We start from the raw sequence: 72,089 nt of genomic DNA, 5'->3' as shown, positions 1-72,089 counted from the left end.
ACTCTACATAATTATCTGAGAAATGCTTAAAAAGACTCAAGAAGTAAGAATCCTACAAAGTGAGGCCTGCAAAGTGGGAACTTCATTTGAAAAAAGCACAAGTAAGGGAGCATAAAATGTCCTTGTGAAGGGTTCTTAAGGTTATATCTGAAAGATAGTTAAACTACAGTGAAATACGTGCTTGCTAGCTCATTACTCCTATATCTGTAGACACAGATTTTTTTTCTAAGCCACTTTCATCAGAACAATGAAATAGGCAACCTATATAAATTCTCATCCAAAGAAAGCACAAATAGGGAAGTTTACAGCACACAAAGTGAATGTGGTCAATAAGAAGAGGAACCTGCCTTTGCAATCAATAAGAGATCTTGAGGCTATCTGAAATCTAATAACTCCTCCTGCATTGTCACAGACCAGAATAACAGGGTCAGAGCTGGGCAGAGTATACTCCTTCCTTCAGTGCGGGTCACGCTGATCATAATACTTTTATTATCCTGTTGCTGTGGATCATCTAAAATGATCAGTGTGACCATCTGTTTGGTTTCACCTCTGAAAGGTCCTTAGGGGAGGAAAAAAGTAGTTATCAAAGCTATCTCAAAGAAAATAGATTTTTTTTTTCAAATGGCTTAATCATCCTACTTGCTAGAAAATGCTTTTAACATATGAAAATGATCAGCCATTTATCTTTTTGTCAGCTAAGCGTATACTATTGAATACTATTATGTAAATATACATCATTGCAGTACAACCGTTAAATGTAGCATGTAAATTATAACAAGCAGCCCTCAAACGGGAAATAATTAACTTCTCAGTGCTCTCAGCACCTTGTCCACTTAATATTTACTGAAACTTCTAACTCTGTTATGAAAAATCTTCCCTTGTGACGAGGAATAACAGTGTGTTCTACACTCTTTTGTTAACATGTTCATTTCCTCCTTCCACATGTGTAAAAATGTATGTATATATGTATGCATGTTGTATAGGGTCTGGCCGAGATGGAGTTAATTTCCCCCATAGCAGCCCTCGTAGTTCTGTGCTCTGTATTGATAGCTAGAGAGGTGTTGATAACACACCAGTGTTCTGGCTACTGCTGAGCAGGGCTGGCACAGCACCAAGGCTGTCTCCCCAACATTCCCCCCTCACCAGTAAGCTGGGGCTGGGCAAGTTCTTGGGAGGGAACATACCCAGGACAGCTGTCCCAAACTGACCAGAGGGATATTCCATACCACATGACATCTGCTCAGCAGTAAAAGCTAAGAGAAAGGAAGGGGTGGGGGGAGCATTTGTTATTTACATTTGTCTTCCAGAGCAACTGCTATGCGTACTGAAGCCCTGCTTCTCAGGAAGTGTCTGGACATCACCTGCTAATGGTAAATAGAGAATAAATCTTTTGTTTTCCTTGGCTTTCACGTGCAGCCTTTGCTTGTGCTTTATTAAACTGTCCTTATCTTGATCCACAAGCCTTTCGTTATATTTTCTTTCCCTGTCCTGCTGAGGAGGTGAGTGACAGAGAGGCTTTGGTGGGCACCTGGCGTCCAGCCAGGGTCAGCCCACCACACACCTGTATACCCGGTGGTCAGAATGAGGTGGTGCGAGCCATTTAGTGCACCGACATCATGACTGAGAAATGATGAAATAACAGTATGACAGGTTCTCTTCCTACAGTTCTGATGACACATCTAAACATCATAGCCTCGCTCCTGTTGCAGGGGAACTCAAGAGGTCTCTAGTGCAACCTACTGCTCGGAGCAGGACCAGCAGTGAGATCAGACTGGGAGTGGGTCATCCCTCCAAGGGTGGAGACTGTACAACGCTTCTGGGCAACCCACTCCAACGCTGGACTGTCCTCCTGGGGAAAAAGTTTTTTCTTCTACCCAGCTGCACCTCTCTTTTTTCAACTTATGCCTATTGTCCTCTTGACACAATGTAAATTTGTAATGTTTGTTTCTTAAATTCCACTTTGTTAGTGGTTATATAGATGCATAGAGTATGTTTGATGGCTAGGAACACACATATTTACAGCTTACCTACACATATTCTGTGACACTTTTTTAGTTCTAATTTCTTTTTAATGTTTTTGTTCAACTCTTTTTATGAAGCACAAATGAATCACATACCTGTGAAAAATGAATCTTGCCATTACCTGGAACTTTAATCACTCAGTACAGTGACTCAGTAAAAAATGTACACAGCTCCCACCAATTGCTTGCAAATTACTATCTCAAGAACCCCTCACTGGGGAGGATATGGCTATATTACACTGCCTCAAAATTAAGTGGCATTTTTCCTAGTGTAAGTTTGCATTACACAATTAATTGAGTCTTTATACTAGTAAGAAGATACCACTGCTTCAAGAATCTAGCCAGTTGTCAGGTGGAAAAAACACTCATTTCAAAGATGTTTCTGAAAAGAACTGGAAAAAAAAAAGCACAGCTGCTTCATGTTTCATCTTAGTCTCACATAAACTGGGATAATTAGCTATTACAGTGGTGGTAACCTTTATTTATATCAGTGTAAATGATGTGAAAATCAAAACTCTATAGGTTTTTACCATATAAAACATTATCTTAAGGAATTAGTTTTATTGTTAAATGTGGAGGCACTTTATCAAAAGAGACAATCCGGGAAGTGGTCTGCAAAGTAATGCAACGTAACTGAGAAAGCCCACTGGAAAGCAGTTTGTCATCCAGGAGTCACAGCTTAAAAATAGGTAATTCCCCACATTTGAAAGTGGAGAATCTGCCCTTCCCTACTCCAAAACCAGAAATGTGTGAATACCTCGATGCTGTTTCAACACACACCATAAGCCCACCATCACCAATCTGACTTCTGAGGTCTGTCACATTGCTTTCAGACTGATATGCAGATATTCTTCCAGACAGAAATGTTTTGTGCTTATACTGAGGACTTGCACTGAACATCACGCATTTCCTTTCTTCATTACGATGATCCAAGATATTTTGGGGGGAATCTTTTGCATGCCCTGTAAGGATGCATCTACATTAGCATTTTAGTTCAGAGGAAGTGTGCAACACCGAAGCAAGTGCTTGCTCACCATGCTTTGCTTCACATTGGGAAGCAGTCTTGGAGCCCCCAAAATGGATTTCTTTGCAATGAAATTAAACCAAAAGATGTACAGCTAATGTTGTCCAACCACTAACAGAAGATCAGTCAGCTACAGCAGGCCACTACTGGAGTGAACCCTCCAAAATGCCCATCATGAGGATGACAAGGCACCAACACCAGCTCTGTCCTTCTGTAGGTCTCTCCCTTAGGGCTGCTGTGCCTGCTAATGTAAAGACATGCTAAGTTACCTGAAGTGTTCATCATGTAGGCTTGTAGAAGAGAAACAGAGGATTTTTAATCAACATTCAGCATGAATTTTTAACCTAACTTTAAAAGAGAGGATAGTTTTTTCTCATATTTCTGACACTTTTTTTTTCTTCTTTTTTATTTTTTTTTTCCCCAAAGGTGCAGAATCCTGGGCTTTTGGATACTTAGTCTAGTCCTACTTCAGTAAGTTAAACAGTGCTGGGCCTGTGGCCCAGGCATTATAGTTTGATATTTTAGACTGTTGAATTGTTTAAATGGTCCCTGGTACAGTTTTGCCAAATAATTCTCCAGCACAGTTAGTAAGCCAGCCAGAGTTAGGGACCTTTCCCAAAAGGACCTAGGGACAAAGACACCCAGGTGCCTAAGGGTGTTAAACAGGCAGAGCCAGACTATGCCAGCTTGCCTCAAAACCAAGGAACCATCCCTGCTGCTGTTGAGATTGCTAGTACGGCTGTCGCTCAGATTAGATAAGGCACAGGTAAGGAGTAAAGAGAGAAGGAAGGTGGAGGTACAGTAAAAATGGGCTGGTTTACTGGGTCACCTTCACGTGTAACACTTGACTTGCTGAGGCTTTCTCTCCTGGAGAGCTGTAGAGGAATTTTGGTGCAGGAGGGTTATCGGAGACCCTTACCTTGGGCTTGCTCTGAAACAGGCCAAGTCTTAGTCCCTTCCCCCCCATTATACCAAATGAAGAAACCTGCTCAGTTAGTCAAAGCATTTTCCCTGGCATTCAGTATGTCTCTAGATTAATTAGAGAATGGACTGAAAAAAAGTTCCTGGCCCTTTAAGTGTTGTTCAGGAGCTGCAAGTTATATAGCCACCAGTGAAAATTCATCTTTTCTGAAGTGTTGTTAGAATAATTTAGTTGTAGTCTTGTGTAGAGGGCAAATTAGGTTATTTATAGTGTGGACAGCAGCTGACACTATAGATTTGGAATTATTTGTTTTCAGAGTTCAGCTTTCTCTTCTCAGATCCCCCCAGCTCTGCTGGCTGGCAAAGAGAAATAGGGGAGAGATGTCATCCTGTGATGGAATGATCTTTTCACCATTTTTTTTTAAGGCATCAACCCACAGCTGTAATCAGTGCTTTCCCCTCTGCTCTCCTAGTCTTCAGCCCAATATGAAGAGGGTTTTTATGTTGGATAGTGACTTATTTTATTGCCATGTTCAGCCTAGTATCGGACACTACCTTTTTGACTATGATTTAATAAAGCCCGTTTAAATAAAAATACATTTATAATTGTTTCCAAAATGGAAAATGTGGGAGGAAAAGTCTAATTTTTTAGGCTGTACAGAACAGAGTTCAAAACAGGGAATTTCCAATCTTAAATCTGTCAGTTCAAATTACAGCCAAAAAATGGGAGATAGAATCATGAACAATCCTAGCTATTATAAGAACTTTTTCCTGACAGGTATATTTACTAGTAAACTTAACTTCAAAGAACTGAAGTAAAGGAAAGATGAAACCATACTGTACCGTTGTGGTTATTGTTGCCCAGTGTTATCATATTTACCAGTTCTGTGTAATCTGACCAATCTTCTGCAGAAGGATGAGTTGGCTAGATGTCAGTAACCTAAAAAACTGTAATGTGACTTTCTTTAATAGCCTTATGTTGCAAAATTGAGATTTATCCAGGAAATTTAGGTTTTAACTCCTTCATTCCATTGCTGAGCAGTTTAATCTTATTTCTGTGAAGAATCGTTCAGGTAGGATTCATGTGAGCTAACTTTAGCCATCCAAATATCAGCTATAGCACCACAGAATAATTTAGATTGGAAGTGACCTCTTGAGGCCATCTAGTCCAAGCTCCTACCCAGAGCTCACGTCAGGCTGTGCAAATCTTTAACCAGTTGGTTGTTTAATGCCGCCAAGGATGGAGGTACCCCAGCCTCTCTGGGCAACTTCTGTCATTATTTGACCACCTTCATGGGATGTTTTTTTTTCCTTTTATCTAATCAGAATTTCCCATCTTCTCACTTGTCTCTGTTGCCTCTCATCCTACCACTGTGCACCTCTGAGAGGACTGTCTCTTCCTCTCTATGTGCTTCAGTCAGGTAGTTGTAAGCAGCACTAAGCTCCCCTGTGAGCCTTCTCTTCTCCAGGCTGAACAAACTCACCTCTCCCAGCCTCTTCTGGGACACCATGCCCCTCGGTCAGCTTGGTGGCCTCCACTGAACCTGCTTCAGTATGTCAACGTCTTTCGTGTAATCAGGCACCCAAGAGGAACACAGCACGTTTCCATTTTGGAAACAAACGTCCTCGTGAGGCCATTCCTCCAGCCTGTCCAGGTCCTTCTGACGGGCAGCCTCCACTGCATTGATCGCTCCCCCAGTTCGATGTCATCTGTAAACTTGCTGAGGGTGCCCTCCGTCCCATCATCCAGGCTGCTAACAGAGATACCAAATAGTATTGGTCTCATCCAGTCTCAGTAAAGCCTTTGGATCTTCTCTGTGTTTATGGGAGAGAGCTGTCACTCCAAAAAGGTTATTCATCACAGCCCAAGCCTCTATCTAAAAGCCCCATACAAGAATGGAGGCAGCTTAATTTCTGGGGTGCAGTGACTGAGATTTTGTTTATGTAGCGGTAACACTGTTTCAGTCTGGAGTGGATGTATATGAGACCAGTGGAGTTAAATTGGATTCATGCTGCTTTAACTGACAGAGAAATCTTCTTTTGTTAACTTCTCTGTGGGAAAATCCTTCAGGCTTTGTATGATCGATGGCCATTTTGCTGGTAAAAACACTATGAAAATTAAACCAGTGGTTTACAGCTCTTAACTATTTTATCTTTAGTACACTCAAGACGTACACGAATCATTTGTAATGATTCACTCAATTAATTAGATGTGGTAGTCAGAATATAGTACGTAGGACATGAGAGTTTTGCTGTAATCAGGATGAGCAGTTTGTTTTAGTGAGATGACAGCTGACTTTCAACCACCCGGAAAAAAACTTTCCTCTGAGTAAATCTCCTTCTGCATGAGCCAATCCATGTATTTGGACTGGAATTAGTGTCTCCTAGATATCAGTACAGAAAGACTGTTTTAATCCATCCATGACAGATGGCAGGCCAGCCATTGGTCCACCTTGCTGTCATGTCTCTACACTTTGTTTTTAATCTGGTCAATAGTGTTTGCCAGGATAGCTCTCAAATCTGCTCCTAGACCCTGACATTTTGAAATAATCAACCTGGTTTGCAAAAGAAATGCATTTAGACAAATTAATCAAATGGCTTTCATGAAGGAATATTTTCTAAGGTTTGTTCACTGAGAAATTCAGAATGAGAAATATTATTGCTGACAAAAGCCTCAGTAGATGAACAGTTTTGAGATCCAGAATGCTGAGCAAGGATAAAAATCAGAAAGACAGGATTTTTTCTTTTTACCTGTAGCAAAAGAAGAAGAAAAGGTCACTTGCCAAAAAGACAGCTGAAATGGAATTAGTTTTCAAATTATAAGATTAAAGAGTGTTTGCTTGAAGAGAGTGTTATTATGAAGTGTGTAAAGAAAGAGAAGAGATTAAAACGTATGGAAGATCTAATCACAGCAAAGATAAACTGTGTATCCTATAGGTTATAAGGGTTTCTGTGAGCTTTGTTTGCCAGTAGGGTTTCATAAGCCACAAAAGTCTGAAATCTTATTTTTAAATAAGAGGTTTTTTTCTCATGTGCAGGAGGAGCTTACCTCTTTTTGATTTTATACAGATGATAAAGGAGCAAAGCTGCCACCAAACAGAGGAAAGAAAAATTAGAGAAATTTCTCAAACATAAGTTGGGTATTTTTCATTGTCTAGGCCAGATTCTGCTGCCATTTCAGTTGGTGTAAATCCTCAGTAGGGGTGGCTAAGTGTTCTCCTTTGCTATTTACAGAGGAGTTTGTGTGACTATTTGCATTGCTTTTTAATAAAAGAAAGTACTTATCATATGCAAATCCGGCATTTCATGGTAAACAATGTACCCTCTGAACTACAGGGCACCACACCTCCTGCTCTGTGTTGTCAAATGGCTTTCAAAACACATGGCAGGGCTTTCTGTAATATTCAAGTGTATTAACCCTTCAATTTCCATTTTTTATTTTTGTGTTTTCTCAGTATTATTCCGTCTCTTAAATTCAGTGGCAAAAAGGAAGAAATGAAAATTAATGTAAAGGCAGGGAAAAGCCTGGCCACGGTGTTTTGTTATGTCGCTAGACCTTTTCCATTTCTTCCAGTCTGCTCTCTGTGCAGCCAGCCCCTGCCTGCCCTTCTGCATGGTGTGGCTCTGTCTCAAATGCTGGACTTTGCATTTCACATCATACCATGTCTCCAGCCTGCCAAAGTCCCTCTGAAGAGCAGCACATCAGCTTCACCCAAGTTTCAGAGGGTACTGTCTGCCCCATTGCCCGAGTCATTAATGAAGAGATTAAACAATGTCAGCCTCAGTACTGACCCTGAGGATGCACTAGTAACTGGCCACCAGCTGGGCTTACCGCTGCATTTTCATCTAAGCATTTCTGCTTTGTAAGTCTGTGACAGTATGTCCCATGCCCTGTAATAACAAACATCTTTTCCTTTATTTTGGCTTAGCTGCTCACTCTTTTTCTCTTTCTTTCCCTGAAAAAAAACCCCAACCAAACCAAACCAAACCTCAAACTTATTCTGATTCTTCTTTCTTGTCTGTTAAACCCTCCTCACCTTTAGACTTAGAGTCTGATATCCAGCAACTTTGTGTTTCTGATCTGCTACTCTTTTTGTCTGGGTTTAGTTTTTTGATTTTTTTAAACAGTTTTTTCTAAGCTTTCTCATAGACAGCCTGGGTTTCCTAAAACCCTAGATCAGCACAGTGATATTTACATAGATTCATGTTCCTTTTTCTTCTTTTCTTCTTCTCCCTCTCTTTTTTTTCTTTTTTTTTTTTTTTTTTTTTTTAATTCCCTGACAGCATCTTCAGTATTTGGACACATTTTCTACTAAGGGAATTTTTTTAAGTTTTCAAAGCCACTTCTGAAACATGATTTGTGACTTTAGCATGTGTGACTGTCGGTGCAGTTCTTCACTTGTGGGGATATGTAGAGAAGTGAGGGACTGGCATGATTTCCAGATATGCAAATGCACTCATTTCACTATTTTATTCTCTATCTTTACCTTCCCAGTTATGTATATTTCATAACTGCTACATGTAGATGTTATATAGTGCAATCCCCTTCAGGAAGAAAAAAATGTCCTTGAAATACTAGCTACTACCTTTGGGCTTTATGCAGTGCTCCTTAGTCATTTGTTAGCCGGGGAAAATTCCCATTAAAATTAAATTTATTTATAGGAGTATGTCAGTGAGATTGAGGTACTTGCATATTTCACCTATAACCCTATGACTGTCTATTTTTCAGGCTGAAAAGATAACCCTAAACTCCAAGCAGTCATATTTCACCTTCCTGTGTTTCAAGAAATATTGCATTGATTTCCGTGACACGAACCAAAGTAGCTTGACTCCCACTTAAACAGTCTTCAGCAAAATTTTCAAGATACTCATTCAACCCATTTTTCATTGAGAAGATCTTTTCAATGCCAAGTACTATAGGAAGGGATTCAAAAAGAACATATAATGTCTATCAGCAGAGAAGTGCGGAACACGCGTTTAATGATCTCTGTAGACATGAATTGACACAATGCAAGTCTGTGATATGCAGAGATGAGAAGTAAAAGAGCTTGAGAGTGCCTGACCCACCATTTTACGGCTGCATGCTATTTATCACCCACCATTCAGAGCACAGCAGGTGGCCACCACAGTGGTGCTCAGCAGAGTTTTCCATCTGTCCTTAAGAGGACTATGTGATTTCTTTTCCCCTCCCCTCTTCCTCCCAAACCACCTCTTTTTTTTCATACAAACCAGTTCCAGAGCAGTCAGTCTGCTGTTTAGAACAGGGATGGTCGGTTTAGTTGTAGGATTTTTTTTTTATTTATTTATTTTTCCCCAGTTAGGCAACACTTCCATAGGCTGAAAGACAGCTGGAAATTTGGGATTGCCCATTCTCGCCATGCAAGGACATTTTATGGCCCATGTTTAGAACTTGACTTTAGAGTTTGTAGAACATGTGCTACAAGGGAAAATGTTGTTTTGGCTATTAATGAATTAGACAACCGTTCCTAAAATCCCTTCTGTTCCTAATTTCTGTGACTTCATCATGCTTTCTCACAGTATCTTAATTACTTGTTTCATCTCCCTCTGCCTCCCCTTCTTTTATCCAGTTCTTAACAAATGCTGTTCTCAACTTTTATTGAGCTTAGTAGATGTGATGCGCATTCAGTGTCTTTCATTATCAGCCCAATAAATCCAAAATGATCCACATCTTCTATCTTAACTCTATTCTGCCTTTTGGGCACCACATTTGTCAATTGATCCCTTTTAAGAGTACAGCATTCCTCTTCTCTGTTGCTCTCTGTGTTCCTTCACTGATAATATTCAAACACTAATTCACTGATTCTTTTCAGTGGGTGACGAACATTTTTGAGAGGTGAGAAAAAGCAAAGGCGAAGAACGAAATGTGTGTGTAAGTTGATCACTCAGGGCAGAGAAGGAAGAGAGGAAGGAGGTTAGTAGACAGAAGGAAGTAAATTATTGACAAGAATGTAGTACTGCACAAGAGAAGCTATATTAATTTCAAACCCGAACTGGTAATTTCATAGGATGTTGCAGTGAATCATGTAGGCAGAATAGCTTGTATTTCTTCTAGCTCAGAGAACTCTGGACTACACTTCATTGCAACTGAAGGCAATATAGACGTGTTCAAGAGAGCACAGCTTGGTTAGCCTCTTAAAGCAAAGCCTGAAAAGGGACATAATTGATTCTTATAAGCAAACTCAGGAGAATAAACAACAGGGAAGGGAAATAATTGTTTAAGGCAGAGGATAACGTCACTACAAGAACAAATAGTTATGGATCACCAAAGAATAAAGTGAAGGCAGAAACTAGATCATGTTTTCTGTTAGAGAAGAGTGATGCAATAAGATATCTACAGGATTATTGAAGACAAAAAATAAAAGAATGAACAGCCACCTCTTAACCCTGTTTCTGTTTTCTTGCTTAAAAACCTATGTATTTTGGGTCAAGTTTCTAATTCTTGATTCAGAAAGGAAATCTCTCCTGCCATTATCACAGATGCAAATAAAGGAGCTAACAAATACTAATTTTTTACGTCTTTCCCCATCATTTGGGTAAGCATCTTGATGTCAGTTGGTCCATTTTTAAGAATTTGTTGTACGTAGAGATGAGATCAGTAAGAAGGCCTGTGATGAAAAAATATAGAAGGAATGATACAAAGGAGGTACACTGAGATGGTGTATTATAATCTTTGGATTATAATACAGAGAGAGTAGAGAGAATTTTCCCTTTTTCCAGAGAAACTTTCTTTACTAGAAAATATAACTTCAAGGCTGCTAAATGATTGACATATTTAGGTCATAGTCAACAAATATTTCAGCAATTCAAGGGGAAGAGGAAGGATGGGTCAACATGTTTCATGTTAGCATTTCCATGAAAATTTCACTTTTTCAGTCTGGTTTTAAAAGGAGATGTAGGATGTGAGACTGTGGAGGAAAATTTGGGCCAGATATACTTTCTTTCAAAGGAATAATGTTAATCTCCCCTGTCAAAGAGATAAAGACTGCCAGAAAGAAAAAGAGAGCAGTAGAGAATGAGTGCATGCTGATGCTTAGCTTAACTACCTTGCATGATGAAAAATGAGTTCTATTATTTTCAGAAAATAAAAAAACCTGGGAGACCTTTAAAAATAGGAGAATCACTATTCTTCTAATCCATAACTCAAATATTTTCTGCACTGTTTGCCTGCTACTTGAGAAAAACTCTCGCCAAAGACGTACATGGATCTTATACACAGGGAAATCTTTTCTATTCTGGAAAGTTTCCCTGCCTGCACTTCCTGATATTGATATACAAGAAGAAGGGGGAAAAAAAAAAAAAAAAAAGGCAATTCTTAAGTCAAACTTTCCACAATCAATGACTTCTCTCACAGCAGTGATTTGTTTCAGCAAGGACAGTAAAGTTTTAAAGCCTTTATGAAGTTTGAGGTCTTGTACTGCAGAGAGAACAAAAATATACTGTCTTAGACTTAGAAATGGTCTTGGTGGCTCAGTGTTAATGGCATGTGGATGTAACAGCTGGGCCACTCTCAATGTCTGTTCTGAGACTCCTAAACTTACCCTTTTTCTAGCATAAACAATGTTAGTGTGACAATTCAGTCACAATTTTTTTCCCATTACGTGTTGTTTGGATTTGAGTAGACTGGGCAATAATTTATCTTTGAGTGGGGGAAGGGAGCAGTAGTGCTTTATCAAAATTTTCTCTCAATTCCATCAGTGTTTTGCTGACTTACACTTAATTCAGACCCTATTTTAGTTTCACGTAACTTCCCAGATTTCTGCTTCTGTCTTATTCTGTAGGGCTCTCTCTATGGCAGGTCATAACTTGGGTCATTACATTTCCCTCTGGGCAGTAGCGGATGCTTTCTTCTATTTGTCTTATTCAACTGCTGTGAAGTCTGCCCATGGGTAGCAAGAGTTTATTGCTTTTTTCCCCTAGTGGTTTTTTTTTTTTCCTTTTTCAGCTGCCCATGCCAGAATGTGCTGCTAAACTATCAGAACTCCTGCTTCATTGATTTCATTTAGAAGCCTTTTGTACATGTGTCTTTGCCAGAGCATCCACAGTATTATTCTCAGTCATATACTGATTATAATCCTTTATATTAATGGTACACTCTCTGTTCAGCTCTTTGCTGCTTGACCCTTGCCTTGAGCTCTGTGTATTTCTGGTAAACATTTTCCAGCGTATGATCTTGAAGCAAAAATTAGGTTAATGCTGATATTTTTCATAGTATACATTTCCCGCTCCTCCCTGTCTATTTAATGGATTTTCCAATTAAAAGGGACCTTCCTGGCCATTTTATCTGACCCCCTGCATTACAAGGCTAAAGAAAGCTGCACAGCAATTGCATGATAATGCAATGACAACAGCCCATCTTTTTTGTCCTTCAGCTTTGCGAGAGCACATATACATGCAGATGTTCATAGCTATTCTCATTCTGTCACTTGAAGAAAAAGGACATTCCGAATTTCAAAGACACTTTGAAATAGATATGCACTAAAAAGTTAATGTTTATGACCAGGATAGGGCATGATATGGACTGTCTTCTGAGCACCCACTGTTTATTTTCATGCTTGGGCAAAGTCTTTACAGGATGGCTTTGTTTTAGCACAAAGAGGTCTGGAGAAGGATGTCCCATAACGCCTCTAGTCCTCCACACAACAGTTCTTAAGCCATTCAAAAGATGCAGCAGCTGAGGAACACTGGTATATTACATGCCGATTTACTTTGTGTTTCAGTACCTATCAATATCATCGTTTGTGGCAAGCATGTCCTAAAATGTATCCTTTCACTGATCTTTATCTACCCGAGGGTAAGGGCAGAGCTGATCCCTTATAGATGTGCTTTTGTACGGAACTTGGACAAGCACGTTTCTATTCCCATCTCACATAGGGTACATGTTCAAGTAAATATCCAGAATGATAAAAAATATGTCAATTTATATGCAAATGCCAGTGCATTAAGTACTCAGTCCTCCAGGCTCCTGCCAAATTGGCAACAAAGGCTGAGCTGTTACAAGGTCTGAGTCCCCTTACAGAAAGGAACAACTTCTTTTTGCCAGTTGAAAAAATGATCTGGAACATGTGCTGAATTTGCCAAATTTATTTGTTCAAAATGCCATTCTAGAAAAAAAAAAGACTGACTTAAAAATCCAGAGATTATTTTAAATTCAGTTTTCATTTTGTAATTAACTGGGGGATAATTTTTGCCTTCTGACTTTTGAGCCTACAAGTTCTACAGTTTTCATCACTGAGTCCAGATATTTTTTTTTCTTTAAAGAAAGACTGATATTCTTGAGTATTCTTGAGTTATCTCCAAGAGAAACACAAACTGCTGTGGCAGTTGACAAGGTTAAACTTAAAATAAAACCTTGGAACAAAATAAAATGGAATAAAAATTGTACTTAAGAAATGATTAGTTGTTTTTCATAGAGGGTAGATTTGTGGAGGTGATCAACAAATGATTTTGGGAAATTCCATGCTGAGGTTCAGAGACTGTCAGAAAGGCAGACAACACACAAGAAGTTGTTTCCAGTCTAGGGACACATCTAAGGGGAAGATATTCTTATGGAAATGTGTGAAACTGTATCACTGGGGTATGTGTCTGGATAATCTACAATATATCTGAGTATATGCTTTTAGATATATATCATCTTCAGGGATCTCATAGAACTTTGTCTCCTTTTTTATACTTTGGAAGTGCTCTTTAAACTAGGATGTGGAGGACCATGTCTTTGTATTGTAGGCATTGATTACTCTGTGTGCAAACTGCTTGGCTCTGTAACCAACTGTTGAAGGCTTAGACCCTTCAGGGGACTGAAGATGCTGTATGTAAAAATAATATACATTGAGTGCAACAGGTTATCCTTATGAGAGCATCTGAACTTACTGCGAGCAGAAAAATCAGAGGATAGTCTTTGTGTGAGTGGATGTATATGTATTTTAGTACTGAGATAACCTTCAGCCTGGGATAGACCGAACACCCTACCAGCAGGGAAATCTCTCTGTGATTCTCATCAGGCCGGTAGGGTTTACTCCCATTCATGCTTGCACTGGGGATGAAAAGGATTGCTTATATATTAAAGATGCTGGCTTAGGGAAAAAGTGGGGATTCAGTGGATTGTCAGCAACAGATGGAAATCTGTCTGTAGAGGAAAGGGATATGAAAACAACAGCAAGTAGAGAGTACACTTCTGTCTTTCTTTAGATGGAGGTAACAAGTGAATGGAATGTATCAGAGCATGGAAATAAAAGCAAGAAAAAGGAAATATTAACCAAGACCTTAATTCTTGTTGTTTTTCACTTTGCATAGTATGCATCTTAAGAAAATATGTATTTCTTTTTTTGTGGGGAGTTTTCGTATGTAATCACCTCAAAGTGAGATTTTTAAAGTTCTCTGAATAATATATTTTGCAAGTTTCTAGCATAGTTATTTCATTATTTTTATTACTTGTTGACACCATCCCTTAAGATTGATGGGACCAGACTGTAGCGTGCAAGATTACACACCAGTCGGCTGTGGGATGCACACTTGGAGAATGTAAAAGGGTCTTCAGAACTTCTCAATCCATAACTGTGAAGTCCATGTTAAAAACAACAACGTATTTCTACATTTAGAATTAAATCCTGTTATGCAGGACCATAGCAGAGGTGGGAAGACTGAATTATTACAGACATCTGCTAGAAGTGTATGTTGCACCTTATATTGTGTATTAAGTGGGCAGAATGGCAAAAACATATTCAATATCATTCCTGGGCTAGAACATTCTAAATTGGAATATATTTCCTACAGCACAGTAATCTGCCATAATTTTTGAATAGCCAGTAGAATAATTAATTGTCAGTACATTTAGGAAGAGAGTTGCAGTGAATTAAAGCCTAACTAACAACCGTAGAATTCATTGAGGCTGAGGCTCACGTGGCATCTGCTTGACTTCTGGATTTCAGTGGGGTAAATGCATGAGTCTGACAAGCACAGTTTAATCCTATTTGATTGTGTGTATGTAGATAAAGGGAAAATGCTGTTGGTATTTTGAAAAATGAAATGCTTCACACGCCTTCAAACATCAGTGCTTTTGCTCAGATAGTTCTTGCCTTTCATAAATGTATCTTTGATTTTATGTTACCTCGATTGCCTGAAAAATACTTTTTTTCCCTGGGATATCATGACAAGCCATCTTTTGTGCTGATTTTTATTTTGGAGATATTTGAAGCACATGGTTGCAAGCAGAAAGTTGTCTCTTGCAAAGGGATTTTTTTCCCTTGGCCACAAATTCTAGTGAACTTTTTCGTTTATATTTTTCAGGCTGACATGCTCTGATAAGATGCCCCATCCTTTTCTGCCATTAGATTTCTTTGTGGGCCGTGGCCAAGTTGAAAAGAATCTATATTTCTGAGACCTTCATAGGTCATAGGAATGTATCAAGAAAGAATAAGCGTTGCAAGATGGTGTTGATCAAGCACAGTTCATTTCTAGGGTAACACCCTGCCATTCCCTATTGCTATTTCCTTATTTTTTTGACACTGTGCTACAAAGAACATTTATTTTTATATTATTTATTCACCTGAACTAGTTTTTTTTTTTTTTTTTTAATAAATAGGGAATGGTAATATATTTTGTGATTGAATTGTGTTTTTTTAAAATCTGTAATCCTTATACAGATAGTCTCCTGGGGTAAGAGAGGTCTATTGCTCTGTTGTGCTTAGAATTTGAGAATCAGAATGAGCAGAAGCAAAAAAGGAGCAGAATTATATATGGCTGTATGTTCTTGACAGAGCTTTTTGAAAAGTAAAAACAAATGTAAATGACTGAAACAGGAATAGCTTTAAGAAATTTAATAAGTTTTTTCCCTTTGAAATATCTTAAAAATAAAATAAAATAGCAAGTCAGAACTTTTCTAGAAAACACAACACCAGTAAGTATTACCAGCCTAAGAGCTACTGACAGCTTCAGATGAACCCTGGCTCGTGTCTAGAAACTATCAGAAATTATCTTTCTCTTGTACTCTTAGACGTGTCCTTAGAAAGCCAAACTATCACTTTAGCCATACCTGGAATGACAAACACTGTTGGACTAGATAGATTTACTGGGGATTTATTCATTCCTCCCTATGCTACTAGAATAACATTAAAAATGCAAAGTATTTTTTTGCAAAGCAATTCCCTGAACAATTCTCTGAGCAAGATCTGGAGGATTTGTGACTACGTCAGTGAGGAATGCAGTCTGGAATGTTGGTGAAGAAGCTGAAGAAGCAACCCAGAACTAAACATGGTCCCAAGAGTGGAACTGAACTGCTGCAACATGGGAGTTTGTCTCTGATTCTCTTTACAGGGAGGAAAAGGCACTTCCATGCAGTATTTAATCCTTCCCTAGAACAGAGATGTAAAAGAGATCAGATGAATTGAGCTCCAGAAAAGCCTGCTTTTTCCCTGTTGGTCATGAAAAGTCATCATACATAGCTTAGATAGATATATTCATTTTGCAGATGCTATCTAAAGGCATATGAGATATATCCTACCCTGTCCATATTGAACGTAACACCCAAGCTAGCTCAGGTTTCTCCACAGTCCTACATTACAATACTTAGCCCTTTGCTCAGCATAATTGAGAAATAGACTGGTGAGTAGTCCTGAAAACCCCAATTAGGTTTTCAGCTTTTCCGTTCTCACTCTACAGAAAGCAACTATGTTGTAATCACATTTATGATTATATAGGTACTTCACAGTCTTATGAATTAAATTATTTATCTCTTTAAAAATATCAGCAGACAAATCTTGAGTTTTAAATGTTGACACTTCTCTTGGGAAGTACGAAGGAACAGATCAGGAGGATATCACAGTGCCAATTAATGAGGCCAAGCCTTCAAGTAGAACATTCATTAGGTTATGTGGAAGTCTCTGCAAGCTGTTCAGAAATGCAGTCCAAAGCATATTTAACTGTAGAGCAATACTTTCCAAAATTTGGAGAATGACTGGAGGAAAAGGAAAATTATGTGATAGAAATACAGCACTTTCAAACAGCCTCTCCCCTTCTCTTTGTAGAATAATAGAGAGTTTGAAGCCAACACAGTAGTTGTAGGGTCAGCATGAGTTTTGACCTCTGTTGAGTTTCCCACATTATTAGCAGAGCAATAGGCATGGACAGAAAAGACATTAATGAAAGGGTGTCCTTTCATTATGTTGTTTCCACTATTACAAACAGATGACTAATAACCTGTTTTTTCCCTCAGTTTAGTATATTGAGCAGAAAAGAACAAGTGAAGTAAATGATGGGGAGAGAGAGAGTATGAGAAATATGTAAAGAGAAAGCAGTGATGGAAAGAAATCAGTGCACTCTGCGTTATCTTCTGAATTGTACATTTGGGAAAAAAATTCCTGTTGGTTGAATTCCTATATTCATTGGCAAAACATGAACTGTAGAAAGGTTTTGCTTTAGAAAGCACATGGTGTTTCAGGTTATGGAAGTATTTCACTATATCTTACAAGGAATTTAAAGCCGTAAGGGACAGGACATGAAATATGTCCCTATACTGAACTCAGTAACCTCAGTTATAAGCTAAAGCACTTAATTCTCAATAGCTATAAATATGGATGCACCATAGGTAAAGATCAGGTGAAACTGAAATACCAACAATGCCAGAGGCCATTGCGATGGCAGGGAATCAATTGGATAACATATATCTAGATGAGCTTACAGGGCACATGTATCCTATACTGCTGAGTCCCAACCAACCTTACCTAAGGGGAATTCCTTACTGACACAAAATCCAGAAATGTTTGATCATGGGCATGTGAGCAAGAGATAGTACCCAAGGATATAAGAAAGAAAATGTTTATTTCACCCTATTGGAGAACTGATCTACCCAACCAGTGTCTCATTTCTATTTGTCAAACATTTCTGAGGGGAAAGGGGCGTGTGTTTGTGTGTGTATGTTTATTGGTTATGTTTACTTATATAGGAAAAAATTATATATATATAATCTAGACTATAGCAAGCCAACTTTGGGTGCAGGTGGGACAAAAGAAGAGAGAACTCCCAGTTTTATGCCACACAACCTTCCTTGTAGTGAGGGTCTTGAGAAGTATGAGTTCATTCAACAGGAGGACACAGATACAGTCCTGTCCTCTCATTATGCAACAGATGAAGGGAATGAAATATTCACTGATTCCAAGTCAGATCTCATTCACTAACTCCCTCCTTTTGCTGCTCAAGTGGTGCCAATGTTGCAGGAGGGGGATGAGTGGGAAGAGGAGTGTGGGATAAAACAATAAAAAAATGGTAAAACCTTCTTCCACATCATCGCTGGATCAGGGTATAGAGCCTAAACTCCATACAAAACCGTAGCAAAAGCAGCTTGGATGCCACTGGTACTGCGAGGCTGGAGAAATATGTCTCTCCCTGTCTTGCCGGCCAGGCAGCTTTAACCGCACTGTGATAAAACTACATTACTTTTCAAAATATTCTACCCACTCAAAAACATGGCTCAACTGCCTGAGAGGAGAACAGGGTCCTACTTCCACCAGCTCAGAGCCTGTGCTCTCCAAGGGGCTGCCTCAGCGGTTAAAGCTTATATATAAGCTTAGACCACCCCAACCCTGTGCGTCCCTCAGGGAAAGACATGGACATGGGCTGTGTCCACCACTGCCCAAATGGGAACTGACCGCATCCCTGGCAGTCACTGGAAAAGAAAATCACCTCCAGATGGTTTGCTAACAGTTTGGCAGATCCCAAGGCTCCCAAGGTTCTGCCTGGGGACTCCCAGACTGCCACAACAGCCACCCCAGCAAAGGCATTGCCAAGGGGTTGGTGAATATATGGGTATTTGGTGGGAGAACACGTGGCTTCGACACATTTGCAGGTTGTGGATTAAAGGGGTATAAATTCACAGTGGGAGAAAAGGCTTCAAGCCAGTAATGAATTTCTTACCTTTTTTTTTTTCATCTGCTTTATCAATTGCTACTACAAGCCAGTATTAATAATTTAACATGCACTTGTTGAATTATAACTCCCTTAACTTGTGAAAAGCGAAAAGAGGAATATCTTATCTCTGGGGCAAAATTCCCTTCTTTTTTTAAGCCTGCTTCCTGGTCAGTCAAATAGTCTCTCTTTGATTTTTTAGCTGCTTGAGACTTATTTATTAATCCTGTGTTGTCCATGGGGAGGCTTTTTATAAATGTTTTAATAAAATATATTCAGTGACTAGGGTTGGTGTACATATGAATTTCAGCAACCTGTAGGGGATGGCCTACAAAAGGAGGGAGATCTGATAGTAATAATCACCCTTCCAGAGCTTACCTACCTGGCTTAGTTACAACATTTCAGACAACTTTTTGTGTGATTGCCTGCAATTTTTCAGTTTTCTTCTTTGGATTCTTTATAGAAACCTTTTTATCAATTTTTTCTTGTCAGGAAATGTGCATTGTTGACATAATTCTTTGTAAAACTATGAATGATTGTATAACTGGTGCACAAAAGAAACAGACCCACCTTCTGGCTAGATCCAATTGGAGAGGAAAAATCATTCCTGACCATTGCTGCTATAACACTAGCCAAAACCAGAGCGAACTCTTACTGCCCCTAAATATCTGACACTGAATTCTTTGGCACTTACTGAGTTCTCAGTAATAGATAATTTATCAATTAATCATCTCACTGTGGATGGTTTTAAATAATTTCAATCAGTTTTATGTGAAACTTTGTGGTTTTGCACTTAAGGGCTTTTTTACCCTTTCAGTTTGGGAGAGATAAGACATTGACATTGTTTCTTCAGTTGAAAGAAACCCAAAATATCAAAGCACAACCTAAGTTATGCTGATAAAAAACCCTTTTGTGCAGAAATGAAACAAAACCTCTTGTATGTCACCTGGTTTGCTCAAAATGCTGTCTGTATCCTTCTGTGGCACCTGGAAATGACTCAGATCTCAGTTCAAGTTTGTGGAAAGCCTTGTGAAGCTTAACAGACCTATTAACAAACATGTCCTCAGTGTAGGGTTCACAGCAGAGCCAGTCTTCTGCACAGCTACTTCTGAAATATGACAGTGAAAGAAGATACTCTGACCTTTGTTTTATTTATTAAAAAGATCAGTCATTGGTCTATTTTTTTTTAATGGCATGTTCAGAAAAAAACTTTCCTACCCGGATTCTAGGTTAAGTATGAATTTATATGCTTTCTTTGCTGAATATGGGAAAATATTTATTCCTCTTCTGCTCAGCTGCAGAGACTTCCAGGTATCTACAGGAAGATGTCATCCTACAAGTAACGCTTCATTCACTTGGGCTTAAGGGATTTTTATTTATAACGCACTATAAATGCATTTATTCATTTATTTGCATTTCCCAAAACTGTTGCTTAAAATAGATAACATGAAGAGTGTGGAAGACTGTGAGATATGCATCTTTGGTGTTCATCCAGCTATTGTGCTTCATCTCAGGGATGGTGGCAATTGCCACCTTAGGTTAATAATTATAAAGTGCTTGGGGATCCCTCAATATAAAAACCATAATGTGAAAAATGCAAAAAGCTATCATTGCTGATAATGTGGCCTTCCTGAACGCTTGCTTTGCATCAGCAATAATGTATCGAAAAAAGATGTTCTAAATTTTGGCTTAATGCAAGAATTCATTAGCTTCCAAAATCAATTTCTGGCCAAGGAGAACACTTGGGGGTTCCAGGCAGGACCGCTCACTAGAGACTGGCAAAGAAGCTCCCTATATGCTTAATTGGAAACACTTTGCCAACTCATTGCTGTTTGCCCATTATGCTCAGGTTGAAAAAGCAGAGCAGGAAAGCTGTCAAAGCACAAACACTTTTATATCCCAGCCAGTCACTTCATTTTAGAGTGAGGCTAGTCAGGGGAAAGAGTTCATGACCCCACAATAAAAAATAGCTAACAGGAACAAGCCTGATATTGTTTATTCTCCCTTGCCCCTCCAGTACTGAGTCTCAGTCAGGATGTCATTTTGGAGAATATTTTATCTCATTTAAAAAAAAGTAAATATCAAAGTAAGGAGTCCATTTACAGTATGCAGCGATTTTTTTTGACTCCTCAAGCTGTAGTATAGTCTGTGGACTGGTTAATTCACAGTAGGTATTTGAATTAGTAACCAAGTCAAATGATGTAGGAGTTTGCCCTTGATATGATGTACTGGGGGGCTGACTTGGGCAATTTCCATTGATGTTAATGGAAATGATGTTCATAAATCACCCACACATCAGTGGGGAAATAGATACTTTAGACTACCAAATGCTTAATGTTGCAGTATCACAAACTCAAGTTGAATCTTTTAATATTCGAAGAGTTACTCCTTCTTCTTAAATATACAGAACATGAATGATTTGTTCACTAGTTCTCAGTTTGATGTAGTTTCTGTTGGGAGACAGGGTGGGTTGGTTTGGTTTTGTATTTGCTTTCCTTTAGTGAAACTGTTGAAAGATCTTGTAAAGGACCTCACTGGAAGTCTGGAGGACTCTGGCTCAACTGTACTAATAAAGGAAAGAGAGCTAGTGAGCCTTTCCAGACACTACGGTTCAATCGTGCATGCTGTTAAATAGCTGGAAGGGTTTCTAGCATGCTGGAAGCCTGTGCCACCTAGCAATCTACCAAATAATTTGTAGGCTTATTCTGAGAGTTAGCATGAGCTGAAGACCTTTCTCAACCAGTTGTCTGTGTGCAAACATTTTAATTTGAAGGACAGGAGAGTTTAATAGTATTGACTCAGGCTATTTCTTGATAGGTGAATGATCTGGAGAAAGTTTGGTTTTTACTAGCAGAGACTTAGTCTCTTAGTCTAATGTGTTACATAACCCATGTAATTCCTAAGCTCTGCAAGACTGGGTGCATCCTGTTGCCATTAATCACATGGCTTCATCTGAGAACCTTTTACAGAGGCTGAAAGTGTCTTTCCAGAATAAATGCAAGTAGGAATAAAGCAAGAGTTCTTACAGGCTGAATCTCCTTCCCAAACCAGAAACCAATTAGTGATAAATGTCATGAGTGAATGAAGTGGGTACTTTTCCATTAGGCATAAGACTGAGAAAAACTATTTATTTCAGTCCCTCACCCAAGAGACATAGAAGGACAGAATTCTGTATAACTGATGGATAGACAACCCTTCTTTTAAATGAGTTTCTTGAATTTGTGTCCTAGATGAACCATAAAGATGATATTTATTATTTGTGTACACCAATAGCCATGGTTACCTTCAAATCACTGACCAAGAAATAATCGGTTCTGTGTAACCCCCCAAAGTCATTTTTTCTCTACATCACCCATTTTAAGAAAACTTTAAATTATGTGAAGCCTTGGCTACCAGTGATGGTCTGGGCAGTTGTGGTTTTGGACCCTAGGGAATCCATCTGGTGTTGCTGCTAATTTATTTGTTAATGTTTTACTCTCAACAGGGACTAAATATTTAAAGTTTGTGACCTACTCTATCTCCAGCAGCTTGAGGCTTTTAATTTTAATATTATTTTTCACACATACTGCAGCAAAAGAAAGCACACTTCTAAATAGTTTTCTTTTTCCTCTCCTTTTTTCCCCTCTGTGGTTCTCCAAAAGGTTAGGTTTGACAATAGGTATATAGTCACAGATACTCTAGGCAACAAATGAGAAATGTTCTTTTGTGACCTTAATGTTGGCAAGTGATAATAACCAGTGAACCATGAAATACTGCTGCAATATTGTTCATGACTTTTCTGTTTTCTAAGATTAATTTTATGTTCTGAAATGAAGTGACAATCATTTATTATTCTGTTTTACATAGCTTCCACCGGGAAGCAAATATGAAAAGCTTAATTTTCTAGTCCACTTGCAGCAGTGCTCCTAGTGAAGAATCAGATATATGTTTAAATATTCCTTGTTTAATGTATACAATATAATTCTTTTGTTTAGGCTTAGTCAGAAATGTCTGGTTTAGGATAGAGTCAGCTAATGTTTAAAAGCAGAAATTACTTTTCTCTCCTAGGGGTTAAATAGTTACAGTAGTAATTATTAATACACTATGGATGTGAACTTTGCAAGAATATTTAATTTTGAGCTACTGTTTTCTGAGAACATATCATACTTTTGTAAAGAAACATTTTCCCTTTTCTCCAAACCGTGGTCTCTTTAAAATGCAGCAAACAGGAATTTAGCCACCAAAAACTTCTTGCTGCCAGCAATTTCTATTCTACAAGTAGATTAGAATAACATTTTCATCAGAGGAAGCATATATAGTTCTCATATCAAACCTAGTTCACCTTTCCACGTACACCATTATCTTTTCGTCCATAGGCTGTTGGTAAGCAAACAATTTTAGGGTTTGATAGTGCAAGTCTTACTCATCTTGAGTAGCACTTACCCATATCAATGCTTCTATTGACTTCAGTAATACTGCTGCTCTGAAATACATCAGGTGAGTAAAGCCAGGAAAAAGAAAAGCCTTTAATTTCAAGGTCAAATGGATGGGGGAAAGTAGATAGCAATATTTTTAAAGTCAATGTGATCTGTTTTTTTTCTTCAAAACACGTGTGTTGTTATGTATTAGGATATAACTGTTTAACTAATTGAGGGCTTAATTATCAGAGGAGCTGAATACAAATCATTTTTATTAATGTTAAATTTCTCCCTAAGGTATTTCAAGCACTGGCCAGGGATTGTTTATCTGGGAATGGGATCCATTCAGAATGCAGTGGTATCCCTTCTTCTGGAAAACTAGTTTCCAAATCTGCATGCATAAAATGACACGCTGGATCTTCTGTTTGGTCATCTCAGTTAAAGTAAGCTGGTTTCAAGAGGAGATGGATGGATTCAAAAGGAAATTTCTACACTTTTGAACATCAGACCAGAACTAGTAGAATTACTTAAGCACAGGATTAGGTGCCTGACATCAACAATTGCCAGCAGAAAAATACTGATCTATGTACACTGTGAGTTAGGGGCCAAAGACAGGGGGCCATGGTGCACCCATTGCTCCCAGCGTCTCTCACGCTGACTACTATTAACTGGTAGATCAAACAATTGCTAATAATTCTGGAGTCTTAAAATAAACAGATTAAGAAGAAATCCTCTGTGTTAATATTCTGATAAGTAGCCTAAACTCCAAGGTGATGTGCTGTAGCATGACTCAGTTGGGTTCCAGCTGTTCACACACTGCAGACTGTTGTTTCCTGGTTTAACGATAATCCCTTTTCTGGAGTGTTCTGATTAGATAATTGTTAAAAGCAAGAGTAAAATGTTAGGTTCACTACTATTAGTTACCAAAGTCTCAGCTGCCAGGAATTAGATACAGCACTGCTGCCACTAGATGTGCAATAAATAGCGTTTGCGTTAAAAGTCAGAGATTACTTTTGTTCGAGACAGCTCTGCTCATTATAACTCTACTTGAGGAGCCTTCCTGAAGATTCACAGCAAAGCCCAAGCTAAGACTAAATACAAAGCCAGCATTCTAGTGGGATTTAAAACAAATAGAAGATAAAGGACCCTTCTTTTATCTACTGAAATGGCCACAACTTGAAGTGGATAATTTACTGAATTGCATTTCATTTCCTTGTAATATAGTACATGACATACAAGCAAGATTAGGTGCTGGGACTCAGAAGCAATGAAACAGAAGTCTGTGGATGCTCAGTGGATATTTATACATTTCTTTAAAACATGTTTTATCCAAGGAAATTCAAAAGAAGGCTATATGTTGTTATTCAGAAAACAGTTTTATGGCGTGATCATGGATTATGCAATCCCGACATGCAGTGGTTATATCTGAACTACTCAATTTTTACTATGTAATTCAGTAAGTCTTCCATAGAAGAGGTGTATACAAGAGTGACTAGTAAGTGTATTTTCCATATGGAGAATACAGAATTTTGATCTAAAGTTATTAAAATTGGCATAGATAGAAATACAGTGCACAGGACACTTTTGGAGGCTGAGAGCTCAGTAAGAAAGAGACACTAATCAAAAAGAAGGGAAGTATTGGCTTATCTATCTACATTTTCGCATTCCTATTAAGATGAAGTTGTGCTTTGTTTCTGTATTTTACAACAATTTATGTTGGCGTAAAAGCTCCCAGGTGTTCAGTATAGGATATGTGCAGAGTAGAACTGATTGCTTCAAGGGAAACTTTCAGGTTAAAGTCGGATGAGAGGTAGTTTTGTCTCAAAGTGTTTAAGTCTTCAAGTAGGTTCTCAAATGCCTCTAGTTCATTCAAGCTCTGTTCTGGGCCCCACATGCATTTCGAGGGTGGGTCTAGCCCTTCAGCTGTTGAATCATTTGGATGCTTTGAAAATTTCATCCTACAGTGCTGTATAATAGCCATCCACATCCATTATCCTCTAACTCATACAGATTTCAGCAGGAATTTTGGATGTGTAATCATGTGTAATAACAATCTTCAGTTGCAGGATATTTACAAAATATGCAGATATCATTTCAGTGCTCATGGATGGCAAACAACAAGATCCTGCATAAGTGTATCAAAGAAAAGATAGTACCTTTTTTATCTGAAAATCCATTTCTTTGTTACTGGTTATAACCACCTCTGCACTGTACATTCTCTATATGAAAACTCCCACCCCCAGCAAACAAGAGATGAAAACTAATTGAAGGATCAATCTGTTGCTCCAATTTTAATCATTCATATAGATTTTTTTCTGGTATATAAAGAAGTTGTACCTAGACCTGAACAAAAAGTGAAGTAAAATCAAGACATTATTGCATTTCCTCAGCTAGACATCATTTTTTTTCCTTTCTCCTTGGAAGCAAGAAGTTATATTTTGCTGGAAATAAACAGATTTCTCTGAGTGGCAAATGAAACTTGTTTGTCACAGCAGAGGGCAGAGCTGAAGGTCAGATCAGAAACTCTGGTTGCTGTGACACATTTTCATGAGCTGGATCATCTCACCGTGATTGACAAAGCTGACACTTGCAAGAAAGGGAGTGAAGGTGAAGGGGCAGCAGATTTCCTCATGGTTCTGGGGGGAGGGGGGAAGGTAAAAGAGGGACTGATAGTAAGGCTCTCTAAGCATGAATTTAACATCATAAAAAAATAAATAGCTGGCTAAGTGGCAGAGCCCAGGGTTGAGCCCTTAGAGGGGCAGGTAGAGGAACAGATGCTTTCCAATGGACTTTAATCAGCTGCTGTCCTGGTGGCTTTCTCTACCACCTGCTGAGGTTCAGGGCCTTTGTTTTTTAATGGAAATGCAAGGGAATTAAAGAGGTGCTTGGTATCTGGGAATGAAGGGGAGGAATTTTTTGCCATTAAAATAAATATATTAGGAAGGGACGTTGCAGTTAGGTTCACTGTAAGATTAAACAATCCAGACTACAATCTTGCAGCAGCGTGAAATGAACTTCCAGTGTATCTTGAAATCATCAAACACTGTCTTGAAAGGTCAGTTTCTTTGTGGTTTTTTTTGATTTCACAGTGAGACTTTCATTTCTCCTTCTGGTGGTACATCTACCTGCCATAAATTTCTCTCCATGTTTTCCCTACAGCTTCAGCCCTTTCTATATTGCGCATAGGAAACTGGGCAGACATCTTCTGTTTCAACATCATTATTTAGACCTTTTTTTTGACATGTCAGTTGTATATGCAAGCTGGAGAAAGATGATCCAGAATAAACTACAATTTTTTTCTGAATATCTGTAAAACTGAGATCAGAGAGCAGGATGAATGCATGTAGATACCAAGGTGGGAGAAGGTGTAAGCACAAAGCACAATGAAGGACAGAATTAGTGTTCAATATTATAACACTGACACACACCAGCTGCATTTGCTAGGAATCACTTCCAATTCCTCCTTTCCATGATCTTATATGCTGACATTCAACAGTTACATCCCTTTTTACCATGGGCATCAACTCTAAAATATGTGACCTTACCTATCACTATTAGTCTGTCCTGCCCCTTCTTTCAAGATGGAGTGCTGCGTCTTCTCCCAGGTCTGCTGGTTCTATCACTGCCCTATCTAATCACTTCCCACCATGATTTCTATGACCAATCTTAGACACTTTCAGCCTTAAATTTTTGTTCCTTTAAGGATATCAAGGAAGAAGAACTATGCGGTGTTGCAGGGGGAGGTGGCTCTTGATTATTTTCCCTCAACATCTTTTTCTATAGTCGTGATTACTTGGATGACTTTTCCTACTCTATCTTGAGTTCTGTATGAGAAATTCCCTGGAATAGGGGAGATTATAAAGTCTACATTTGCAGAGGGTTGGGGGTTGTTTTTGCGATCCATATGGCAGGGGGGGATAAGGAATGGGAGTGAAGACTGGAATGTTTTTCAACATCTGTGAGTTCCACACAGTCAGTGGGCTGCAAAGCTTCTCACAGATGTACTGCTCCTATAGCTGGGTGCAGAGCTTGTTGAACTCAACCTATACATCCTTTTGACTTCAGTGAGGTTTGCATCAGGCCAGTGCACTTTTCAGCTTGATTCCTTTCTAGATTATCCTCTAGTTTTTCTTGTTATTCTCAGCTCATTTTTTGTCACTGTTATTTATCATTATTTATGAGCCCTAAGAAACAGCAATTTCAGCAAAATAAGACTAACTTCTAAGACTGGGAGCTAGCTGTCTGGTGCAAATTCAGTTGGGAAATATGCTTCTACTGCTGTTCACCAATCTCAAACTCCTCCTGTAAATCTTAATAAGGTCTCAAATCTGGCAAGGAGGGATACCCTTGGGAGAGCTTTAATGATTTGACAATACTAAACATGTGTAGAGGACAAGCAGGATGCTTTGTCTTCAGACTTGTAAAATGGAAAGCATTACTGAGTCTTGTCAAGTTACAGACTTTACATACTATAAATAAGGATAATGAGGCATTGAAAACAGAGGCAGAGAATCTGAAAACTCTTTATTATCAAGGGAAATATTTCTTTGCATCATTAATCCAAAATTTCACAGAATGACACTAGAGCAGGAAATTTACAAGTCAGAGGATTGCAATAAGGGGATGAAAGGTCAGGACTTTGTTGCTATAATTACGTACATTTTGGGTTTGCAGGGACAAGGATCAACTTCCACACCACGAAAGAACTCCAGATTTGCTGGTATATCAGAGATTATGTTTCTTTCTCCACTAGTCAATTTACTTTCTCAAACAACATACATAACAATATAATCTGAGTGCTTCCCTGGTGAATCATACCTTTTTATTACTTTTTTTTTTTTTAGTGATTTGATAAGGGCCTTGTTTTGTCATCATTTAGTCTTTTTGTCAAGATAGAGTTATGCATGTTTCTCAGACAGCTTCTCTTTGCAACTCTGCTTCTTCATTGCAATTGTGATAGCCATAAAATAGAATTTTCTAAAATTGGAGAACAAGCTGATATGCTTCATCCAGCAGAGCTGCAGGCTACTTTTCATGATTGCACATATATTGTGTTGATTATGATGAAGCTGAAAAATTTTTAAATAGGAAAGAAAAAAGGGGAGGACGGGGGGAGGAAAACAATAGTCTGCCTTCTGCAGCCTGGCAGAAGCTCCTGAAAGACATTAAAGATGAACATGTCTTGTGAAATTGTTATTATTCTGACTTATACTGAGGTGAGGGAGTATTTTTCCTCTTTTACTGGGCAAATGCTTTGATGTTTTCCTTTAAAAAAACCCCTGTTGCTAATATATTTGTATTGCAAAATATAGAACATTTTGATGCATATCACTATTTTTGTATATTCAAATTCTTTATTACGGAAAATTACTGCATTGTAACTACTGCAACTGTAGTTTATTAAACAGCACCTGCCATTCAGAGCTCTCCTGTTATAATGGCTCAGTAAGATAGGAACATGTACACCACTGCATGTAGGGAGAAACTCCTGTACAAAAGGAGAAAGATGTATATTAAGCAAACTAGGGGTAGAATACATGAAAGAATAGCGATCTGGTGGCTTTCAAGACCAGGACATTTCTATTTGTTAAAAGGATGGATGCCTTTGTTTGTACTTCAGTTCCTTTGGGATTATCATTACAAGTGATTTATGCAGATCCCACAGACAAACAACTGTGTAACCACAGTTCCTTGTGATCTTTATGTTGGTAGAGGTTTGTGTCTACAGGTTTGTCCACAGCAAGGAAGGTTGACCCCAAACTACAGTAAGAAGTAGGCATCCTAATTTCCCGGGCTTCAGAGAAGAACATTATTATGGAACAGAATTCATCTGCCACATCTGCCACTCATTCCTTATTCCACCAGATTACTTAATTTTTCCAGCCTCCATTTGTTACAGTTAGCATTTAGCAACAATGGTGTCCCATTGCCTCTGGCCTTCAAGAGAACTCTATACAAGATATCGACTGTGGTTGCTGCAGAAGGACCCAAAGAAGATATTGGGAAGTTTGAATTTCTGGTAAGAGTTTTTAAAATAGATCTCATTTACAAAGCATAACCCCAACATTAATATGGCTCAGCTTTTAAAGTGATTCCATTAAATTGCATTAAATTCAACAGCTAACATCTTTTCTGAGAATAAAACTAAACTAGTTTTAATTAGTTCCCTGCCCAAAGTGAAATAAAATAAATAGAAACAAGCCCACTTTTATTCTTCCTAGGAGTGTTCACAAATGCACGTCAGCTAATCCACTTTCAAGTCACACTTTTAGTTAAGTCAGGTTCATTTTCCTGATTGCCCCTATTTAGACAGGTCTTTGGAAATGGGCTTTGGTTGCAAAGCTCAGGTTAGGATGTGAATGTAAATTAGCGAACTCTAAGCCTGCTGTTGGGATCCTGCCTGGGTCAGGCCAACATAGCTTTGCCCAGTTAACCTCTTTTACCCTTCAGCAGCAATGCCTTTAACATCATTTTACTGTTATTAATGCTGCCCCTTTCTGTAACTTTTTGAGCAAAAAGACATTGGGCTCTTCTGAGGTAAAGCCCAGCAGTGGCTAATAGCAGGGCTAGTGGCACTGCTGCTGAGGAAAATAGCAGTGACAGCAAGAAACAGATAAAATTGACACTGAGACTCTGACACAGTAAAGATTAGTTTCCAGTGAAAATTACTCCCTCGTGTAAGCCAGCAGCGAGACCATCGGGGGGATCCTGCCACCAGCGTCTCCCCCATGGAAAGAGAAACCAGGGAGTTTTATTCACCTTTTTTTTGGAAAAGTGAAGCTGATAGTCTGCCTCCGCCTCCCAGAGGTTCGAATCTGGCATTTCAAATCCTTATTTCATTGCACCAGACACTTCCAGCAAATGCACATCACTAGTGGCAGCAGCACCTTGCTCTCTCACAAACAGCTCTGCACTTTCTGCCAGGCAAATCCATGCTCCGGGAGTGCCTGTCGCCAGCCTGCGAGCCAAGGCACCACTTCACCTGCACTCAGTCCCGGCTCAACCTTCGTTCCCAGTGTGCTTCTGTGGCATGTCAAGGGCAGGGTTTTCTGAGAGAAGAAGAGACCATCTGGAGCACCCCTAGAAGAAAAAAGTCCTGGGACTTCTGTGAAAGAGAGGGTCTGAGGCTGGTTGTGCAAGGAATTGCATGGGGCTGGGCAAGAAATAGCAGAAGGATCCATCTCAGCTCGTAAAGCGAAAAAGATGAATGGTACAAAGGGATTTTGTGTCACCCATGAGAAACAGAGGGAGGAGCATTGCTGCTGTGGGTCTGAGGAATCTCTAGATTTTTGGTTAAGAAGGGGGTTTGATTCCCATTTCTGGCCTGCAAGAATTCAGGTTGAAAAGGGAACAGATGATTTCAGACCAAAGCTGTTCTTTCCAGGGATAATGTGGGCTGAGCTCAGAAACAGATCTCTTCTTGTCCTAAATTCGGCTCAACTGTAACCAATTCCTCTGGCCAAATGTAGACTTCTCAAACAGACCCTCTGAATCACACCGTAGCCTTGCACATTTGTCCTCATTTAAATATAAAAGGGATTTAGGATGACTAGCTCATATCCAGGCACAGACACTGCGGGCAAGATGACTCACACTGCCTACGATTAACTCTGGAGACTTGGCAAGATCTAACCAATTCCCAAACTTGCTCTGAGCACAAGAATAGCAAGGGTGACTTCTGTGGGATGATGCGCATCCATAAGGTTACACGAGTATAGGATTATCTACCTGCACGATTGCAGCCCTGTGCTAAAGGCGTGGGAAAGTCCACGCCGCACATCACTGCGATGTTGTATTACGCTGGGTGATGGGTACAGGCCAGCCCTGTGGTGCCACTGCTATTACTGCTGTGGTTTCCTTGTATTAATGTTGCTTTAGGCCAGCATCAAATGCTCTTTTGTGATGAGCATCCCTATTCAACCTGATGTGTCCTGTTCATGGTTGTAAGTCTGAAAAAAGAACGTGGAACTTCGCGAGAACTGAGGTTATTATGAGTGTGAGAGGCTTGTGGTAGAGTTGAGTCTGAAAAATTTAAAATTAGTAATTAGTTCCTGTTCTGATGACCTAGAAGCTGAATCTTTTAAAAATAAAACACAATGATACAGCAGATACATTTTGATGCTAATATTAAATGTCATTCTGGCTCAAAATACAAAACACAATAGGATTCTAAAAACCTGTCCAAACATCTTTGTATTACAATAATATACATAACTGCTTTCAGGGAGAGAATGAATGTGGTTTAGTCTCTGGAGCCTACAGCATGGCCTAGTCAGGTTGAATGAGATACATAAATAGTACAGACACATAAATGGAAGCACGGATATAGATACATTACCTGCTTGTTCTCAGGGGTAAGGTAGCTGGGGTTTGACACTGATCTTTAATGTTTTTTTTTCTCAAGCAACAGTCTAATTACATGCATTTTATTCAGCTCATTGGTGGGTTTACTATTAAATTTCTTATTCTTTTCATAGACTCTCAGAATTCCATCTTATCTCACTGTACATTACATACCGACATGAAGACAAGTTTGCTTTTGCTGTTACTGTTTGCTTCACTGGATTTAGCCCTCTGAATTTCATACTGAGAGTTACAGAAATTATGGGAGCAGAAGCTGATTTAAAGAATACGTGGACAAAAAGACATAACATTAATGCACTGATAAAAAGAAGATGTAAAGCAAAGCTAAAAGAAATCTTGAGAGATTTTCTTAGATAAAATGCCATAAACTAGGGTGGAAATTGCATCATAAATTTAATCTATAAGAAAGCCATAAAGAGTTTCTTCTTGAATTAGAAAAATACAAAGAATTTTCCTGGTATTTTACGCTTTTGGTGGTTGAACCTTGACAGATTTGAAAGCAAGACTTGGGCAGAAGGACCAGAATTTTTTTAATAAGTTCTGAAATTCAGGATGGTCTTGTGCTTTAGTTACTAAATCCTCAGTGCTCAGTATAGCTTCTGTTCTGGCTCAGTCATGTGTTTCCTATGCAGAAGTAATTTAATATCTTTCTGCTTCTGTTTTTCATTTGTAGGACAGAGACAAAACTTCTTATTTCTCACCTCCTTTTAAGTCTCATTTATTTATGTTATAAACTCTTCAAGCAAGGAGCATCTTTGACTATCAGTTTTATAATGCACAACATCTACATGTGGTAGAGCCTAGACATGCTTCCACAATAATAAAAATAGTCATAGAAATGACAAGAGAGATCTTCAATAATTTGAGATTTTTCTGAAGCAGCAGTTTAGGGAATCTCATGATTTAATCTGTGTGTGTGATGTTAACATAAAGATTTAATCATTATGTGAATGTTTGTGTATAAGCGAGTAAGGTATAGGTGCATGTATCTATTGAAAAAAGATGTCTGAGTATGTATGTGCAGGTTTCCAGTCCTTATGGACAAAGGCTGAAAAGTTGATTTCTGTTCCCCCCAAAGACTCAAAAATCAGAATTAATTTGAACTAATTCCCTCAATATAATTTTCCAGGTCTCACAAATTTAGAGCACATCCCATTTTCTGACTGCTTGTATCATTTCAGAGTACAACCTCTCTTAATTCACATCTGGCAGCCAAACCTATCTTCTTTTTCTTACCTTACTCAGAGAGGAAGACTAGAATACACAGAGAAAGCATAATGAATAGGATTTCTTTGCATTTCTCTCTCCAGAAAGATTTATAGCTCAGTACTGTTCCTCTCAGAGTGCTGCTGAATTTGCCTTTTCCTAGACCATACATACTTATTTTGCACTTACTGGAGTGTTTTCCACAGGGAAATTAAATGATGGTTTTCATGGCAATAGTTTCATGAAAATTTATACATATGTGTGTGTGTGTGTATATATATATATATGCAATTGATGTAAACCAAAATCTAACACTTTTTCCTGTTAACTATGATGATAAACAGTTGCAGGCATTAAGCTGGTTACTGTTTGGTGTTTTAACTTTGATCTGTGAGAATAAACTTATGACAATAGCTGTTGCCTTTTCCTGACTCAGTGATTTAACATCTCAGGAAATGCTTGTTTATGAAACTGTGTTCTTAGCTACCTGGGAGTGATGATAACTTGTAATAAGACAACATAGGTGATATTCTTTCCTGTGTGTTGAAAAGCACTAAGTAAACCAAATAATTTAGTTGAAATCTAGGAGAAGTTAAGGATAAATAATAATTTTTTTTTTTTTTTTTAATGAAATGGCTGCAATATGCGGTCTTGCTCTCATTTAGCTTAGCAGAGTGTGTGTCATGGAGGGTGCAGATATGAAAGAGTGACAGTGAAATCCCAGGTGAGCAGTGGTGAAGGTAAGGGTGGTTTGCAATTGGTAGTTCTCATATCCAGGCTCTAATCCTTGAGGAAAAAAAATTACCCACATGTACTTTCTACTAAAAGGGAACACCATTTCAGACAGCAGCCTTTTTTTTTTCTCAAATCCCTTTTCTTAAGACAAGCCCACCTGTTTAAACAGATTTCAATTGTCTATGAAGGATTTCCTAAGACTTAACTTGATACCTTAATCAAAATATCATTTTTTAGCACTTCTACAAAGGGTTAATGGCTCCTCCACTCTGGCTTTAGAAGTGCTGATGTCTCTTTGACATGACAAAAAAGCTTCATTTCACGGCCAGGAAATGAAAGTCTTTACTGAATGTGAATGCAAATTTTAAGTAGGGAGTTAATATTCAACTACTAAGAAATCATTTACCTATTGTGAGTGAAGGACTTTATAAGGAGTCATAGGGCATAGTTCAAACCTTGGTACATAACCTTTTATGCACTGAAAATATATGTTTGATACAAATAGACACTCTGAGAACCCATCTTTAAACACTTAATATGAGAACAATAAGTGAACCTCACTCTTGATGGAGAACAGGCACAATGAGATCTAATTAACTTTGGGGTGATGGTAGTTTTGGCTTGCTCGGATTGAAAGACAGTGTGATAACAATACAGGAATAAAATCCCTGTGAATGGCTCTCAGGGGAGCCTTTGGCTTATCATCATTTTGAGGATTTGAGCAGAAAGAAAAGAAAAATACATAGTGCTAGCCATGGCCATTATTCAGTACCACTATCAGCATAGGAATTCCCTTTCATTCATTTTGAAGCAGTTCTCATTCTTCTTTAAAACTGGTTTCACCTGAGAGAGAAGGAGATCCAGGGCTTGATCTCTAGAAAGATGTGCACATAATTTCAGGATTAAAAAGGGCATCCACTTCAGCACTTTATACAGACATGGCCATGTGGTTACATTGTCAGTGTGGTTAATTGCATCCGGAATTACAAGAAGCCTGTGCCCAGCTGCCCTACGCAGACATGTAGAACATGTATATTTGTATACACCCATAAAAGAAGTGTAGAGTGTATATTTATAATAACTGTGAGTGCATATTTATAATACCTGTGTGGGTGATTCAGAGTTCTTGCTCCTGTCTTGCCTGTAGGCCTTTTTAGTTGTATTAGCAATAAGATTTGTGTCCTATCTCACTTGCACCTATTAGGAAACACAAACAAACAGTCTTTCCAATAAAGGCCAAACACCAGCTTGTGTATAAAGCTACCTGACAAACTGTCCTCTTGTCATCAGCCTTCATTTTTTTGGCTTTTTTTTTCTGTCATAGTAATTAGATCTTTCAAATTAGATTAAGCGTTCTTTAGACACAGTTAATATTTATTTCCAGATTTGTCCAGTTCTTGTATAATGGGCCTTTATTGCACAATTAAGGCTTAACTTGAATGACAGAGGCTTTCACCTAGCAAAGTTTCTCAGAAAACTTACATCAACACTGGGTTCACTTGCTTAGACTATGGATTTTCTCTCTGAAATTATACAACTGTATACTAGTCCATTCCAATAACTCAGATGTGCGAGCACTGAGTTGTGAAGCAGACAATCGAGATCTCATAGAGGCAAAAATGAGAATCCCTAACAGTGTTTCTGAGGTGTTAAAAAGAGATTTTCATTGATGGCATACATGTTGTTCCACAGATAAAGTGTTGATATCTCTTCACCTGTACTTAAAGTTTGTAGGTTTTAATCCCCCTGCCATTCTTGTCTTCAAGCCATGCTTTGTTGTAAAATCAACTGAAAAAAAAAAGGAACAATTTTGCTATCCTAACAATGTATCACTGCACTCAAAGATTTGCATGCATTAGTGCAATACTTCTATGCGCAAATATCCAAAGGCGTGTGCCAACCCAGTAACTGCACACAAAATTGTGAGCCAACAGTCTCTTTGTGTTACTGCAAAATGGATTTTGGAACATAAATAAGTAGGAACCAGGGATTGTTTTTTATTAATAGAAGTGAAAAAATTAGTCACCAATGGAGGACAACAGAAACAGAATATGATTTTTGCCTGAGGTCCCATTTATTTTAGGGAGCTGAAGTGATCCTTGTCAAGTGGTTAATTCTGTTAAGTTATTATAAGTAATTTAATATCTAGTAGAAGGTTCAAGTAATCCATTTTACAGGCAAAGTTACCTAATGTTTATGCCTATTTTTGCATCATTTCTAGATATCCTCAAGGTTTTCCCAAAGTCTTCTCTAGACACCTAAATATATCTGTTACTGATAGAAATTTCAGTGGTTCTTTCACACAAATTGCTCAACAGCATTGGGCCAATCTTGGAAATTCAGAGTGTCTCATTGATAACTTTCTTCCGTATGTCAAATTGATCCTTTCTCCATAGGGCTGGTTTTCTGCGTCCTTTCCATTTTCTAAAAATACTGCACATTCCAGCTGCTTGGAGCTAAATCCTGGTCCCAGTGGAGTCAATTTTCATCTTTTTAACAGCCTATTGTAAAAGACTGTATCAAAGGCTTCCAGGAGGTTCCAATAAACTATTTTAACTGGCTCTTCTTTACTGACTCTTTTGTTAATGCAATAAAAGAATTCTAGCATATATAGGGCAAGATTTGCTTTTCTTCAAACTGTATTGCTTAATCCCTGCTAACTGCTGTTCATGTGTGCAGTTTGGTTACTCTGTCTTTAATTAGTATTTCAGCTATTTTACCAGGTACTGAGGAAAATTTATTCTGGCTGCTATTGCTAGAATCTATTCCTTTTTCGATCTAGGTACATCATTTACTACTTCCCAGTCTTCCGCAATATAGCTGATTTTAATGAGCAACTGCTTGTTGTTAGTGTCTCAAAAGACAATGCTTTGTGTTTATTTCAGCTATTTCCTACCCCCTGGAGAGACTTAATCTTCACTTACATCTAAATGAAGATAAATGTGACTGATTAAGTTGACAATTAGTGTTGTTTATGGAAATTATTTTTCAAGCGTTCGCAGTTCCTAACCCAGATTCAGGTTTGGGATGTCAAAGGTCTGTGTGGGAGGACAGTGTGGTCTAATGGCTAAGGCCAGGCTGAGACTTGGAGGCTTAGGTGGACTCTGTTACTGGCTCTGGTAAGGACTTACTGTATGATATTTGGCAAGTCACTCTATCTTGCTGTGTCTCCAATCCCTTACAAGTAGCATCATAATCACCTTATTTACCAACGAGCCGTTAATCCCTCTGGTTAGAAGGGTTGACATGGGACCTCTGTTTCTCCCTTCTGCATAGCTTGTCCGTGCTCAGAGCTGATGTTCCTGCAGTAGGGGAGAGTTTAAACTGCAGTGCATGTTATTTAGGGTGGTATTTTATGAGTTGGGTCCAACCCTAACCTAGCCTTTCACGTTGGTGTGAACATGGAGCCACTACTTTCTAGACAGTGGAGATGAACAGTCTTCACTTACATAATTCTTATGAGAATTTTCCTCTCAACACCATTTCTGGGGAGTCTTAATTTATTAATTCTGTTTCAGTTTTCTGCATAAAGCATTTCCTTTTTTACACAAAGCAAGTCCTCTAGGTCACATAAACACCAAATTGATAGAAACAGGGACCTCCCCTTGTGATAATGAAGAAATCATCAACACTAATTCAAATTCATATTTTCTTCTCAATCTTTGTATAAGATGAAAACAACAAAGCTAATTACTTTGGCTGTGAGGATTTTTTCAGGCAGTCAGTCAATTCAGCCAGCGAATTTTAGTTATAAAGGTTAGAAGAAAAACTGAACAACAATAAAGTAAATACAGAAAGAGCTCTAAAGACAAAGTGCTAGCCTTACTGGATCAGCCTTTGCTGCTTACTACGTAACATTTTATATACTCTAGAGTGAAGATTTAACTAGAGTGTTAAAAACCTGTATAAATACTCCCCCGAACTCTCCTTTTTATACAAAGCACCTTTCCATGCTTATAGCATAAACATGATTTTGCATGCCTACCTTCTATGCAAGGCTTGCTAAAGATTTGCTTGTATTTTATTCAAATGTTGAGTATGTTTGTTCCAGCCTTTTCCCCTGTGGGTTCTAATGATTTTTATTTTCTCAGTACAATGCATATAATAGTGCCTTGGTCTAATGAAAGCAGCAGAGGGTTGAGCTACTGAAATATCTGTATTCTAGCTCTAACTGTAGCATGCCTGGGAAGGTCATTTTTGTAATGTAATTGTGTATCACCAGATGGCACTCTCGCAGACAGTATATCAAGTCAGAAACCCTATTTGTAAAAAGGGAAAAGAATATATAACTCTCTTTACACTTCTGCTTTTTGTAATCTCACCAGGTCACACCATTCTGTTGCCATCTTTTTGTTACTGTCTCACAAATTTATTTTCCAGCTCTTGGTCCTGCTCTCTGTTCAAATCCAGTATGTGTTTTACATCTAAGTCTCTGACTTTCACATCTCCTCTTAACTCCTTTCCCATTACCTGAAACTTAACATTCTCCAAATTAAATGGAAAGCTCTTTTTACTCCCTTTTTTGCCTCTGGCTCAGAACACCGTCATGCTTTCTTTGTCTCAAGTTTCATATGTGTTAAAGTTGGACATTTTTCCTTTCTTTCCCTCCTCATTCCTGGTTGTTCCTGGTTCCTCTCTGGACCAATACTGGACCAAAGCTCATGTCAGGTTGAGTTCTGAGTAGCACAACCTCCCCACTGACTTCTCTAAAGCAGAACTGGGTGCAGGGTGGTGCAATGGGGCGATGGCAGAAGAAGGCCAGTCATGTCAGACCTGTGCTGAGGCGTAGCTTGGAACTGCACTTTCTTGTTTAGCAGGAGCAATATGTCTAGCAATAGCCAGCTAGAGATACTGGCTGTAGCAATATACCTGACTGTACTGGGTCTGTCTGGGACAGAGTTTATTTTCTTCATAGCTGCCCATATAGTGCTGTGATCCCAACTGACCAAGGGGGTATTCTGTGCCATATAATGTCATGCTCAGCAATAGAAACAGCGGGAAGGGGGTTTGGGGAGAGGCAGCCATTGCTCAGAGACTGGCTGGGCATTGGTCTTCTTGTGGGAGGTGGTGAGTGATTGCCTTTGCATCACTTTTTTTCTCTCTCTTTGCTTCATTTATTAAACTATATTTATCTCATCCCACGAGTGTTATTGCTTTTGCTCTTCCTATCCCCTGCCCAGTCCCTCTGGGGTGGGGAGTGAGTCAGTGGCTGTGTGGTGCTTAGCTGCTGGCAGGGGTTCACCCACCGCACTAACACAATACCTGTAGGTAGGTGGTGAGCACTGGGATCAGGCCTGGGGGGGGTGGTGGATGCAGATGAGGACATAACTGCCAATGATTGAAATATTAGTCTAGTTTTGGAGGGGCAAATCTCATCTCCATTACCCCAGACTTGTCAGGTCTGTACCTCTCACATCCTTTTGCTGGATTACATAAAGTGCAGTTCTCATCTTCTCACTCTGATCAGCCCTTCTGCATATTCTGGGTGTGTTGCTCTCACCCTCCCCACGCTGTTACAGTGAGTCCTGCTCAGTGACATCTTTCTTGATCCCCATATTTCCCCACAAATACCCCTGTGTTGTTCTTCCATATTGTCCTCCATTTGTGGAACAGGCTTTGGTTGGTCACTTCTTTCCTCCCTGTCAAACAGTCTGTCAGTCCTCATCTTCGTTTTGACAGGTCCTCTCTGCAGTGATAAATTTCCCCCATTAGGAGTTACTGCAGAGCCTGCAATTCCATATAATAGTATGCAAACAACACGTCACCTTATACAGCATTCTCTGAGCCATTTCCCCTTCAATGGCCATTTTCTTACATTTTCAGAGCAATACATGTAATTTAGTCTGTGTGACTCCTATCAGCTGCAAAGAGCTAAATCCACACGTAAATCTTTGAAAATTTGGGGGTGCCTTGCCAAGTCTCAGATTATCTATCACTCTAATCAGCTCAATAAATCTGATTACGCATCTTTCAAATAAATAATGATGGGTTTTGCCTGAAGCTTTTACTGTTTTTCAATCTGTATCTATCAGCTGAAATTTTATGTGCACTCAACAATTGTTATTCCGTTGTTAGTTCTGTTATTGCTGGCTGCAATAACATTCATTTGAAAGATATGGATGCAAAAGACTCTTTGGTTCTCTCACAGAGCAGTTAAATTGTAAGACAGCATTAGTTAAAAAAGTGTCATTATTATGAGAAGTTACATATCTGTTTTTTTTTCTTATTCTCATTCTAAACAGGTTCCAAAAACATTCTAGGTCTAAGTTAAAGTAACATTTCCAAAATTGATGAGACTACAGAAAAGAACATTACTATCCTCACCGAAAAGTTTTTTCTACGAAAAAAATTGGCTAAGTTAGAAAATTAATTGAAAACATTATTTTTTCCCACTTTTTCAAAATATCAAGTTTGAGTTAATTCAGATTAAGCTGCTCTACCTGAAACTGCTGTATATATCCAGAGCTGAGATGTGTGAAATAATCTGCAAAGGTCTGTACACATCTGTACTTAGACATGCCTATCAGTTCATGAGCAGAATCGCTATTGTGATGCTTTTAATTTTACACTCACACACAAGAACATGTACCTTCCTGGTATTATTGCCAAAGCATATTACCAACAAAATTGAGGTTACTGGCATGGCAAAGACATACATTTTACAATCTTTTCATGTTAATAAGTAAAACAGAATTCATCCTTTGTCAACTTAAAGCATGACCCCAAAACACCCTAAGTTCCTAAACTTTTCAGTTCTGCACATATTTATGCAGTACTGACTCAGGGGACATGGGAGTGGGAGGAGAATGCCATTACCATGAAGAACAAAGTGAACGTGAGAGTAAAAGAGTCATGAGAGTGGCATGTACGACAGACATTGAGGAACTAGCTTGAAATACAGACCGTTTTAGTTTTGTACCCAGACATGGAAATCCTGGGGACTATTTGGGCCTCTATCTGTCTCATCCAACTGGCATCATAAATTGTTTAGAGAAAAGATGCCTCTTGCTAGAAGTATTGTCAGGCTCTAGAACAACTAAGAACAGTCACTAGAAGCGCATAAAGAATTCCTGATGAGATGCATAATTAGTGACAGTCTTGGCTGGGACCTTTATGTGTTACAAAAATTATAAATGTTACTATAAAAGGTGAAGTCAGTGAGGATCGTCGTATTTACAAGGAGCTCTGCATCACACCCATAGATAGGAGATCTGCAAAGCAACTCTCCACTGCTGCAGTTAGGGGGAAGCAGGCACTAAACCAGTGACACAGCACTGCTCTGTAGTGCATGATATTGCTGGAAGTATGAAACTCTCATATAAAATCTAAACCTGGTGCCTGGAGACCCATTATTAATAAAGACCAACAGTCTTTTTCTTTTTGAGATATCAGAGGCATTGGCTCTAACAGCCTGGGTAAAATCCAAACTGGCAAATACTTGTCAGAGTCATACAAAGCATTCCTAATGAAATGCAAAGCTGGTAGCAATTCAAGTTTTCGGGTATTTTATTACAGACATCAATATAAGCTTATCTGAGTGGAGTAAGTACACATACTTTCAAGTAAAATTAGGTGACGTATCCCAAGAAGGTGGAATAAACATCGAGTATATCTGCCTTGCTGAGTGAAAGTGATCACATTTTATAGATAAGTCTTTCATGTTGAAAGGATGTGAAAATTCACGTTCATATAGACATTTGGATTGGAGGGATGTATTTTCCCTGAAATGCTTAAAAATAAAAAAGATGCAAATTTGGGCAAGATAGAGAAGGTATTGGGGAAAAGCATAATTTAAAAATAGGAGACTATATCTTTTGATATTTAATTAGATTTCACACAACTCTAGAAGGTACAATATTCTCCATGTAACTTCCTTCAACATATTACAAATTCTCTAAATCCTTCCATTACTTTCTGAAAAAACTATCTGTTGTGGCAAGTAGAACGGATTTAGATGTCCAGATAAGCTATAATCTAGGGCTGCCTATCCTCAAAAACTGAAAACTTAGCAACACTTCCATCTCAGGACATTAATTTGTCCCAGCAGCCTAAGCACAGTCACCAGTGTACGCTCAGAAATAAACCAGATAACACCTAGCTATTTAGCCGACACTTAAAAGCTGTCAATAGTCAGGAGTTGAGGGCAGGGAGGCTCCACAGAAATTCCCAAGAAAGATCATACCAAGCCTAAACAGCAGAGTGTCTGTCTTTTCTACACAGATCAGAGTAACTTCATTCAGACAAGAGAACACACATTTGAGGCTCACCTCAGCCTGAGCTGGTATAGACCCACAGCTTACATTTTCCAGGAGAAGGTCCTAACCTCAGTAGATAAGACTCTTACGCTGCATTAAATGCAACATTTCTGGAATCAGGGAGACCATAGGCAAGCATGATCCTAACTATGTAATTCAGAGAGATTATGAACCCCCAGAGATTTGCTCCCAGTAGAAGAAAATCTTTCCGTTTTATTTCAGTTCTTTCCTCTCTGACAAATATTACCCAGCCTTTCTCTGACCTTCCTCACAGATGTAATTTGTTACCATTTATAGCAACGCAGATGGGTCTGCCAGTCTTTCATAGAAACTTTGTCATTCTGCTTTTCGCAAGGCCTGAAAGGCTTTTGGAAATTAGAAATGTCACCTACAACGTCAAGTTGAGTTAAATGTCCTTTTGTGTTCATTCTCACTAACCCACTTAGCCTTCGAACTTTTACTATCTGCTGTCTTTCTGCAGCTGCAGTGGTGCTCATGTTGACGGGAAGAAGTGACAAGATACATAGGCGAGGAGGCCGATGAGGTTCTGAAGGCAAACAGAAGATCAGCATTTGAGCAGACAGCAGCAAGAGCTTTGAAATAATCTGGTTCACTGAAAGGTTTCAAGGGAGGAAAATCTATGTGTGCAGGGAATATGCTGAAACGGTTGTGGTGCCAACAGTCTGAATAGCTCAGGGAAGGAAATGAAATTTATGAGTCATTGAACATCCCAGGTGAGTTCTGGTGATTTGCTGAACGTTGCAGCTGTTCCACATCTGGGTGCGTTAGGCACAGTACGCCCACTCAGTGCTAGCTCTCTGCATTTTCTATCTAGTATGTCCCCAATACTTCTTAAGGTTAACAAATTCATAACCAGTGATACGGTTGCAAATGCAACTGCAGGCTTCAGGGGGTGAGTAAGAGCAGGATTCCAGAAATGCGTGAGTAAGAGAGTTTATGATAAAACTAAATGGAGGCAGGCAGACAAAGAAGCATTTTTATTTGCATATTATTAATGAAATATTAAGATAAGAGAGTAAGTCTAGATCTATACTGTTATTTAAGCACAGAGCTCTTGCAAGACCATGTTCTAGACTTGGTTTTGAATCTCTCTGGAGATGAATGTGTGATCATGACTGGGCAATGAGCAAACTCTACAGCAAGGGAAGACAAAGAGCTTGGCCCTTCCTTATCCTTCAGGGCAAGCCAAAAGGTGACCCTTTCTCCAGGGTATGGAAGTCAAGTATGTCAAAACTACTTCTGTTGCCATAATATGCTATGGTTTCTGAAGAGGTTAGGAATCGCTCCAAATGGCTTGTCATTCTGGAGTGTTTTATTGTGTCTGGTCTCAGTGAAGAACCAGAAACATATATAAATCCCACTGAACAGCTAAACTGTTTAGATATTCATATCATATGCATTTTTAATGTATAGACCAATTTACTGAATTTTACATTCAGTGAAAGATACATGCCTTGCTGGGAAATGCTGAATAGCTACCAAAGAGAGGGGTGGAGACTTTTACATCTCATTGAAAAAAGAGCTGTTTACAAAACAAATGCAAGAGATGGCACCTAGTGTAACAAAAAGCCATTTACTCACCTACTGAAGGGAAACACCATTTTCTCTGAATAAGGTGATGGCCAGTCAGTCTCCTATTTAGGAAAAAAAGAAAAAAAAAAGGCACATTGGGGGAAATAATTGAAACCGTTTTGTCCTTCGCATGTGCCTTCCAGATTTGGCACAGAGCTTACAGAAGGCTGTTGCTCTTCCGGGCCAACACCTGGAGATAAGACAGGAAAGCCACAGAGCATAAAATGACAAATCAGCCTGTGATTGGAGAATGGAATCCCTCCCATTGTACACCCCCCATGTTAATGGTTGGACTCAATGATCTTAAAGGTCTTTTCCAATCTAAACCATTCTGTGATTCTAAATACCTATCCCTGGATTTATCCAAAGGTCCCTGGAAGTCAATGGAGATAAGTATGCCCATCTAAACTCTGAATTATCACACTAAGACAAGGTGAATTTCCCTTTAGAAGTGCATGTCTCTCCTGACTTATCTTAAAGAGAACTTCAGGTGATTAGTTTAGATGTAGCAATGGGATCAGCTCACTAATTTAGACATGTGCAGACACACAGGCCAACACTGAAACACAGGTGTCTATCAGTAGGTGAATACAAGCACGCAAAGCAAGTTCAGTTCACTCTAAAGGAGATATAAATTCAGTTGCTCCCATGACAGTGGCTGTTGCAGTCTGAGCTGGTACGTTCCACCCTGCAGCAGGCTGATCCTGCACAGGATCTTATGCAGGTCCTGTGTTGTATCTGCCAACTGTCTAAGGATGTCTCAGACTCCACAGGACATCTCAAATAGCACTAGGTGTCTGATTTTATGCAACTGAGCTGTGCCCCCGGTGTCTTGCAGGCTTAAATCCGTTGAGTAGCTCTCCATAACACACAAGGGGAGGTGAGGCCCCAAGTGTGCCTCTAAGCACCTTCATTTAGGTGTCCTTAACCCTGAACTGAATCCTTGCTCTATGCTTGCTCAGCTGAATCCCATCACAGGAGCTTGTCCCAGAAATTTTGCCCTCAAGTCTTGGTTTCACAAGAGCAGTCTGGAGTCTTGAAATGCTTCAGTAGAGCTGAAAACCTGTAAGACTCCATGAATTTCAGCTTTAGGGCTGTGAGCTTTGGAGCCAGGCAGGGCTCTGTGAAGGTAAAGATAACGCCTCACTGCTGGACATGCAGACCTAGACCTCAGGCAGAAGTGTGCTCATTTAAATAGGATTTTGCACTTCAAGAAGGTGAGCAGGCAGAGTCAAAAAAAAAAAAAAAAGGAAAAATGCTCATAAAAGTTACTGTGGCATTAAGGCAGGAAACTGGGTGAGAAAACGTCTGTTACTGTGAGTCCTCTTAAGAGCGAAGGTGCTGGCACATATGAAGCTTTACCTGATTAAAGAGACTATCCCAGTGCAGAGCCCTGACTGTTCTGTAACAAGCCTGTGTGCCCTAGGACTGCACAGTGGCAGTACTGGGACACCAGAAACAAGAACTGTCAGAAAATCCACCTGCTATTCATCAAAGAACCACTGAGTCCATGAAGTTTTTGGGATGATATTTTCCATATGATTTGGTATTTTTCTGTTCTTTATGAGGAAAAAAAAATAAATCCCATTAGCTTTAGTTTTCAGTGGGAAGAGAGACATTCTCTTAATCACAAAGGTTTCCCTTTATCTTAGGAGGAAAGTATTAAGAAATCTACTTTGCTACTGCTGCTTCATCTCTATCTGCCCTATCTTCTGTACTATACATCCTAGCCCTAAATTTGCTTAGAAATATACATGTACATAAGTAAAGCAGAAAAAGACAGCAATGTGACTGAAAGCTGGAGCACAGACAAGACAATTGGTTTCACTGTGTCTTTGTCTGCTAAGGTGCATTAATCTTGCAAAAGCAAAATGTTATTAATGGTAATTTGAAAGAAAGAAGTAGGTTACTTTCAAACTGATTTATTTCTCTGGGCAGCATCATTGTATGCTAGTGCATTTACAGCTACAGTTCAAGGACAATAATGTATGCATTTGTTAGAAAGCCAGGTAGCCAGCCATACTTTCAGGTTTGATAGACAAATGTCCGTTTACCATGACTTCTATTTTCAAAATAGTTTCTTTGTATTTTCAACATCTGTTGACAGAACCCTAAATATAGGAACTATGCTAAATCTTTGCTCTGACTGCAATGCTTTTGTGATATGATCTATTGCAGAAATATCAAGCTGAAATTGGATCAGGAAAGCAGACTTGCAATTGTGAGCTATCAAAACGATGTAGTGTTGTTATACAGTATAGTTTCAGAAAATATAGTGGCAAAAAAATTGCTGTGGCTATTTTTAAGTTGTGAGAATATTAAAGTAGAGGCTTGCAAGGCTTCTTTTTCCAATATTGCAATTTGAGATTTTATGTTGACCAAGGAAAATATATTTAATAGGGATGAAAAAAAGTACTTTTTAGGAGAATAACTTATAAGAACGGTTATTTAGACTGCAGTATCAATACTTGGAGTTATTTTTCTTCTGAGGCAAAGATCCTGAAAGGGACAGTGCATAGTTTGCCAATGTTCAGCACAGAAATGGAACCATTAGAGTAAATCACTACATTTGCTTCACAAAATACCCATGTAAATGATTATGTTAACGTCTAGTCTATCAGCTTAAAAATATTCATTATGAAACTGTGTGTTTCAGCTCCAACCCAGATAAAAGGAGTCCTGTGAAGGAGATTTTTGTGGAGCTCCACACTGACAGATCCCATAGCAAGATTGATATGTGCAACTGAATTATCACTGGAAGCAGAAATTGGCCAGTAATATGTGTTTCTGAAAGCAGGGTTGACTAGATCAAAGCCACTATTTGTTTACCTGTACACGGATCTACTTTCTTTTCCAATGGTCCAAGCATATAGTCACAGCGAGGGCTCACAAAAAGCTATTTCAAACTGTTCTGACATCTTTACTTTGTGCTTAAAAGAAGAATGCGATGTTCTCTGTACATGAAAATTTAGTTTAAATATAGCTAAAGCTATAATGAAAATCATCAAAGAAATGTAAAGTTCCCCACAGAGTCACTCTTAAGATAAAAATCATACTAAATTTTAGTCAGGGCCTGCATTGCTAATAAACCAGAATGTCATTTCACAGTAGAGTAAGTAAAATGGAACAGTTTTTAATCCAATTTACATTTGAGAGAACATGTGTTAGATCTGCTCTTAAAACTTGGCCCATTCCCACTCAAAATGCTCACCAGTCTGTTATAAATTGTCTCAACACCACATTCCCTGTTTTTCTTTGTGTAACTACAAGGTCTGTATAAAGTCTAGTCAGGATTTTCCAGTTCTCAATCTACCCAAATCTTCCTCAGGGAAGCAAAGGCTCCAAGGAAGCTTTCCGCAGATCAGCCTTTGGGCCGTGAAAATACACCCTAACCCCACATGCTCACTCTACCACTTGAATATCTCTTTTTTAGGAGATTCTGCATTAATGTCTCCTTGGACAATGCAGGAGGAAAGCTGAAAATGTGGAAAAGGGGTGAATTTTTAATTATAGTCATCTGGTTTGGTATGAATATCTTTTCTGGACAATATCATAATCTTGCTTTAGATTAGATGAGATTAGATGAATTGAGCTCATGATATAAAATGAAGTTCCCAAACTGAAAATGGAAGGGAATTCTCAAAGGGATTTGTAATTTGACAGAGATATATTTCACCATGGCATTTCTTCCTGTACTCCACTCACTTTGGGCCAGGATTTTGCACCATATGCTGCAAATGCTGTTTCAAAATTTCTGGTTGTTGGACACCAAAGTATTAGAACTATTGATAATAGAAGCAGACATTTAATTATCCTACCACACATATTGAGGGATGTGATCTTGAAAGAAAGAAAAGATGACATATAGACTCTCTCTGTATAGTCTCTTCCATAGTAATTTCATTAAATGCAAATAGGACTTCAGGGAGGATACTCATCAGTGTAGGGAAAGTTATGACAGTATTGTCTGAAGGCAATTGTGCAAAAGTGTATTGCAGCAGTTGAAGAAGAATGAGAGGAGAGCTTAGTCCTTATAAAATCTAAGTACACTTAGTTTTCTGTCCCTTGGTTTTCCTTAACCATATTTTAAACTGAGCATATTTCTATCAGTTACAGAAGCTGTGGTCTAAAAAAATAATAAATCATAAACCAAATACCTCACATATAATTCCCTAGTTTAGCAGTATGATTTATGCAGACATGCATATAACCTCCTCTTTTTGCAATGCTAACTGAATGGGGAAAAGAGACAGTAACCTGGTTTATTCTGGAAACAGCAGGTAGTTTGATCTATTTTTACTGCAGATCATTTCCCAGGACACTGTGATTCTTATATTTTTAATCAAATGTGTGAATCGAAAACCGTGGTGTGACCTTTGGAAAAGACACTGCAGGACATCGGCTGAAGCTGTGAATAGTTTAAGCGCAAACAGGAAGTTGACTTGGTTGTTCTGTAACAAAAGACTGCGGTAATTTATGGAGTAGGAGTTGCAGTTTCAAAACATTTTTAATTGCTACATTTGATCTGCTATGCAGTATTGTGTGACAACAGCTAAGAATGAAATGTCAGTGCCCATGTTCCAGCATAAATTTATACAGTGTGAAAGCAAAGAACCCTGTTGATTCCAGCTTTTCTTTTTCTAAGTGTTTCAGATTTGCCTGAATTACTTTCAGGTTAAATAGAGAGTGAAGAGGTCCTCAGTGTTGCAAAGCATTTAAGTAGATGCATAACTTTGTTCTTATTAAGTCTACTTATGATGAAAAGAAATTTTAATGTATAGGGGAAATAAAATGGGAAGGGATTTCACAGTGACCTTTGTACCTGGGATAACTCTCTTTGATAAAGGGGTCACTCTTAGGATGGAAATGTATTAATACTCACTCTCTTTGCTTTTAGTTCTTTATTATGGTAACTTAGGTCTATGAAAAATTCCAGAAGTTTCACTTACAGGAGTAACACAGGTTAGACAGGTACTTTGGAGTACCTAACTTTTCTAACTTGAACAAAGGAATGCCCCGTTGTCATATTTTAGAAGTGATTATTTAAGAAAAAAGTCAGAACTGCAGTTATGGGCTCAAAGTCTCATCAAGAGTTTATGGGAGATAGACTTATTTCCACAGCATACCTTTTAAAATCTCTTACTTATTTACTTCCTTAGAGGACAATATACCATATCAGTAGCTGCATGCTGCTGCTTGGTGATGTCTGTGGTATATACTGTGGGCGTCCAAGTCTTCCCATAAACCATGAGAATGAAATGGAAATCCTCTGTGAGCAAACTCCTGAGTGATTTCCAGAGATAACCACTGATCATTAACAGGATTAGAAATGTGTAATCCAGTCAGTCTTTTTTATGTAGTTGATAAGATGATATGCTATTAACAACAAGGAACTGATTCTGTCCTGAAATACAATGTTATCATTTTCTTAAAAAAGAAGGAAATTTTGAAGATAACAGTCATTAATTATAGAGAAGATTTCTTGTTTGTGGCTATACAAACTTTTATCTTTCTTCATCAACCAGGAGCTACATTTTGATAGGATCTCCAGAAAACACGCGAGAACATCAAATATGTGGCTATTTATGCACTTATGCATAGTTGTCATCCTCAAATTTCCCAGAGGACCACATCACTTTCCTCAGTCAAAGCTAAGTTTTTTCTTACTTTTCCTCATGTCTTTTACAAAGAATGGCTTTTGCAAAAAATCAGGTTTTATTTAATTGTAAATGTTTGGTTCCATATTATCAGTGAGTAAATAATGAGAACTTAGGCAAGAAGGTTTGCCAATGAGAACCTTTTCAATGTAACACTGTAGGTAGGATCAGAAAGTTTTATCACTGTGTAGAAATTGCTTAGCTTTCAACAGGCAAAATTTGCTCAGAATGCATTATTCAGAATTAAAGATCCTTTTCATAGATACTCAACTAACATTTAAATGAAAGAGTTCAAATTCATTACTTTTTTTTTTATTATTATTATATTTAAAATTCATTCTAAATGTACAGTTTTACCTGTCAATGTTTTGCAACAAATAAAACTGGAAAGCTCTATCTTTTCATTATCGTGTACTCTGCTCTAATATCTCTATCAAAACATCTAGTTTCAGGAATATCTGTTTAAAACCTTTGTAAAACAGTTCATAATGCTGCAAATTATTTGCATACAGTATTATCAACATGAAATGTGTTTTAGGACATCTTTCATGTGAAAATTCTGTAATGGTGACAAGAAACTCGTGTGATAAGTTTGTGTCAACAATTTCAAACATGTTTCAAACTTGGAGAGAAGATTTTTAATGGTTTCTTCCATACTTGGTCATATGGACAGAACTGGAAACCATATCGGACACTTTGACTTTCTGCAAGGAGAAAAAGACAGTGAAGAAACCTGACAGTTGGAAAAATGAGATGAACTACTTAGTAATTTTCATCTCATAAATAATTGTCATGATGCTGAGAAAAGCTTTTTCTCCAGATGAATAAGTACAAAACAATGCACCTGCACTTTTTTTCCATGGAAAAGTCACAGTAATAATTGCATGTGTTGTCAGTAGCCAGGATTCTCATTTTCAAAATCCTGACTGCAGTGAGAATTTTAATAAAATAAGTAAAATAAAGAATGAAATGCAGAATACAGACCCAAGACTTTAACTGTCCCCTGCTTTTAAAGGGATCACTGCCGAGTCAGGTTTATTGCTCTTTGTGTTGTGTTGCTGTTGAAGTGAAATTGTGAGGACTTGTGGCTTAAGACTGCTTCTCAAAAATTGCATGGAACTATAGAAATGAGAGTTTGTAGAGCAAGCAATCATAAGCCAAAAACGACTCCTGTAAGAGCCACTGGCAAAATGTGCATAGAGTGCAGTGGGGCATAGTCAGTGCCCATCATAGTGGGTGGGGGTTTTGTTGTTCTTTTTCAGCTTGGAGAGTTCAAAATCAGAAGGCAGAGGATTTAATTAAAGTATCAGACTTGGGAAGAATACTAATCTTCCATCAGAGATTTCCAGAATGAGTTTGAAATGACTTCTGTATAGATGCCCCTACCATTACGGTCAGATCCAATTACTTCAGAACCTCGCTTATTCTTCCCTGCTCATTTTACTTTCTTTCTTTTATTTTCTCCTTCGCTTCTTGGTCTTCTTTTTCTGCCCTGAGTTCTTTGCCCTCGAGGTAATACACTCTGAGATACTGGGCAAAGAAGTCAGAATTGCTCCATCAGAATGAAAGAACTGTTCAGAAAAGCTATCTACACTTTCATCATTGAATTCTGATAAGGTTTGTTATTGGAAAATAAGGCAAGGTCTGCCTAAGTGCAAAGGCCATTTTTGGTGGCCGCAGATTTACTTTAGACTGAATTCTGGTAGCACTATGCAGAATCAAATTTATGTTCCTTAATCCTATAAAGAGAGCAAAGACCACATAATAGGAAAGGGTAAGCATATCAGAGTTGGCTGGACATTTTCTCATAGCAAAGCATTTCTAATTAATTTCGTTTTCAGAGAACTGATTTGCCACAGTCCAAAAGACCCAGTTTAGCTCCCGTTGAACACTAGACTTCAGAATCCACATGTCTGGAAGAGGTTCACCAAACTTGATATCAACGGACTCCAGAGCTTCCCAGCAGCCTTCTGCAGAGTCAGGACCCTTCAAGCTGCAAACACCTTTGCTGGAGCGGAGGTTCCCGAGTTACTCTCCTGACTCTGCAGTGGGGATGTTTGGAGTCCAAAGTACCTCTCTTTGAGATGTGGATTTCCTATAGCCGGAGTGTTCCCTGACTCTGAAATACTCAACTCTGTTTAACTTGCCAAAGCCTCTCACAGTCTGTGAAAGTTCAGATTACATTTTTGGAACAAGAGAGAGACTGGGAATACCTGAAAAGCATAAGTTCAAGGTTGATTTTAGAGAACAAAACCAATGAAGCCTGATTTTTTTTTAAATTAAAAACAAAACAAAACAAAAAACAACCACCACCCCCACCCCCAAACTACTGAAAACTATGTAATATTCTTTTTTCATTATAACTTGGAATACATTTGTTAAAAAACCTGAAGTATCTCACTAGACAGATATTCCATTTTCAACCGTTTCAAGAACATAGAATTCACAAAGGAATTAGGCTCTTTATGAATAATAGTATGTGGCTAAGAAAAGACAGGACTACTTCTGTGTGCAGTCAGATCTACCGCATTAAGTCCTCGAGTACCCTCTTCACAGCTGGATACTACTGATTTGTTAGACACTATAGAATATGAAAAGATGACTTTAAGGTATCTTATAACAATTGCCTGGGCCATCCAGTCCCTTAGTGAAATACCTTTTCAAAGAATACTCCATCTCTATCTCTCCTACTGTTTCTAAATGTGTTGTTTATATTAAGAAATTTATAATACTGACATTTAGAATTTGGCAGTGAAATATAATGTTCTTTAGGTTAATTACCCTTCCTACAAACAGTGGCAAGTACTATAAGATATAGTATATAGAACAGCTGGGACATTTTTGTGTGGCATTTCAGAAACCTAAATCTCCTATGAGTAATGTGAATAACACTTAGTGTGGGAAATGCTTTATGACAGTATAGAATGATGGGTTTAATTAAGTGCTGTATACATACACTATATACTCCCTCAGCCCCATTACAGCCTGTTCCTCATTACTGACTGTGCTTTGTACATAAGGAGAGATTCAGCATTTGCGAGACAACTTCAAGCGGTCAATGCCTTATGGACCAGATCCAGCTTCATTGAAGTGATTGGAGTGACTTCCGCTGACTTCAACAGGATTTGGATCACGGCTCTCAGTAAGTAATTTCAGTTCATCAAACCTGCACAGACTGAAGAATGGTTCTTGAAGCATGTTCAAGTCCCAACAGCTGAAGATTTGTTAAGAAAGCTTTCTGAATGACTCTAAATAAGTCAGGAGCCTGACTGTATGATCCTTTCCTGAACAAACCCATCAAATTTAGTCGAGTAGGAATGCCAACCAAAGAAGAATTAAAAAATAAATATTGAAATGCAGTGGAACAAGTCATGTTGTTAACTTTTATTTAGTTTTGCTTTTTTACATAACACAGTTTCTAGATTTGTGTGTCCTGGTTTCAGCTGGGATAGAGTTAATTGTCTTCCTAGTAGCTGGTATGGTGCTATGTTTTGAGTTCAGTATGCGAAGAATGTTGATAACACACTCATGTTTTCAGTTGTTGCTAAGTAGTGTTTAGTCTAAAGTCAAGGATTTTTCAGCTTCTCAAGCCCAGCCAACAAGAAGGCTGGAGGGGCGCAAGAAGGCTGGAGGGTCACAAGAAGTTGGGAGGGGACACAGCCAGGGCAGCTGACCCAAACTGGCCAACGGGGTATTCCAGACCATGGGACGTCACATCTCGTATATAAACTGGGGGGACTGGGGGCAGGGGATCGCCGCTCGGGGACTAACTGGGTGTCGATGGGCGGGTGGTGAGCAATTGCACTACACATCATTTATACATTCCAATCCTTTTATTATTACCATTGTCATTTTATTAGTGTTATCATTATAATTATTAGTTTCTTCTTTTCTGTTCTATTAAACCGTTCTTATCTCAATCCACGAGTTTTACTTCTTTTCCCAATATTCTTCCCCATCCCACTGGGTAGGGGGGGAGTGAGTGAGCGGCTCCATGGTGCTTAGTTGCTGGCTGGGGTTAAACCATGATATTGTGTTAAAAAAACCACAGAAATTGAAAGCACCTACTGAAGGATGAGTCTCCTTACTGTGTGGTTTTAGAAACAGTAATGACAGGAGATAGGCAATCCAAACTGCAGCCCTTAGAAATGAGAGAGGAACAGTCATAGTTCATAAGTTCTGAGGGTCTCACATAGGTCTTCCCTCCCTCTGCTGACTGCCCCTTTCTTATGTGACTCTCTCATCTTTATTTTGACTCCTTTCTCTCTGCAGCTACCAACTGGTTTTGCAGCTATGGTTGGTTTCTGCAACTACAACTGATTTTCAGTCTGACAACAAAGGTAAACCAGAAATTATTAAAAAGTTACTACATGATTAGCATTTCTGTTTACCTTATTTTTTACCCTTAGAAATACATAAATGTGTTTGACCCATTCCCTTTTATGGAATCCCTCTGCCCTCTAAAGTAAATGCTGGAGTAACATCATGCAATGCCCAGTTTTATACCAGTCATTTGTAGTAACATGAAATGTACCATGTGATCCAGACCCACTCCTGGAACTGGTTTCCTGCTTTCACTTCATTTTTCTTGTTTTATTGTCAAGTAGGTCTATGAAAGAGAGAAAACAACCGCTAAATGTCCTAAGAAAAGCAAGCTATTTCTATGTGACAACAGTCTCATTTTGAATCATGATTACTCTCTTTTGAACAAGGAAGAGCAAGAAAGGTAAAGATATTAAAAGTCTTACTTATCAGAAATACCTAAATGAGATAGCACACCATAAAGTGATTAAATATAAGACTATTGCTCTAAATCTAAATCTTTAAAAGCTAGGATAAAGATTCAGTACAGAAGCACTTTACTGGAAAACTTAAACAATTATTCACTGGTTGGCATAAAGGTAGAAATGTGTTTTTTTAAACATAATGCCTGAAATAGAATTTGCTTTTTTCCATATTAGAGGTAAAGGAAGAAATACACAACCATCTAAATCTTCTGACAAGTTTGTTTTTTAGTATAGTTGGATTGCATTTTCACAGAAAATATTTACTATGTGAAGGACATAACGTCCCTGAGAATGGTGAAAACTAATTGAAGGCTCTTTGAAGAACTGCTTAGAAGAAGAATAAGACCTGCTCTATCCATTAGACACCAACTTCCCTAAATCAGCTAAGTAGCTCCCAAGAGGGCATCTGAGGTGCCTAAGCCTATCTCTGAAGTCAGTAGACAGTAGCACCTCAAAAGAATGGTGCATAAATCCTATATATTAACTTACCTGGAAGTAGTCAAGTGATGCTATGCACAGGACTGTCTAACCTCCTCTCTGTTATTTACATGCCTGATGTAGTATAAAAATGGTTCTTTGAGGCTTGTTGGGTTCTTTTGTTGTTTGTTGTTTTGGGGTTTTTTTTAATCTGACATGGTAGAGTTTGTTAGCACTGTATAGACGAGGGTCTGGAGGCCCATGGGTTTTGTGACTGTCCTCCATGCTTTTCTTTCCTCAGAAATACATTCTTAAGGGATACAAATTAAACTCATCTCTGCTGAAGGGTGACATGAATCAGAAGAGATAGACCCCCTTTACATCCCCTACTATAGACACGGTTGCACTCACCCCACCTCTCATTCTCCCCATCACCATGTTAAGTCATGCTACTTGTCATAGGCAAAGGGAAGATACGTGCCCAGCATAAGAGGAAGAAGATAGCTACCTCACTCACTTGAACATTCTCAAGGCAATGCAAAGCACACTGCCAATGCTTTTCTTTATCTCTTGACTTTTCCCTGGCTTACCTGAACCTGGACCCAGATCTTACTGCCATGTCTTAGGCTTGTACTTATGTCATGTGGGGCTGCCTTCCTCAGCAAGACCCTCAGCCTGTCCCAGAATTAGCAGAAAATGATCTTTCTCCCTTAGGGTTTGGAAAGAAATGGATTGTGGTGGGAGTAAGGAAGAATAGGAGGGGTTAATAATAAAGATACTGGCAGTAAGTCAAGAAAACAGACTCGCTGTAACATACCAAAATACTTTGCTGGTGTTGAGTGTAAAATAACTTCTAGTTCTCAAATGTAAACACATGACATTTGCCTTTCAGAGATGGACTGAGATTAACAAAGACCTCCAGGCCATGCTCAGTTGCCATCCAAGGATGTTCTGTCCCCTCCATTCCTGCTGGGACCAGCATGCTCGATATGCTTAGGATGTGCAAGAACAAACACAGAGGTCAACCCAAATGGCTCATAGAGAGGTCCTGGCAGACCTTGCGCAATTCATACAGGTGTGGATCAAGTACAGATATCTTATTTTGTTTGAGGGCTTCTTGTAAGTGAAATAAATGTGAAGTGCGCTGGAAATTTCTCTCCATAGCACTGGAAGGGTGGTTCAGAGAATGCATAAAATACTTCACAGTCTGCCTCAGCTGGGAAGTTGTTCTTGGGTGCACTATACCAGGACTGCATGGACAACATATTGGAACTGTTATTACACTCAGGCTGCAGCAAAGAAATCTGTGGTCTCCATCATTCAAGACAGCAAAAGACCAACGCAACATGTTATAAAACATTGTTTCTGAAAGTAAATAAAAATTACATGTAAATAATGAAATCAGTCCAAACAAGGAGGCCTCCTGATACCTTGGATGATGATTCTGATTTTCTTGTAAATTAGAAGAACAAAGATGAGAAAGCAATGGAGCAACAGTGGCACGTCAAAAATTAACTTTAACAGATGAATAAAAAGATGAGAAGATGGGATATTATGCCAGTCGCCATACTTGGCAGCAATAATTTGACAGTACTGCTGGGAGGACAACAAAACAGAAAGGAATAACATTTTTCATTTCAGCTGCCAGGCTTACCATATTTTAGGAGCTCAGAATTTGCGGTGACACTTTTATATTTCTGTGCTTCTGATCCTGAGAAATCAGAGAAGCAGAGATGGACTGAGCGGACAAGAGAGACACAGAGGTAGAGTGTAACATCAGCATTTCTGCCACAAGCTTTGGCTGAGTCCTGAAAGCTGGTTACAGCATGAAGCTTGTGCCCTTGGTGTAATTCTCAGCCTTGTCCTTCCTCATCTTTGACTTTCCTTCCACCACCACCCTACCCCCCCTTTTTCTGTTTAAATAGAATCTGGCTTAGCTTGGCCAAACCTCTCTGTTTATTTATTTTTCTCTTTTCTTTATTTTCTTGTTTTTCTCTTGTTGTTGTTGTTGTTGTTGTTAACCCTGTGACCAGAAAGGCAGCTAATAGTAATGTCTTAAACAGCTTGACAATGGTTCAGGCTTGCCAGGTCTTGGAGTGGCTGATAAGACTATATGCTGTGCTTGTCTTTCTCCAGCAGCAAGGTTACAAATCAGAGTCAACAGTACAAACGGAAGCTTTTTTTTTTTCTCTCTTGGCTATTTTCCCCACTCCCTTTGTGTATGTGCTTGTCCTGTTTTGTTTTCGAGGGAGCAGGCCCAGATTCCAATAAAAGAGGCAACAAATACAGCTCCAGCCATCTCAGCTACTTTTTATTTTCTTTTTCTCTCCCAAGGGTGGAGTTAATATCATCTTAATACTGTATAAAAAGACACTATCAACCAGGGAATTTTCCTCATAAAAATGCTCTGCAGCTAAAAGAAAGGGGAATAATGGATGCTGTTAAAATGAAAGTCTCCTTGAATACTTTACATAACAAACACTTTGTCTGCTTGTCTTCTGTATCTTTCATAAAAGATTTAAAAGATTTTAATAGTGATCATTTGCTGTAAGACTTAATTGGCTACGTATCCACACACCCAGCCCGATAGAGTGTACAGCCATTCTGAGCTCTGCAATGAGAAAGTCATCACAGCACCTCTGCCCCCAAGCTCCTGTGCTCCAAAATGCAAGCAATTCACAGCACACATGCAATCCCACCCCACACCCCCCATCCAAGCTGTTTTGGGGATTGCGCTGCAGCAAGGACTGTTTCAGAGGGTATTTAGTGCGTATACGTAATTTCTGCAATCTTGACACAAGCATTTCCATCTCAGAGGAGAAACACACAGCTCCTTCAGCTCCTTAGTTGGGGAAGGTGTTACAGCTTGTCACTGTTCTCTACAGAAATTATTATCTCCTCTCAACGAGGGCTGGTGTGGTTGAGCAGGTCCCATTGTACTGTGGCAGTTCATTGGCTAGAAAGGTTGTCACGCATCACTGGTGCCTATGGTGTTTCAATGCAAAGCTTCGCATTATCTCTAATGGCATAATAGCAAAGGGCTCCTTGGGATGAAGGGAAGTGAAATGTGAGGCTGTATCACCGCTGCTTGTGACAGCATGAGGTTTGCCTACTGCGCAAAAACACAGGTTATCAGCTCAAACCTGAAATAGAAAATGCAGATATTTAAGAAAATGTATAATTTATACACAGAAGCTGCTAGAGAAACAAGGAAAAAAAACCTGGCTCTGCTTTTCTTTTGTCTAAGAGACGTAGAGTATAATGACATTTCTTTTCTTTGTCTTCCATTTTTTGGAAGGGCAATAGAAACCTACACAACTGTGACACATCTTTGAAGAAGTTTTTAATGCTGAAGCCCTTTCTGCCAGGGTACCTTTCTCATAGAAGACACAACTTTGTCCTTTACACAAGGGCCAGCAGCACAAATTGGCAGTACATAAGTAAAAAACAAGAGTTGAAAAGAAGTAATTTGATATTTTGACATTTTTTTTTGTCTAAAAATGCATAAAAACTGCTTTACTCAGTCAAACCAGTCCAGTATAGGCTTTTATAGTCCAGTATTCTGTCTCCAGCAAGGGCCAAAACTGAATACTGAAAATAATCTTAGGATATGATTTACACACACACGTGCGCACACGCGCACACACACACACGCAGAGGTATGTATACAACATCTGTGAAATTTCCCACATCTGGCATCTCACATGAGCGATGATCTGCAACTCAAGGTCTTCCACAGCCAGAGTGGTATCTTTCAGTAAAGTGTTTGACTGTGCAAATACCAATCACTGGGCATTAATGATGTGATCCGTAGAGTCAAAAGACCATGCTGATGTATCATACATGAAAATCAGAAAAAGAATGTAGATTAATTATGATAAAAACAGTAAAATTATAGAAGTGAGTATATTTCTAGGGCACTTTCTCACAGAGCTTGTAGACAGGCAAAACCATCTATCAATTCTTCACTGCAGAAAACAGGAAAATTCCAGCTGATGGCAAAGATGTTCACAGACCCTACTGAACTGTATATTTCTCTTACTCTGTGTTGGAGAGAAAGATGGAGGAGCATGTGACTAAGCAGTGTCTTGAATCAGATGCCAGGAAGAGTTCATTTTTTATACTCTGCTCCCTTGGCCTTTTTAAATTGGGAAGGGATCCCAGAGGTACCCAGCCATGTATTCTATAGCAGAGAAATTGCTATGAGCCCCAAGACAAAGCTTAAAGCACAAGATGTGAAGATGAACTCATTTCTTTCCATACTCACAGGGCTATTTCTGAGTCAAGCTGCACTTCTGTAGGCAGGAGCTGTAAAGGATTCAAGGCACATGAACTGCCAGCTCAACTGCTTATAGCAACACTTGGGAATTTGGAAGCAAGTACCTGTGTCCAAGGATACTAGTCTTTCCAGGATTGCCTCCTTTGTTGTCATCTCAATTCCTGAGAGGGAAAATTAGCAAGAGGAACACATGTGTTTACACTAAGAAATTTGACTGATTTTAACGTATTTAAAATAAGCAATGTGTGCAGGTAGCCAGCATGTGATCTTTCAATATGAACTGAATATGTTACTTCCAGGAAAGTCAGAGAATGGAAAATATGCTTTGACTGGGGTCTTAATGTTTGCTTATAAGCTGGGAGTGCCCTGTTACTTGTCTGTGCATAGGATTTTTTTCTTTTTTTTTTAATCCTCCCCCCCACCCCCAGCATATGTGTATGTTAGGATTGTGAGACCTCAGCGTCTGTGGTGAGTAGTCTTCACAAGTTATGCAGTGGAAGTCATGGACTGTTTGTGGTGGATTCTACCTCTACCAGTCGAGGGTCATTCCTGGTGGCAGCACGCACTGCACATGGCTAAGTGTGAGCTCTGCACCCACACTGGAGAGTAGCTGGGACTGGGCTGTCTGAGCAGCAACTTGCTCAGCCTCCTTATAGTGGGTGGACAAGGATTTAGCACAGCAAGCCTAAAATAACAGAACAGAGGCTGTGCACCTTTACAAAAGATAAATATAGGCAGACCATCCCTCTTTAAAGTTCTACAAAGTTCAAATCCCTCTTTAAAGTTCTACAGATTGCATGAACGGCCCTTGCAGGACACAAATCTCCCCAGGCTGCTGTTTGAATACTAAGAAAGATATCCACTTTTCATGGACAGTTGACTGTTTTCCTCTACTATGTATTAAAAAGGGAACTGACCAAATATATCGCAATTCTGGTTTATTTTGGGTCCCTCTATCACTTAACAGGGCTCTTCAGTCGAGTAAAACGGCAGTTCCACGTGAAGACCTCCTTTCCCGGACCCCCAGCCTGGGGGAACTCAGGAACCACTCAGAAAGTTCGCTCAGCTGATTTAAGAGTCACTCTGAAAACAAGAGAAACCTTTTCAGGTATGACAAAAGGAGCAATCTTACATCATTGGGTTGTGTTGTGCTGGTCCTTTCAGAAATACTAGTGTTCCTTGGGGGCCTTATGGTGAAGGCTTCTTCCTGAAGGAAGAGAACGTGAACTAAGCATGTTTTGGCTCTTGACAGTGCAAGGTTTGCCTACTGTGCTAAACACAGGTTACTCACCCAAACTCAAAGTAGAAAATGCTGATATTTTGGAAAATATGTAATTTATACACAAAAGCTGGGTTTAAAAATTGTAATGTTTCCAGTATCTAACTAGAATCTAATTATCCTAAAAAAAATTTGGCAGCAGCAAGCTACCCAGCTGTGAGTAGCCTGTGACTCATTTTTGTAACACAGAGGATGCTTGTCTGCTGTGTTTCCCATTCAGAAGGCAATATATTTTGTGATTGTCCAGGATTATTGCAGGTCAAAGCGTAGTGCTAGAACATATGAACTTAATTTTTTTTTAAATTATTTTTCATAAGGATTTTCTTTCTTTGCAGAAGGCACATACAAAATGATTTAAATATGTAATATAATCAAAATGCATAATTACACTCAGTCTATTTGTTACAAAATATGGATTCTCTGTGCTCTGGTTTAATTGCTTTTAGAAATATGCATTAAATGATAGGTTCCATATGATTAACTTATATTGACAGTAAAGCACTGAAGTTCTGTTTTATTGTGGTCAGCTCTTCTGTCCAACTTCTGTTTAAAAGAGTAAGAAACCAGACTGTTCAGATTTTAGCAGAAGGCTCCAGTCTGTATTTTTATACGTACACACGGAAATCTTCATCCACGCAGACTCCCATTTTGAAGCCTATCAAACTTGTCAGGGTTGTCTGTCTCCATAGCTCTGATCTTTTCACTTGAAACAAGGCAACAGGAGAGCACAGAGTTGATAATCTTCCCTTCATTGTAAATTTAGTGCTGACAATAAGCAAGATACAGGTATAATGGTGGAATTAAGTTTATTGTTTAGTCACATGTGATATATGAGCCATGATAATTCAAATCTCCAAAGGTATAAATACTTGTAAACCTGACCATCTAGAGCCCTCTCTATGGATGGGCCTCTCCGGCACTTTGGCAGTGTTCTTGTACAAGTAGAGTACTATTTATTAAGGTGGTTGATGTGATATACGCCTTATCTGCTACCAAGTAGGCAGAGACATATAATTTTATTTATTTAGGTTACTATGCAACCATAACATAACAAAGACTTTCAGTCAGTGGTTAAAGATTCAGGACATTGAACGAATATTTAAAAAAATCAGTATTAATAGTGATACTTTGAGCCAGTTCTTGCCTTCTTTTTTTAACCTTGTAGATAAGTAGAATACTCAAACCATGTGCTTTCTAAAAGCATCTGGGGCAAAAATGGAAATGGAAAAGATGTGAAATATTATGTCTTTTTTAATATCTAAAGTAAGCACATTTTCTTTTTAATAATTGTTATCCAGTGTTTTGTTACTTCCATTTTTGTCCTTTTCCTTTTTTCCCCACTTACCAGTTGAAAAAGTGCAATGAAAAAGAAAAGCAAAGCAGTGGAGCTGAGGAAAAACAATGAACTGGAAAATCACTACTTTTTGTTTACCACTTCCATTGAAAATAGAGAAAATTAAATGGAAAACATTTTCAACCTCAGAAGATGGTAATTTTTCAGCAAAAAGAATGCACCCAAGGATCCACTAACTCAAGAAATACCTCTAGCTCTGTATCTGTATTGTTATTGGATTTTATTCAGATGTTGCCATGCTCCATCAACTGAAATTGCTGTCCAATTCTACAGTTTTAGGAAATCAGGGAATGGAAGGGAGAAAGGACGGCAAAAATGACCCCAAAACAGAAAAAGTGTGTCATAACATATACTTATTTTAAAATATCAGTTAGAGAGAAAAAAGGGGAAAGTGGAAAAATTTGCTCAATCACCTTTTAAAACTTACAACGTTATGATTTCATCAAAAGTTGAAAAATAATAAGCTGCTCTATTAGCAGTAGAGATATATATTCATGCTTGGCTACATATCTAAACATTCCCCTTACATTTCATCACGGGCTAAGGACAATATATTTTAGAAACATCCATCTGCAATAAAAAATTACTTTGCTTCCTTTCAAAATCCAGAATTACTAACATTTTTCTGATTCCATTCCTAGTCTCTTTTATGGCACTCTTCAGCACAGTTTGTGTTCACCTAAAGGAAATAGCTATTAGCTAAAATAAATATTTTAGAATTGCGTTATCATAATGCATTCATAAAGCTACCAGAGCAAATGAGTTCTAGAGCAACTTCCAAAGTGGGAATAAAGCCTCTCTGAATTAACTATTTTTTGGAAGATGCTTGACATTGTATTCCTGATTTGTCCTTTGGCATAGCTGCATAAGCCAGAAAGCAAGTACTACAATGATCCATAAGGTTTTCTTTAGTTTTGTGCTACATTCAAATATTCTTATTTCCTTTAAAGCTTTTTAGCGTGGAAATCATACTTCAAATATTTGTTCATTACCTCACAATTTTAAAGGGTACTGTAGTTCTGAAATTCTAAAATACTTGGACTGATTAAGCAGCCAATGTGCACTGGTGATACACGCTCCCATATTCATGACAGTCTCACTTCTCCCATGTGCCTATCTATCTCATTTGTATTGAATAGCCAAATCCTGTGTTTTTACTTGAACTAAGATTATAAACTTTTGGGGGCATGTTTTTGTTATATATTCATACAATAGCTACAATAATACAGCCTTGATCTTCCATGTCTTACTGGAGTGCAAATAAATAATAATACTCCTTATTACACATATCTGGGGGGAAAAAAAAAAAAGCCATGTTTGTATGATATACTACAAAGTTTACATTTCTCTCTCAGAATAATAATCTCAGAATAAAAACAACTCCAGGCTCACTGACCCAGGGAATCAGTCTATAGCATGTTTTAACTGTGATTCCATGCTGCAGATAAAGGGACATAAATAATGTAGGCATGCACTGCCCATTGATTTAGACATTTTTAACAACATTGTTTCCTGAAAACAAACAAACAAACAAACAAAAAAACAAACAAAAAAACAACTTTAGGGAAAACATTTCTGTACAGGAATTCCTTAAAAAATTCATTGGTGATGATTTCACCACGTGCAAAACTCATGTGGAATTTTCAAATCAGTCTTGCTGTGGATGGGAAAACAGTACAAGTCTCAGGGAGCTGATGCTATATTCCTACCTGGAGTCTGTTATGCTCAATATCCTTTGTGTGGGCAAAGAGGAAACACTCCTTATTCATAAAGCCAAGAATTCATTGACTGTATAAAAGAAATCTTAATGGCCTCATCCAAGAATTAGTCTTAATTCAGATCTGTTTATTGCATAAAAGGAAAGAACAGTTTTATGCTGAAAAAGTCTCAATAATAAAGTTAATATTGTTATACACACACTTCTCAGTTACTACTCCTTTTCCTGGAGTTATGCTCACCCTTGCACTCCCCACTGGGTCCTTAGTTCTGTAAATAGGATCTACTTGGGGATATTTTTATATGTTAGCTAACACTCTTGTACACTTTGCTTTTTCTTCATTAGTCTGCAACTCCATGTTGCAACTGAATTTGTTATATATGGTGGCTTTTATGTATGTTAGATAGTATTTTTCATTTTTCTCTTTTTTAATCCTAAGACCAATGTGGTCCAGGTCTGCATTTCTTTAATGGACCATTGGTGAGTTGTTTATAGCAGTGGGATTTCTAGTGCCAAGCCTGTGCCAAGCCCCATGCTGTTACTCTTGTACACCGTATCCTGCCTCTGCACTACTCAAAGCCTCTGCTATCACACCAGGTCTGCATTACTCTATATGACATTGTTAGAGTCAGAAATACCTTCTTCTGCACAGAATAACTACTTGTTACTCATATCCATATGAAAATATGATTGTACCGTACAATAATGAGAAAAGCAAACCTAAACAAATTAGCCATAGCCACTTGGTCAGAAGAAAAAATGCTGTTACAGTGATAAGTTAAGACAATATTATCCTAAAAAGTCCTGAGACCTTGCAAATTCAGTCGAGAGCCTGTGGCTGTTATTAACAAAAGCAATACTGGATTTCTGGGCTACAGGTTTCCAGGTCTTTCAGCATGCAGTCTGTGCACCTCCCTGCTCTTGGTCTGTTTTGCTTTTATCATACCCCCAAGTAAGAGGAATGCATTGTTGTTCCATTATCTACCCTACTGAAACACTTTGTAGGTTACATTACTTTCTAAAGGTTAAACACAAAGTCTGGTGAATTAAAATCGGGTGTGATACACTCTAGTTGAGCGTCTTCCCAGTTAAAATATATTCCTACACAAAATGAACTGAGAATTTCTCTGCCACCATATATCCCAATTCTGAAACTTAACAATTAGCTATTCATTTTTAAGCTATGCTTTTCCTCTTTATTTTAACATTGCCTTAAATTTGACATGAAAGGTTTTAATGAAGGTGTGAAATACTTGGCAGTTAAATCTAGCATATGCTATAACACCTGTTAATTTCAACTGTTCATTTTAAGCTGTTACTTTATTCTTGGCATTTAGTCCAATTCACACTGTGATTCTTAGTTTGAAAGAAAAAAAAAAAAGTCCAAGCTGCTTATATATTCCGTCCTACAGCAACTTTTACTTCTTGTTTTGTGTTTCTGCCATTTTTTTTATCATTGTGCATTTGTAAGGAAAGGGTGTTAAAATCAGGATTGCAACCTCATGCCACAAAAGATTAAACTGCAAGATGAGAAAACATGGAAGTTAATGATTGAAGATTTATCTTGAATTTTCGTAGGAAAGCTTGGATAATCTCAAATCCTTGGAGTCTCCTGGCAGATTTCATTCATTTAAATTTGATTTAAACTTAGGTCTGATTTTGATGTTTAGATATTGCTAACATAGAAATCTGACTTTTTGCATTACAACTATAATTTTAGCAATAGATATGTGATTAAACTAAAGTATATAAATCTTTATCTTTATCTTTGTCTTTATCATCCTAAGATGATAGTGGGCATTGTGCTCATTGCAGTGTTAATCCTGGTGGTAGTCACAGCAGCTGGATTAGTTGTGTTAAGAATTCCAGGACTGTTCCAGTCAAAATCAGTGAATGTTTCAAATAAGGTAGTGATCCAATATTCAAAGCTGATTCATAAGGATGCTTCAGCTGCATTTTGTAGAGTAGCCTAAATATGTATCTCTCTTTTCCGTGTATATCAAGTACCTCCATTATCCTGTGAGTATAATGCCAAAAGATGTATCACTGTTAAAGTAGGCTCTATAATTAAGTGTGAATCTGGTGGTAAGGTAAGAGTATATCATATGGGGCTGATAGACCCTAAATACATAAATAGCATCATAAGAGTCCTCCTCAAGGTCACTATCACTGTTTAGATTCCACAGACGCAGTATCTAGAGCATTAATGATCTGAAATCCTGGTGTTCCTTTACATTTTTCAGGCTACAGGGACATGAAAGATGATATTTTCAACTGCTTGATTAAAGGAATCAGTACATACTAGCTGTTGAGACTAGAGTCTAAAATGGCAAAATATAGGTGTGTTACAGAGTCTTAGTAAAATAGGGTTGGAGGAGACTTCATGTCAGTCCCCTCACTCTAAGGCAAAAGAATCAACACTTGTAATTTTAAAATGTGTTGAAGACTGGAACACGGTATACAGCCAAAGAAAGTAACTCAGCAAATATCTGTGTTTAATGGACAAGAGCCATGGCTTCCTCAAGAAAAAAATGCATTTCCTTGATGGATTTACTATCTCTTCTTCATCTCAATAAGTGGCATATTGCATGTCAGGAACATTTTCTCTTTTTGATTTCGTTGGTTATTTTTTCCTTTGTAGATGGTTAATTTATGCATGAATATGCACATATGTGTGTGTCTTGAATTTTCAGCTCTAGAAATATTTACTGCACTAGAAGTACTCTGGGTATAACTAGCTCTGGCCTAATATTTTTCAAAAAACTGTAGGAAATCAGGAGCTGCAAAAGCTTCAGTTACATTTTGGAAACAAAAGAAATGTTGAATGCTAGCATTGTTTGAAACTATGGTCCACACTGAGACATGAGCTCTTTGAAAATTGTGACCCTGGATGTTGATTTATCCTGAAAACAAAAGAGACACCAGAGAGTGAACCCCACCATGCAAATTAAATTCCTCAAATGTCCCCAACTACCATAATGACTCTCCTTTTAAAATAACCACAATTCCACTCTGATGATAGGTTTCACAAATCATAGTTCTCAGATTTCATTACTAATGAAATTTGTCGTCTAGGTTTGGCAGCTGTGATTGCCACGCAAATGTGAGCCACTAATTAGATTGATTGTCTATTTGATGTCTGCTGATTAGCTTATGAAAACCCTCTGTATTCCTGACTTCATGATAAAATGTTCCTGACTTCATGATTGCTGATTGATGCTCAGAAAATCTGATTACTGTCTTGAATAGCCAAGTAATGGCTCTGTCAACTTTCCAAGGATATAGTTATTCACCTCACAAGGATGATAGGGTAGGATCTTACATTTAGTGTTGACTATTACATGTTTAAAGTTGTTTTAATTAAAATGTTCATGATAATTTTCTGAGCTATGAAAGGTAGATATTTAGATGTGGGTCCAAGATGTGCAGGGTAACCATCAGGTGTCTACTTTCTGACCCTGGACCTCAAACAAGTCCAAGAGATTCAGGAACTATTGCAAGCAAATTCTCTGATTTGCAATTACAGTGAGAGAGACATCTAGTGACATACCATTCAGCAATCAGGTTATTTGTGGCAGAGAACATCACGTTACTTGAGTTTTTTAGAACCATTTTCCACAGCGAGTTCAAAGAGAAGAGGTAATACCATATGAGCTTCAAAGACCTTAAAATTATTGGCTTGGGCTGTTATATGCTCCACAAATTCACTGCTGTGTGATATTCGGGTTTTACATTAGTCTGTGAAAGTGAATACACTACCCCCAGACATATGTTTTGTATGTATGTCTTATGAGTTCGTAAATTAGTTTTCCACTGGTTACTGTAACTGTGGGGTGTTATTTGATGTTCAAGTTAACAGAGGAAGCACTCATTTGGTCCAGTGGAGGTATCCTAATAGTCAAGAGAACTGCAATCTGAAGTTAGGCATACAGTGCTCACCTTGGTGTACTGAAACTGATGTTTCTTTCACTGTGGCTTGGGCATACTTTTGTGTAGAGGTAAAATTGTGTTAGATTGCTATCTATATTAACAACAGATACAATCTGATAATAATAATAATCTGATTGTTTAAAGTGTGTAAGACTTACTATTACTCTTCGGAAAGTAAGGGGACTAATGACATAGTGCTTATTACAAGTCTGATCCTGATATATTTGGCAGAAGTAATCCTACCCACCAGCCAGATCCTGTCCCCGTCAACTTCCAGCCTGTAGAACAGGTATCCTGAAAGTATCACACACAGAGGGTGGTAAGACTGAAGGGCCGAGAATGCAGAGATAAGCAACTGAGCTTCTTCCTCTGGAAATGGCTCAGCCATTGATTCACTATGTAAACGTGGGCAAGTTGTTTAACCTTTAGTGTCTTCATTTCCCATGTGTCAAATTGGATATCCTTGGTGAAGCACTACAAATGAAAGTTGCCATGTAATTACTAACTACCTTTACTGCTCTGATACTTGCCATGAACATGATTTTGGATGACTTCAGTACATTGTTGAAAACCAGTATCTTGTTAAAAAATAGTTGTGTGGTGCTTTTACGGCTTATAGAGTGTCAGTGACTATTAAATTATATTGAAAGGCATACCTGGTTGATATTAGTGACATTTTCTTTGACTTTATTGGATTTATTTTAAAAGCCATTAACTTCAAGAAAATGAATAAAGTAGCAAGACTGTATTATGCCTTACAATAATGTATAAACAATTATATGCAAATTAATTAACATACCAAAGGTCATGGAGTTGAAATGGTGCAACCTTTGGAATAAATCCATTGCAATAATCTTAATAGAAAAACACATTTTAAGTCCTTATTGGCCTTTTAACACCTTATTGTATATGTGATAGGACTACCGAATGAAAAAGATGTTGATATTTAGATTTTATTATGACAAAGAGCCAGTTATGTGTAAAGCCCAAGTCTTAAAAAGGCTGATTACATACATTGATTGATGATTGGCTTCAGAATAGTTTTCCTTCCCTAGATGAGAAAAGTGATGGTTTTGACCCTGCTTATTCAATCAAAATGTTAATGCAACAGAAAGCATGGCTGCCTGCAGATACAACAAGACAGAAGAGAATCTAAATTATGCACTGTTTATCTCTAATGTACGTTTATGAATAAAATTGATTGTCATCCACCCCTATCCCTCTGCCAGTGCTGAAATCCAAATACATTTTTGTCATGTTACAGTCAAACAGATTTTGAGGAAATAAGGAATTGGTTTTAGTATTTAGTATTTCAATTGAACTGGAATTATTTCTGTCCTTTAATATACTCTTTTCTGTAAGAGATTCAGGTAGAATAAATGCATACGATTGGAATGCTTCCTGCACACAATGAAATAAAAAGCATTGCTCAAAATATACCTCCTGAATGTTCCACATGATGCAGAACACTACAGAAGTTACTTAAATGTTTTCTTCAGGTCCCTTTTTCCATCATCCCTTTCTTTGCTGTTTTCACTGCTGCTCCTATTTACAGAGAACTTAATGTAACTGTAAATCCTGTCCTTCCAGGAACAAGACTTTTAACTTTCCAATTGAATCATTTGTGAAGATGGAAGATAGTCTTTTAATCAAGATAGGAGGCAAAGTGAAGAAGTTAGAAATGAACACGAGTATAGTAAAAGTGTCGTATATAGTAAATGTTAGCTGGTGACAGGTTTTTAGCTTCCTACCAACACTAAGAGATGCATCAGTCATTGCCAATGATTTTATTTGATGTCACTATTTTCTGTACTTGGCCATGATTTGCATGCTTTTCCCATTATGCAACTTTTTGGCTTTTATTTCTGGACCCCACAGGAGAGCATGAAATCAAATTAACAGACTGTTATGAAGAAAATCTAATTGCCCAGGCCACAGAATCGCTTGGAGGAATTTCAGTTCTGGGTGCTTTGACTATACCTTTTTCATAACCAATAGATGTATCTTGTAAGAGTCCATTAAATACATCTAAATAAATCCTTTGATCATCCCAGCGTTTATGCCTCTGCTGTCCTTCAGGGAGGTAGAACAGTGAAACAACTTGAAGCACCCATAGACCAAAAGTGGTCACACTGGGAGATGCACACCCGAGTCTCCATGTGGTCAAGAGTCACTACAGCCAACGACCAACATGCATATGCTCAGAGAGCTCAAGGAAAGGACAAATATGAGAGAGGAGAGTTGGTGATGACTTTCTAGCCCATCACAGGAGGGTTGGGCTAGATAGACAGCTGGCTATGAACTACAGCTCCTACCAGCTTCTTTCCATCCAAAACCAGGGACCTAAAATCACCCAGCATGATTACGTCACATCATTGACCATCTGAAATAACCCCAGTTTGGGAGCTATAAAGAAACCACAGGCAGCACAAGTCACAGTTCACGTCTCCACACACATGGCTTAGAAAAAGTCATTTCATTTCAGCTAATTCAGTGAAGGCACTTCTACCTCACAAAGAGAGCTTGTAACTGAACAAATAGACATATAGAGCTACAGGAGAAAACTGCCGTATTTGGCAGTGTCTGCTGACGAGAGCTAGTCAAGATTTTTCCAGTGTAACAGGTTGCCAGAAGAAAATGCCAATTTAGCAACACCTAAGTGTTTTTCCAGAATGTACTAATTTCATTTAAAACCTTGACGGAAAAATTACCAAAATGAAACATTTTGATAAGGTCAAAACATTTCATTTTGACATTTGTTTTATATTATCATCTAATATATAGTAAAAGTAAAAAAGATGAAGAAACTTTTCCAACTTTATCAGAACAGCAGATTTCTACCTTATCAAAATGTAATGCTTCAGAGCAGTTGAAACAAAGTTTTTTGGAACATAATGCCTTGCAGGAAAACCTTAGATTTTGACTTTTGTTCCCCTTTAGAAATGAAGACACATTTAAAGTCTGAATTTTGTACGCAAAGAAGTTCCATTTGGAAGACAGTACTAACATAGTGTTCACCTTTTGATCTTGTAATGTATTATTTCTGAATCATATGAACTGTTGAACAGCTTCTGACAGCAGATGATGAGGTTGCATTAGACCTAAAAGCTGGAATTTAGTTTTTGATTAAGATACCTAGATGTATGAGTTGTCGTCTCAAAGTGAATTCCCCCAAAAGGTGTGGAATTAAAATGTAAATATTAATAAATAAATAATAAGACTATTAGGCTTCCTGATTCTCAAAACCAGAGAGCCCCATATGATTACTGGGGGCAGTGATGAGTAGCTATATGTACCAAAATCTTGATGTGACTTGAAACATAATTAATAACAAGCAGGCATTTAATTTAGAATTGTCAGAAGATGCTGTAGGTAACAGCTACCTAGGTCAGGTATCTTCTTTGACAATACTAGCTTAATTTTATAATGCACAAGGATTTTAATTCACTTGATATTCTTTGCAACACTAAAATTTTGAAATGTTAGCAAAATGCAGGCTATTGCTTTCACATAATGCAGTTAATAAACTCTAAAGTTTCAGCCAGACAGCATGTTTCCTTTGAAATAATTTTATAATTACATTTGAATTTTCCTTTTTTTAAAACTTATTTATATATTGCAGTAGAAATTCAGGGTGCAAATCAGAGATCACAGTCTGTAGTTCAGCGTAATGTGTGCCAATAATATCATGGTGATGAGCTTTTGAAATTCTGGTCCATTCTTTTTTCTTGTTTACACAGTGGTGATCTTGAAAACATGGCTCTGCTGTATATACTACATAAACCTGCAAATCTCCACATGTTCCTCAAACTTGCATAAGATATAGCAGCTCTTATTTCAAAAGCAGACATTTATTGTCTTCCCTGTTGTAAGATACAGGTTTTGAAAGATGTTATCCTCTGGAGGTATGTAAGGAAAGAAAGAGAAGTCAAGAGGCATTCCTTTCTTTTTTCCTTTTTTCTTTTTTTTTTTTTTTCCTGAACTGTAAGTTAGAGGAATGCTGCTAGCTATTCTGTGCATCCACAGCACCAAGGATCTAGTAACTCCGTCGAGGGCTATGGGTACAGCAGATGTAAGGCTCTGTTTCCTCAGAAGTGCAAGTATCCAGTGAAAAATCCCAGTGCCTATTACGGCTCACTGACATTCCCAGGAGACCATGGGAGACTATTTCATGTAAAACAAACCACTGCATGATTCATTTCATCGTTTCATTTCAAGTAGAGGAAAAGGTGCATTCTGATTTCTCAGAAAACCATGCCCTTAAGTTCAGATAGTGACAAAGTAATAAAAACACTTTGTTTTGTTTCTGTCAAGTTTTGCCTTTGTGGTTTGTTTTTTTGCCACCCAAATCTTGTGTGATTTGTACTGCAGGCAGCAGAGCTAGGGTGGTACATCACGTAAAATCATATGGAGGTGCTTGTGATATCCAGTCACACCCCACTGGGTACAGCACATTCTGTTAGGAGGAGGAGGCATTGTATGACATTATACATCTCTATCACTATATGTATGCATGATCAGATAGAATTGTGGGAGTCACCTGATGCTTTTTGAAAGACCAGCTGTTTGGAGAAGCAATTTTTTTTCCCACTAATGAGAGCAAAATGGAAACAACAACAAAACAAACAAAATAAGAAGCAATTCTTACTGTTCTTTAGCTGTAGAGTTAAACAAGAGATAGGAAAGTGCTACATTTTTCACTTTCTGAAGGACCATATAGAATGGATAAAAGATAGACTGGAGAAACAGGAAGATAATCTGGTTTAAGTCAGTGATTCTCCTCATGCACATTCAGCTGTGGAGTGTCATTTTGTGGTAGATTTGCTACAGAGGTATCAGTGAAATGGACCACCACCTACACAAAACAACAATAACTGTGTGGTGTATTTGTGGCTGGCCTTTTTTTTTTTTAAATGAGAAGGCTATCTTGCTGCTCTTGATGAGTTATTCATTAAGAGCCAGGAATATGTTAAGACAGGACTCAAAACCTCTGAGCCTCTGTTGCATAGTAATTGTCCCATCTTGTAAATTGGGTTTAATACATTTGCAGTTTGGAGCCGGTAGTATTTTATGACTACTTTGCACTAGTACAGGTGACTATGCTGTAATAAGAGGGAATCTCAGAATCCTGAAGTCTAGAACATTAGCAAAACTCTTACTGCTATAAGCTTAAATGGTCACTGGTGATCTAGGGTTTCAGGTCAAATTACTGTTATCTGTCCTTTGCTTACAAAAGA

The sequence above is a fragment of the Buteo buteo genome, chromosome 17, assembly GCF_964188355.1.
Source record: "Buteo buteo chromosome 17, bButBut1.hap1.1, whole genome shotgun sequence".
NCBI classification, from domain to species: Eukaryota; Metazoa; Chordata; class Aves; order Accipitriformes; family Accipitridae; genus Buteo; species Buteo buteo.
This window is presented reverse-complemented; position numbering follows the sequence as displayed.